The sequence below is a fragment of the Vicia villosa genome, linkage group LG1 (assembly GCF_029867415.1).
Source record: "Vicia villosa cultivar HV-30 ecotype Madison, WI linkage group LG1, Vvil1.0, whole genome shotgun sequence".
NCBI classification, from domain to species: domain Eukaryota; kingdom Viridiplantae; phylum Streptophyta; class Magnoliopsida; order Fabales; family Fabaceae; genus Vicia; species Vicia villosa.
This window is the reverse complement of record NC_081180.1, coordinates 100,114,959-100,187,047: the sequence shown is the minus strand read 5'-3', so window position 1 is coordinate 100,187,047 and position 72,089 is coordinate 100,114,959. Positions and strand designations below refer to the sequence as shown.

The 72,089-nt window shown below is 34.1% G+C and overlaps 5 protein-coding genes across 6 annotated transcripts; 2 read left to right on the top strand and 3 right to left on the bottom strand.

Annotated features, from left to right (window-relative positions):
- Positions 1–14,232: 14,232 nt before the first annotated feature.
- Positions 14,233–17,497, bottom strand: LOC131643705 (uncharacterized). The gene is made up of 5 exons (XM_058914004.1): positions 17,340–17,497; positions 17,034–17,114; positions 15,188–15,399; positions 14,782–14,959; positions 14,233–14,673 (listed from the first exon to the last, which is right to left on the bottom strand). Exons 2-5 carry the CDS (start codon positions 17,065–17,067, stop codon positions 14,495–14,497), a joined length of 603 nt encoding a protein of 200 aa, XP_058769987.1. The 5' UTR covers positions 17,068–17,114; positions 17,340–17,497; the 3' UTR covers positions 14,233–14,494.
- Positions 17,498–24,464: 6,967 nt separating this feature from the next.
- Positions 24,465–25,181, bottom strand: LOC131650180 (ATP-dependent RNA helicase DBP2-like). Its single transcript, XM_058919905.1, has 3 exons — positions 24,872–25,181; positions 24,666–24,757; positions 24,465–24,560 (listed from the first exon to the last, which is right to left on the bottom strand). The coding sequence occupies exons 1-3, from the start codon at positions 25,179–25,181 to the stop codon at positions 24,465–24,467; spliced, it is 498 nt and encodes a 165-aa protein (XP_058775888.1).
- A 2,542-nt stretch (positions 25,182–27,723) lies between these two features.
- On the top strand, positions 27,724–41,015 carry LOC131643704 (embryogenesis-associated protein EMB8-like). Of its 2 annotated transcripts, XM_058914002.1 has the most exons (13): positions 27,725–28,288; positions 28,386–28,447; positions 28,879–28,961; positions 29,042–29,131; positions 29,271–29,393; positions 29,613–29,690; positions 38,828–38,913; positions 39,043–39,091; positions 39,618–39,674; positions 39,773–39,903; positions 39,996–40,079; positions 40,294–40,363; positions 40,534–41,015. In XM_058914002.1, exons 1-13 carry the CDS (start codon positions 27,948–27,950, stop codon positions 40,660–40,662), a joined length of 1,383 nt encoding a protein of 460 aa, XP_058769985.1. In that variant the 5' UTR covers positions 27,725–27,947; the 3' UTR covers positions 40,663–41,015. The 2 variants fall into 2 exon arrangements, with proteins under 2 accessions (XP_058769986.1, XP_058769985.1); XM_058914003.1 differs by lacking the exons at positions 38,828–38,913; positions 39,043–39,091 and having other exon boundaries at positions 27,724–28,288.
- Positions 41,016–42,391: 1,376 nt separating this feature from the next.
- On the bottom strand, positions 42,392–43,953 carry LOC131613446 (uncharacterized). Its single transcript, XM_058885117.1, has 2 exons — positions 43,783–43,953; positions 42,392–42,990 (listed from the first exon to the last, which is right to left on the bottom strand). Exon 2 carries the CDS (start codon positions 42,887–42,889, stop codon positions 42,467–42,469), a length of 423 nt encoding a protein of 140 aa, XP_058741100.1. The 5' UTR covers positions 42,890–42,990; positions 43,783–43,953; the 3' UTR covers positions 42,392–42,466.
- A 3,870-nt stretch (positions 43,954–47,823) lies between these two features.
- LOC131643703 (embryogenesis-associated protein EMB8-like) lies at positions 47,824–55,850 on the top strand. Its single transcript, XM_058914001.1, has 13 exons — positions 47,824–48,401; positions 48,496–48,557; positions 48,651–48,751; positions 50,068–50,157; positions 50,658–50,780; positions 51,705–51,782; positions 53,342–53,427; positions 53,599–53,647; positions 54,299–54,355; positions 54,456–54,586; positions 54,680–54,763; positions 55,025–55,094; positions 55,297–55,850. The coding sequence occupies exons 1-13, from the start codon at positions 48,040–48,042 to the stop codon at positions 55,732–55,734; spliced, it is 1,731 nt and encodes a 576-aa protein (XP_058769984.1). The 5' UTR covers positions 47,824–48,039; the 3' UTR covers positions 55,735–55,850.
- The last annotated feature ends 16,239 nt before the right edge of the window (positions 55,851–72,089 follow it).

The window sequence follows — 72,089 nt, the reverse complement described above, 5'->3', positions numbered from 1 at the left end:
ATTAGAAAAAAGTAGTAAAACTATGTTAGAAACCTAAAAATTACCAACTAAACATGGGCCCAAGGGGTGTGAAACTGAAAAATGAAGGTGTAAGTAATGGACAGGGCGCAGGCCCACTGAATACTGGCCCAGCAGAATGATTATTATTATAGTTTTGTTTTTGGACAGCAATAGGAGGTGTATGGGCTCTCAAGGGGGTGCGAATAGTAGCAATACGTGAAAGGCCCAATGAGTATTCAATCCATCCTCAGAATTTTCTTAATCAAACTCCATTATGTTTCAATTAATCCAAATTAATCACACTAAGCATGCATTAGGTTAATTAAAACATGTCAATTCAAGGAGAAATTGAAAGAGGGACTAGGTTAAAGAAATGTGACCGTTCACGTCGTTTCTCAGACTCATCTTCATCTCCAAAGCCACTGAACGGCGCGCCGCTTGAGACCATGCCTCCTTCGATCAATATCGCCGCTGTTAAACAAATCGGACGGAGCAAACGCTCCTCCTCGCACCTCTCGTCTCCGAATTCATCTTAATCTCAAATGATTTCGCCTATCTCTGATTGGAGATCGATGATGGAAGAACAGAAATCCAGAGATTTCGACGCTCTCGGACGCGAAATAAACTCAGGAAGATGCGGACGCCTTCAATCCCAGGTGAAATCCATACGAATCCCTGACTTTTTCGATCTCCTTCTCTGTGTGTATTTCTTCGTCTTCTCCCTTCTACTCCATTCTTTTTCTGTGCTTTGTTACGCTGTTCTTGAGAGTTGCTGAGAAATAAGAGTGCGAAATTGTTGTCTTATTGATGTGTTCTGAGAGAAATCGAGCGATACTGAGAGTGTAGTTGAGCGTATGCGGCTGAGAAATATGGAGGTTTAGCTCTACCTCAAGGAGTTTCAATCGTGAATCTCCTCAAGGTATGTCAAAGGAGCTTTGGTGAGAGGTCGAGGGAGATGAAGTTGCAGAGGACAGAAATGGGAGGAAGAAGAAGATTGAATGAGTGATTATGAAGATGATGATGAAGAATGGTCTGTGTTGAAGTGGTGGAGTGTGAATGGCGTGAAGAAGATGAAGATGGATGAGAGGAGAATGTGAGAGTGATGAAGAGTGAAAGGTGAGTGTGATGAATGAAGCGTGTGTCTTGTGATTGAAGGTGGTGGATCAGTTATATAGAGATGGAGGTTCTGAGATTCAGTTAGAGAGTGAGGATTGAGGGCCGTTAGATTGACTGAGGTTCGGTTATGAAATGGAGGGTGAGGATCTGGCGGTTAGAAGTTTGTTACTTCTGTTTCAAGTTAGTTATACTCTGTTTTCAGTTTGTCATTTCTGTTATGGATGCTGGATATGTTTGTCATATGGAGATTGGGAAATGTGAAGTTAGTTAAATGGAGGTTCAGATTCTGTTAGGGTCGTTAGAACAGTTAGGTTAGAAACTGTTAGTGGTTATAGTTAGTTACTAGTTTGTTGAAAATTGGTTAGAAGCTTGTAAGACAGTTGTGGAATTGGGGAGTTAGTTATTTGGAAGACGTTAGTTGGGGGTAGGGCTGAATGTATATGTGTGTATGGCTGCTAACTGATTGTTAGTTTTGGTGTGATATTTGGTAATGGTTGTAATGTTTGAATGCTGTTTTTATTTTTGAATGGCTGCAGTTTTTTGTTGAATGAATGTGTATGGCTTTTTTCTGAATTTCCTACAGGGCTGAGTTTGTTTAGGAGTTTTTTCTATTATGGTATTAGTCAGTGGATGGTAAGAAAAGGACTTAAATGGGCAGTGTATGTTATGGCTGTATGTATGGTTATCCGAATGTGATTGAATGAACATGGTTTGATTTTGAACTATCATTCTGTGTAAGGACTGATTCTGACATGTATATGTACAGGTGGATGGATGTGAAATGGTTGCTGCAAGTTTTTGAACTCATTCAGGTGTGCATTTGGTTTGAGCAAGACAAGGGCAGACTTCATTCTTCTTCTTTTGATAGGGCTGATTTGGAGATGGCATGGTTAAATGTGTGTGGTTCTGACTGGTGCGAAATTGATAGGCAAAAGAAAGCATGATGAATGCAAAGTTGAGGCCATGAAGACAACTTGGTAGATGTTGGTAGCAAGGGTCTTTGGATTGAAAAGGTGGCGGCATGGAGATTGTTTTTTGCATCAACTTGGTTTAACTATTTAGGGATTTGTAATTCTAGCCCTTTGTGATGTAATATGTGTGGTGATTTGTTGTAATGATGGAATTTGAATAATTGATTTATCTTCTCTTTTTCCGAGTTTGTAAAGAATATTCCTTTAATGAATGATATGGATCACTGGGATTTGGACTTTTTGTAATGGATATTGAATGATGTTTCTAAGTAATCTGAATATTGCTTCTTCCCTTACTTGTTTTGAATTTCTAAACTTTCTCCCGTATATGATTTTGAATGGGCCATGAGATGAAAGCCCAAAAAGATTTAAGAAAGATTTCGACCAAAAGTCAACCTTTAGGGTTAACTTTGAATAAAAGTCAAAGCTCATATTCACATGCCTTAATCTCAATAATGATCCAACACACATTATCTTCTCCTCAAATTCTTGCATGAAGCTCAATGCCAACGATTTGCCGTACCAATAATCACGCATCAATCATAATTTGAAGCAGATTGCCATTTCCACACTCCAAGAGTAGATCCCGATTCAGTTGATCACATTCAGAAACTCTGATGAACTCCATTATAGGAAAGTAAACCTAGTCCTCGATCTTTAGTCGAACCCACTTGTTAAGCTCAAGCATAAGGGATAAAAAACCCTAATGACCAATGACCTAATGCCAAGCTTTATTGTTGAATGACATGCATAATATATTAAATGACCTAATGGAGATATGTACATGAGATTATGAAATGAGAAGTCTAAGCCAGTTAGAAATAAAAGGGGTAGGACAAATTTGGGGTATGACAGGGTGCCACAATTAAATAAAACAAATAAACCAATTGTAGTCTTATGTCATGCTTTAATAGGAACGTTCACCAAACAACATTATCATGTTTATCACAGCAGAATAACAAAACATCTTCCAAAATAATTCCAACGGAAGATAATCCGAACCAAACAAAATAGAGTGTAACAAAATTAAACTCTAAATCTATCGTTTCCAGTGTTACAAGACCAGAGCATGAACGACACAACCCAACGGATGGATTAACTCTACGAGCTATCCTCACCAAAGTAAATAAGCCGCTACTCTTCAATCTGAAAATGTCAACATGTAAGGGTGAGTCTCATTCACAATTAATAAATATTATGCATTCATAAGCAACAAAACATCATACTATATTATTCACCCAATTTGCAATATATTCAGATTTTCAATTGTCACTCATCAACCACAACAAATACATCACCAAACATAACACTGAAATCCATTCAATCATGTTATGACAAAAATGCATATGAACCAACTAACACTATGCATGTGGTACCAATAAGCCGTGGAATTAATCCACCTGAACGATCTAAACATCACTGAGATACCGCCCTACCGGCACAAATTCCACACAATGGGAATTATGCCCACCACAAATCCAAACATCACCGGGATTCAATTATTAAAATGATGTATGAATGAATGCACACATATGACATACTTACACATCACCGATCTGATGAAATACATCGTCTCACCATAAATCACCATTATCATCACCAACGAGTATGCACATATCTCCGCATCATACACACATTTATCACGACAATCATAGCAATAATCACATTTCTTCCGTTACCATACCAATACATTGTCATATTCACAAAACCACATATGCACAATGATCATTTCACCAAAGCTATTAAATCGAGTTTTAAATTAAAATCGGACACTTCCCATTTCTCTATTTTATATTATAAAACATTTAATTAACTTCGCATCGCCTAAAACGTCACATAAAAAGGATACACGGATCAAAAGTTACATAGTTTTAAAGTTCAGAAATTTTTATACACAGCAGGGTCCGCTTAGCGACCCTCCACCGCGCTTATGGAATCAATTTTCCAATAACCCCGCTTCAAGCGGTCAAAGACAGTAGCTAACTATGTTGGGACCTCCGCTTAGCGGGCTCAATTAATTTTTGAAAAACGAAAAGCATCCGCTTAGCGGACGTACGATTATGCATAATTTCACCTCTGTGACAGACCTGCGATTCCACACATCCTTCACCCAAAATCCATTTTAAACATCGGTTAAAGGCATAAAATCATCATATACACCATCACACATCATCAAACATTAATAAAACATATTTTCAATCAATAGTTCATGCAATTTCATCAATTATCCTAAACTATGACATTCCCAAACCTAACAATCTCAACCCCAATATATCCAATTGAATCAAACCGTATATTAATCAAATCTATCACCTATAATCATATAATAAATATTAACCGAAAGATTCCCCCCTTACCTTGGTTCAAAATCCTTGAAATCCCTCTTCCTCTTCTTCTCCTTTCTCTATTCTTTCACGTGCTTTGAAAACTCTTTCTGACTCTTCTATCTCTCTATTTCTCAAATCCCTTTATTTTATTGGAAAATAGAATAAAACTTAGTAAGCCTCACACTTAGCACCCCTTTCTTTACTAGACACCACCTCAAGCCCACTCATAATTTTCTAAATTTCCAATTAAAATACTAATTACTTCCAAATATTTAATCTAAACCTTAATTAAATTAAAACGGAAAATATGGGGTGTTACAACCTTCACTACGACGCCCTCTCGGGTGTAAGAGCAAACCATCCCTAAATACACATGATCTACCCAGGGATATTGATCTGCATCAGCCGACTCCAACAAATCCTCAGGTTGAACCATATTCGCCTATGTGTCATAAAATGGGTCATTCTGATCAGTGACAATATAATATTTTTAAAAGGAAGCACAAACCCTTGAATACCTACATGGATAATCTTTCTCAAGAGACTGGATAAAGAAACCAATCTCATGCTTCACCATCATTGATAAAGCAATAACCAACTGAAATTCAGCACAAGCAAGAGAGGCAGCATGAACGACGATTTCCCCAGTTGGTAGATCATCGTCATTATCTGAAAAGTCCAATCTTGATTCAGAGCTATCCCTGAGCACGTTCTGGGTAAGAATAAGAGAATCTACCTCGTAGAAAATATCCATAAGTTATGGATTCTCAACTCTAGTAGAAGATGAAGACTCTTCATTATCAAGTCCAAGGGCCATATTTATAGGAACATTATCTAGGTTAGCCCTAATGATGCGCAAAAGGGAGATAATAGCATACCTTGGAAAAAGAGAACACGAGAAAAAGAACAACCCGCCGTAAAGAGACGTCAAATGGCTAAAGATGTTGGAACTTAGGAATAACTGGGCGAACTTAAGGGAGATCACTAGATTTCAAATGGTAAATGAAGCAAAAATGACATTTGAAATAAGGTTTAACCATTTATAATGGAACAAGTCACAAATCATCGACTTGAATCAAAAGCAAAAGGGTGGACAAGGGTGGAGGTTCAACCGTTCCTTAGGAATACAAGAAATTCAAACACATTCGAATAGTATAGAAAGGATAACCAGACCCTAACCTGTAGACCTAGAGTCACATGTCTGGTAGAGTAGCAAAATGTCTCAATGATGGGAAGAGCATTTAATACACTTGTCCCTCGCTATTTTTTTAACAGTTCCATTACCTTCCCACTTGTGATCGAATGCAACAACAAGTTATCGACCGAAACTTTGAAAGACTTCCCGATTAGTAAATACTAGGCAAGCCTTGAGGGCAACTATTATGGGTCGGCTAAATGCCTAATACGGGTGCGATCTAAATATCCAGCCTAATCAAAATAGTTCAACGTATATAATAAACACACGCGAAGATTCAAGGTACACTTTCTGATTTCCATTTTTCACTTCACTCATCTTTGACTCTGTAACTTATTTGAGCGTTGGAGTGATAACCTTGTAGATCCACCCCGTATCACCGTATCAGAGATCAACATTACTATTTTAAGAGTCATACATCATCAATTAATATCGATTATAATTCCAATAAGAAAAAGGAAATAACACTTATATTTGTTTGGCGCGGCTTAAAAAATAGTTGCTTTAAGATCATGATAAATTATCCCTAATTATTTAACATAAACAATCCACAATTTCTCACTCTTTACTTTTAAACCATTGTAAATTTTAATCTATGATTCAATAAAAAAATTAAATTATCTCCTTAATAATATCCATCTATCCGATTATACTTATAAGGCTATGTACAATGGGGGTGTTGAAAAACAAATTCAATAGTTGAATCCTTGCAATGAGAGTGTTGAATAGGGTGTTTAAAATGAGGTGTATTAATTGGTGTTGAAATTTTTCAACATGTTGAATGTGGAAAGAGTGGGGTCCACAAAATACTTTGTAAAATTTTATTGGTTGTTTTGAATGTTTAAATTTTTTAGTGTGTTGTGAATGGTGGTGGAATATGATGTTGAATTTTATTAAACAAAATCATTATAGTGAGTATAAATTGAATGTGTGTTGAATTATTCGGTGGAAGAAAAAGAAGATGATGTGTAGTATAAAAAATGAAAAAAGAGTGTTGAATAATAAAACCATTATACTTGAATATAAAAAAAGAAAAGATATAGATAAAAAAGTAGACAAATAAGACGTTAGGTTATAATTGCACATAGGGGTGGGAATAGGCTAGGCTAGGCTAGGCTTTATAAGGCCTGGGCCTGGCCTACGATAAACTTATAAGGCCTGAGCCTGGCCTATGGCCTACTATAGGCTCGTTTTTTCAGCCTGGCCTGGCCTTTTTAAAAGTCTGGCCTGGCCTGAAAGCCTATTTAAAAGCCTCTTTCTTATTAATGTTTTCAATTAATTCATATTACTTAAAAAGCCTTATAGGTCGCATATATAAGAACATTTAGACCAACCTATTTAACATTTTTTCTAATATATATGCATATATAGACCAATCTATTTAACGCTTTTTCTAATATATATGCATATATAGGCCAACCTATTTAGACTAATTTTATATATATATATATATATATATATATATATATATATATATATATATATATATATATATATATATATATATATATATATATATATATATATATATATATATATATATATATATATATATATATAGGCCGGCCTACAAGGCTTTATAGGCTCTTTTAATAGCATAGGCCTGGCCTATTTTATTAAATAGGCTTTTAAAAAAGCCCAAGTTTAGCCTTTTTATTAAATAGGCCTAGCCTGGCCTGGCCTTAAGTAGGCTAGGCTATAGGCCCCTGTAGGCCGGCCTGGCCTATTCCCACCCCTAATTGCACACACTTCATAACTCCACTCTTTATTGTTTTTTCACATTATTTCCGCACAAACCTCCAAAGCAATATGAAATAAAACCAAAAAAAGTATGATCTGAATTATAGCCAAAAGCTTGACTCAAAACAATCTAGTTAAAAAAACCAAAAACATGAATTATTATACTGTGACACTTATCACCCATTATTATAATTTGAATCAATCTAGACAGAAAATTAAAAACAATTTTTCCTTTATTATAATTTGAATCAATCCAAGTAAAAAATTAAAAACAATTTTTTATTGGAATAATTTAAATCACCATTTACTATAATTCTATATCGGATATTAGCAATTAAGATCACATTCTCCTTAAAGTGCTTTTGATTTCTAAAATAAGAAGTATTGAACAAAACAATATTAAATAATACAGACAATTTTTTGTATTGTACTGTGTTTAATGGTTAATACACTGGACAAATTTTTTTTATTTTGTTTGATATGTCTGTGTACCAATCAAAATAATATAATTTTTACAACACTTATTTATTGATATATAAAATATTAATATTTATGAATCAGAATATTAAATAAGAAGAAGGAGAAAAAAATATAAAGGGATAATTTTTTACTCTACTTTATTTAATATGTTTATGCAGCAGAAAAAATATTATAATTTTTACTATAATATTTTTTATTGATATATAAAATATTAATATTTATTAAATAATGAGAAGAGAAGAAAAATGATAAATAAAGATCTTCTTTCTACTTTATTTCATATGTCAGATGAATCAAATAGAAATAATATAATCTTTACTATTATATTATTTATTGATATATAAAATATTAATATTTATGAATTAAAATATAATAAGATAGAGAGAGTAAAAAAATAGTATTTTGATATTTCTTTTGATAATTTGTGTTTGAAACAAAAAGTTGTCAAATGATTTAGTGGAGGACAAGAATTTATGGTTTTGTTCCGTCCTTCATCATATGTTTTGTCCAATACCATGATTAATTTATACATTAAATAAAGAATAAAAAATTTGTCCGGTTCAATACCTCATTTTTAACAAATCAAACGCACCGTAAGGCTAATGTTAGAGAGTTTGGAGGAGAGAGGAGGGGAAGACTTCTGAAAACATTTTTTTTTAAAAAAGAAGCGAAAATATTTGACATTTTTTGAAAAAATATTTTGTATAGAATGATAAAAGAGTGCATATCATTACTATATTTTTAATTTTTCGAATACTGTAATAACATAAAATATATTTTGAAATTTAATGTAAGCCCTCTAAAACCCTTCATAGTCCTCCTTCAATACAAATTTTGAGTTCCCCAAATTAGAGAGTTTTTGGTGTTATAAATAAAAACAAACTCTCTAAAACCCTCACAACCAAAATCATTCACTTCTTTCCACTAAATCCTTCTATTTTTTCAAAGTCCTCCCCTCCCTTCCCCTCTAAACTCTTAAACGTAGCCTAAGCGTTTCTCGCCTTTCGGTATAGGATATTATTCGTATTCCTGCATGACGTATATTGCCCATGGGCGGGAAGAGCTGTCAAAATGGGCTAGCCCATATGGGCCGGCCCGCTAGGTCTGAAAAATCATAGGACTTGGGGCTTAAAATTAGAGTCCATATTTTTCAGGGTCTTTTTAGCCCAGCCCTGAATAGCCCGCTACCCATTAGAGCTAGCCCATATGGGCCATGGGTATCCCATTAGGCCCGCATAATTATAAATTTTTTAAAAAATATTTATATTTATATTATCTTACTCTAAAATAGCATATTGATTTTTTCTCACTTCACTAAATTTTATCTCTATTTTATTCAATCTTTCTCTTTTAAATATTATACATTAATATAATCAACATTTTTTCATTGTATTATATTAATTTTTCTCTTATAATAAATATTCAATTATTATTTTATACAATTTAGATATATATTGTATTTAGAAACACATTATAGTATTTATAAGAAATAACAGAATATTTAAAAATGTATTATGTTTAAACTAACATAATTTTAGTTTTATTTATAATAAATATTATGGAGTTTTTATTTTTATTTTTTAAATAAAAAAGCCCATTTAGGGTCGGGTAGCCCGAAGCCCATCTAGGGTCGGGCTCGGGTAGTAAATCTCGAGCCCATATTACACAAGACCTTTTTGGCCCAGCCCTGAAAAGCCCGGAGCCCGTCATGACCTGCCCGTTTAGGACCGAGTAGTCCATATTGACGGCTCTAGCGGGAAAACCATATAGATGCATTTATGAACCATTATCAATATGTCTGGACATGTCTTCCCAGCCTAATTAAGAGTTACTAATGACCATTAAAGCTGAATAATACTCCCTCCATCCCATATTACAAGCAAAAGTTACATTTTTATATTTATTAAATAATTAATGTATCTAGATTATATATAGTCCAGATACATTAAATATTCAATAAAACTATAGCTTTTGCTTACTACCTCCGGTCCCATTTATAAGAAAAGATTCTCTTTTTAGATACATTGAATAAATAATGTATCTAGACAGTATGTGGTCCAGATACATTATTTATTCAATGTATCTTAAAAGAGAATCTTTTCTTATAAATAGGACCAGAGGGAGTATAATATAAGACAGAGGGAGTATCATTTATGACTCGTCTAGGAGTAAGCAAATGTGATGATGGAGTACAAGAGATAGGCACTTAGGGATGTCAATGGGACAGGACGGAGAATACATTTTCATCACAATTTCCACCCTCAAATCTATTCTCAATTCCCTCTTTGAATCTCCGCTATGGGGGATAGCCCATATTGTGGCTCTGAGAGACTAACGTAAGTAGAGTTATCAAAAAATATTGTTTGTATAAACAAATTGAAATAAAAACTAGTAGAGTTATCAAATAATATTGTTTGTATAGACAAATTGAAATAAAAACTAGTGAGAATTTTAAACAACCAAATTTAAAAGTATTTTCTCCTCAAAATAGCTCTCTCTCTCTCTATATATATATATATATATATATATATATATATATATATATATATATAAAAGAAATTCTCCCTTCCCTTGATGACTAAATTTAATTTAAAGAACAATTGTCGATGAAAATTTTAATAAATAACCATGCATAATGCACATTAACTTTATAAATGTAAGATTAGTTTAATACTAGTCAGAAACGAGTTGGAGTTCTTATCCATCAAAGTCAATTAATGTTGTCAAAGTTATGTCTCTACATTCTTCAACAAAATAAAAAGTTGTAGTAGCATTCAATAAAGGGCGTAATCAAATCTTGGAAAAACAATCTTTATTTCCAAGGAAAATGTAGACTTTTAGAACTTTAGAGGGAAGAAAACGTGAGGATATTATATTATATTATATTTCCTGAAAATTGGGCCAAAATAGCTGGATGGCATACCCCACTTGGTGTACCTTCCTTGAACAGAATCCTTCAACAAAGGTGGCCCCATTTTGAATCTTTGATGAAGTAAGTCTTACATCATTTTACAATATTATTTTATCATGTCGTGACTCATGACACATGAGCAACTACTGGTCCTGTTACTTTCGGGCATGTGACATGTGATGCATTGCATACTCTTCTACAGCAAAAAATGAAACAATAACAATTCATCTCTTTCAATACAAGGCTCTTTAAAGATTTTCATAATAATGCAATAAAATAGTCCGTTTTTAAAAAAAAATTGTCAAATGATAACTCATATTTATTAAACTAATTTTTTAACTATTATTGTGTATTATAGGTAACTATCCCGCATATTAAATACAAAAATTGTCTCAAATTTTTTAAAATTATATGTAAGTTAGCTGTAATTTAACTATAAAAAGTAGAAATATTTTTATTTAACCATAATTTGATTATGATAATATTTTATAAAATATTATTTAGTCTATGTTGAATTCCGCTTACAAGTCTTCAAAGACGATCTTGATTGAGAATAAACACATTTTAAAACTATTTCACTTAAGTTATTAAATTTTAATGTAAGCCAGTCATTTCCTTCACCACCATATTTTTAAAGGATAACAAGTCTTTATACAAGTTTTGGACTTAGTATTTATTCAACTAACATTTTGCTCACGCAGCTGAGTTACGGGCATAATTGTACTTGTTTGATTGACTGAGTTGCGGGCATAATTATACTTGTTGGATTGAGTTTTTGGTTCTAATCTACTCATGTTCTCCATATTCTTATTGTTAAAATAATGTATGTTTGGTCTCTACTAGAATGACTTGTGTTTAAGTTACTAATAAGGTATGTTCTCCACATTTTTATTGAAAGTCGTGGTAGTAGGATATCTATGTGGTGGAAGAAATTTGTTAGAGTCGGAGAAGGGTGGGATGAGTCAAGGTCGATTGTTAGACGATTGGTTATTACAATCAATGGGTAAAGGGGAGATCATCCTTTTGGAATGATCATTAATTGGAGAAAGGCGATCTTAGTTCTAAGTTATGACGTCTTTATGACTTGTCGGCTGGCACAAATATTTTAGCTACAGGGATGAGAAGGTTAGGTTAGGAGTTTAGGAAGCTAAAACGGAGGTGGCAGATGATACTTTTCACATGGAATGAGGAGTCAATGATCTAATATTATTCTTTGTCGGACATAATATTGTTTTGTTGAATAATGTTTCTCACAATTAGATGTGGGTCCCAGCTAGGTGAAAGAAGGTTATAATTTTCTAACACAAAGATTATCTTGACACTGAACCGACCAAGAAGATCGTTTGGAACAAAAATATGTGGTTAAAACTATATTTGTTCACGTGGAAGCTGATCAACAATATAATTCCTATTAACGACAATTTGATAAGACAAATAATGATTATGCCAGGCTTGATGGAATGTACGGATGGATGTGGAAATAAGAAGAGCTCTCAACACTCTTAAATTACGTGGATTCTTTTTGTAAAGAGACTCAAAAGTGCTTTCAAGTCATCTAATTGACGATGAACTGAATCATATAAAAAAAATTATAGACTTTTAACAATAAAGAATTAATAATCTATCAGATAATCGACAAGAACAATATCTTTGTTTGGTGATGGCTGAAGGCCAAGAGATAGGACATCTTTCTTGACCTTAGTTCTTAATAGACTAACCCCATTGGGAATATTAAATGTTCTTTTGTGCTATAACATTTGTTGTCTTCATTTTTCTGTGTGTTTGATTTTTGATGGATTTGTACTCTGAATTTGCTTATAACACATTTTGTGCCTAAGTAGGTTCGTTTTCTCATTTATATAATTTCTTTTTCTTTTTAAAAAAATATAAAGAAGGGGATAATAAAAAATAACTAGTATATACCATATATTTGTAACTGGTAGTTGATAGCTGATAAATTAATTTGAGTGTTTGATAAATTAACTGTTATACTAGCTGATAAATACAAAATGACATAAAAGATATTCTTAATTAAAAATCGATAATCTTATTATATTATTGTATTATATAATTAAATTAATTTTTATAAAATAAAAATATATATATTAGCAAACACATGAAAAAAATTAATATATATTAAAATTAAAAATAACATCAAAATATATCAAACAATTATATATAAATTTTTAAATGAACCTATATAATAACATTTATATATAAATTTAATGAGATATATAAAATATTTTGAATTCAATTATATTATTTAAAATAATAATAAAAATAATTTTACTGTCTATTTTACGATAAAACTCCAATATTATTACGAATCTTCGTCCTCTTAATAATCTCTTAATGTTTCACGAATTTAGAAATTAGCAATACTATCTCTAAATTCATTACAAGGTATGAAATTTTAATGTCATTAAAAAAGTTAAATATTGCATTTTTTTTTGTTAATCGACACGAATATAATTATACAACGCATAAACTATTTTATATAAAAGGATAAAATTATATTTTTGTTAAAATAATAAGGGTATAAATGAAATAAAAAGCCACAAGCTAAAAGTTCAAAAGCTACTTTAAATAGCTTTTAAAAAAAACTAAAAGTTAGTAAAAAAACTAGAAATTAAAAGTTAAATGAGAGTTATCAAACAAATTTTTTTTGTTAATATAAGTTGAAAAACTAAAAACTTTTTTTCTGATGTTACCAAAAGAGCCAAAAATATACAAGATTAGATATTTGAACTAACGTTAGATATTCGAACTACTGAAGTGTCAATATTAACCAAAATTACCATTATATGTGTCATGTTCGTCTTTAACCGTAGTATGCATTATAATATATGCATATTTATTAGATTGATTCGTACCATTTTGTCTAAGTGTTATCCTCCCTTGCCTTTGCTTTAGCTTCACTTGCTTTTGCCTCTAACTTCCTTGCACCAGTCTCCTTCTCCCATGCCTATGCAATCCTTAACATGATATCCTTTTTTGTTACAACAATTTTCATAAAAGTTAAGTCAACATTATTAAAAGACGTTGCAAATGCTCTTCTCTTGCTCTTCCTTTAATTTTATTTTGCACGAATTTGGTTTGTTCATTCTGATTCTTGTTTGGTTGAGTCGGTTCTAAAATCTTTATTGGTTTGATTATTATTTAGATAAATTGTTGGTTTATTTTATTTTGCCCAGCATCTTCAATTTTTCTGTTTTTCTTACTTTTAGTTTTTCTGGTTTGATCATTCTATTTTTGGAACACGACTTAAATTTTGCTATTTCCATAAATTTCATTATCATGTTTTCTAATATCTTCCTAAATCATGTTTTTTATGCATTCATCAAATAATTTTTTCAGATAAATTTTACCTGCTGAATTACTCACTTAGAGTATGATTCAGATCCTTAACTATTGAACTGACATGCTTTGGCACACTGTATAGTTTGATATATGAATATAATCAACCTTAAAACAAATTTTACTTAAATGTCATAAACAGGAAATCAAAAACCTTCTGTAACTAACTATGCAGTTTAACAAACAGAAGCACATGGGAGGCATTCCTTAATAATAAGGAATAATCAGTTTGTTCATAAGCACCAACCCACATGCATAACTAAGAACTTTGGTACACCTACAACAACAATGCTTTGCTTAAAGCAGTAGTAGATATTGACTATCTACCATTCACATTCTACTTTCACTTCCAACTAATATTTAATGGAAGTTTAATCTCTCAGATCTATTGAAAATATTAGTAAGGTGGATAAGAGACTGGGCTAATTCCATCAGGGCGGCGTGACCTAGAACCGCCAGAACCGTTAGCGCTATCCAATGCCTCCCCAAAAGCTCTCCGGCTGTAATCATACTGGTTGCCACTGTAGTGAGATCCATACCCACTAGATTGATCAGTTACACGATGAGGAGGTGGAACTGCCATTGAATTAAAAAAAGCCACAGCAAGTATTAAACTGAGTTTCAATGAAGTGATAAACTTAAGACTTAGGAGAAGTTGAAGTACGTAAGTAATACAGATATTACCTTGAGAATAATTCACCGCATGATCTGAGAATCGGCTAGGTATTGATTGCCTAGGGGAATGCTGAAAATTTTCTGAACTAGTTACTTGAACAGGGTAAGGCCTTGGTCGTTGAGAAGAATTTGAAGTGGGTGTAGTAGCTGGAGAACTATTAGGGGTGTTTTTGTCCTTATTTGCAGCCTATACACGCCAGTCACAATGCAGGCCGACATGAAAGAAATTTAAATTATCAAATAGAATTTAAATATTTTCAACAATTTACAGAAAGATTGAAAATTTCCAATGCTTCAGCTTGTCAAACTCTAAAGAAAGAGCTAAATTTTTATTCGAACACTTTTAAAGAAAGAATAAAAACTGTCCAAGTTAATAGGTTACATAAGGTGGAAATTATAGATGTCAAGAACGCACCGCAAACCTCAGTGTCCGTTTGTACAGTGTTACAAGGCCTGAGAAAAGTTTGACAGCATATTCTGCAATCTCCTCAGTTTCAAACTCTGCAAAGGCAAAGCCTTTAGGTTTCTCAGTTTCCTTATCTTTAGGAATGTGCAAGTCCACCACTCGTCCAGCTTGAATTAATATATCATACAAGACCCTTTCTGTAACCCTCTCATCCAGATTGCCTGAATTAAATACAAGTACCCAAATCAGAACCCAAATAAGAACCCAAAAGTAGATGCCCCATGTTACATATACATAGAGGTGTACATTTAAAACCCCAAAAAAATTGTTTAGTAAAAATGGAAGTTCGAACCAGCTATTCTTAATAAGTATCAAGACTATTTCATAAAAACCAGGAAAATATAGCTGTGGGAAATTGAGCATAACTAAAGCTAAACGAAATAAAATCCATCAACGGTGTAGGAATGCCAAATCAGATAGAACATTATTGAGAAGTTCCATCAATAATTTTTTTTTACAGAAGTGAACATAGCAAAGAGAGAAAGGGAGATCTACCACATTATAGGATACATACAGAATAATTCCAAAAACAAAATCATCCCTGGTTGAAAGAGATTCAAATCTTATTTAAAGAGTAATATGGTATGAGGGCACTTGGCAAGCAAAATTTACATTTTTCAACAAAAAGTATTATGAACACAGAGCACAAAGATGGAAGAAATGAGTCAGTAAGTTCTACTTAATGATCTCCACTGCCAGTAAACGATATAGAAATTTCACATTTCTCTTTAAACGAATATGCAACAGTTCTAATATTAATCAAGACAGTGCTATGTATACATAACTCAAAGATGGAATAGGGAGAGGTACCCAGATAAATCTGCTTAGTGATCAAGTTATGGGGCAAGGTATTGTATTAGTTTCTGGAGAGTCTCTTCAGCAGATTTAATAGGGAGTGGAGTGGGGATTTTTTTAAATCTTAAATTCATGGTTTTTATAGGGTTTCCATAGGATTATGTGGGTTGTTGGTTACCCTGTTCAATTTGGTTCCATCTTAATATATAAATTCTATCCTTTTGAGAAAATCAACTTCTTTCATCAACAAAAGTTCCTATTCTATTTATTTACAGCCGTTAATAATATTATAGTAAATATAAAACTTAACAAATATGTTTTAGTCTTCAACCTATACGCCATCAACAAAATATCTTCATATTATCACAGTTCATTCTTCTTTATCCTAACAAAAATAAACTTTAACATATGTAGAATCGTGCAAGAAAAGATAATTACAAGACAACAACAACCAAGTCATATCCTATTAAGTGACGTCGGCTACATGGATCAACTTCCGCCATAATGTTTTATCCAGAACTATGTTTTTATCCAAATCGTTAATCTCAAGATCTTACTTAACAACTTCTTTTATAGTTTTTTAGGTCTTCCTCTACCCCTAGCTATTTGACTAGATCAACTTCTACCATAATGTTCTATCTAGGTCATGCTTTTATCCAAAATGTTAATCTCAAGATCTTTCTTAATAACTTCTTTTATAGTTTTTCTAGGTCTTCTTCTATCTCTAGTTGTTTAACTCCTCTCCATCTGATATACTCTCCTTATCAGTAATCACATAATCTACAAGTCCTTCTCTCTACATGCTCAAACCACCTAGGCCTATTTTCCACCATCTTTTCTACTATAGCTACTACTCCAACACTCTAATATTGCAATCTAAATTATCTCACATCTCTACCAAAATGCATTAATAAAGTTGCGTTCCGTAATCAATTTGACTATCTCTAAGAAAAACAAGAAAATTGAAGAACAAAATTCAATAGAAAAATAGTGAGGTTACCTATGTAAACGGTGCAACCTGAATTGCCAGACATAGCCGTATATAGATCTGATGTGAATCCTACCAAAGTATGACGAACCTCTGTTACAAAACAGGAAGATAATCAGCGCAAAGAAAGAAGAACCAGAACCTAAAAGAGCTTTGTTTAAAATCGCGCGGTGCGCGGTGGAAATTTGCTCTGCTGCGGTGACGCAATTCACTGGTGTGAGCACCGCGAAGTCGCGCTGGAATTGCATCTTAGCGCGCGCTGCCGCACCTTGGGAAGAGAAAGAAAGTATGAAGAAGGAAAAGAAGAAGAAAGAAAACCTGAACTTTGTTGATGGTTCTGGGGGAGGTGAACAACTTCGCCTGCGTTTTCCGGCGAGGTTCTTTACGGCCAGTGTTTCTTGATTTTGTGGACTTCTGAGTTCTGACTGAGTTCCGTTATTCTAGGGTTTCAAATTTTTTACACGAAATGTACTTTTAAAGAGTTTTTTTCTTTTTTAAGAAAAAGAGTTTTTTTTATTTATTTATTAATTAGTCAAATGATAAAAGAAATGTTTATTAAAGGGTTTTAGTAATTGTAAAAATTTAAAATACACTTGAGGGGGCGGATTCGAAATGTCACTTAAGATGAATTTCAGCCATTATTTTAAAAATTGGATCCATTATTAAATCGTTGAGGGGATTGATCAATGGTTAAACTGCTGGGTTACTGGTCGAACCGCACGACTAAATTGAATTAAATCGGATAATTTGGTTAGATAAAAAAGTATTTATTGCAATACTATATATTTATTAAATCGCTCGAACCGGATGACTCAGTCTTTAATTATCTACCAATACTCTTAATCTCTAAGCCATAAGTTATCAGCTAACTTATAAGAGTGATAGCTTATAGCTTATAGATAATGCCTAAGTTGATAATTGAGAGTTGATAAGCTAATTACACTACTACAAAATGCACATACGACAATGCCAAAGTCACAACGGTTCATCAATACACCGTGGTGACATATCTAAACTGAGGCACTAACAATTTTTTTATTTTTTAATTAAATAATGTTAGTATATAATAACGGTGGATGGTTTAACCATAGTGATAAAATAAAACTTCCATGGATTTGAATCTCAGCGCCCTAAAATATTTTATTCCTTTAACGTTAAGACATGTCTTTTCTTTTTTATTTATTTTTAAATAAATAATAAAAGGGATATCGCTACGGTTGATAGTTTTAACCGTTGTGAAATAGTAACCCATATATAAGTGAATTAACTCTCACTTTTTGACAGTAGCGCCGTATCCTTCGCAGGTAAACTCTAACACCCATTTTTTCTCTTCTTCGTCATTAGCCGTGATTCTTGTTCTTCATACATAAGGTATTATTCTTTTTTCATCTTCTTGTTAGATAGTTCTTGATTATCTCTTTTGTTGCATCCTGTTGAATGTTCGCTTTTTTTTAGATTCGTCTTCACGACCTTAACAAGAATAAAGTACAAGAAGTATGAAGATATATTGAAAACTTCATCCACCTTGTACTTCTTCTTCATAGCTTCACAAACAGTATGAACTCCATACTTTGTTACAGTTCCACGAATTCATGTATATCCATTGATGATGTAAGTTGTTAGTGTTTTTATTTTGTTGCATGTATTTTTTGTTGAAAATTAAGTTTGTGGTTTCACATCTTGATAACTTTCATGGTGTTTGTAGGACTTAAAACAAGAATAATACATTGTTAAGTCACAAGAAAAGTAAATGAAGAAACAACAACAACAAACTTAATCTAGTTTGAGAAACTATGAGAAGAAATATAAGAATTATGAAGTTGTCGTGTAAACTTCTTACTCCTTATATTTCTTTTTCATAACTTCACAATCTAGGTGAACCTCATAATTGATCTCTGTTCCACGTACAATTAGTTTCAATAAAAGGTGCGCCTTGGAAACATTTTATAATATTTGGTTCTGTTGTATGATGTTGTTTTGTTGATAACTGCTTTTGTATTTTGTTGTTGTTGATTAATGTTCTCAGAGCAAGAATATTAGATTGAGTTTATTATATTCTATGTAGATTGTTTGTTTCACTAACCCTCACTTAAAATACATTCATTTAAATTGACATAGATACTTGTAATCTACAAATTAAGTTGTATTTGAAAACCAACTTATGTCAATTAATGTTTTCCGAAATGCTTGCGTCTTATCTTTCATTTCATACTCTTTTACATATAGAATATGGTATAATGACCTAACTCCTTAGATGCATCGTTATCTTTGATTATAGTTAAATTTCAATAACAATTAATTGGATAATCTACCTCGTCATCGACACTTATGATCTTAATTTTTATGATGATTTATCATCATAAAAATTACGATGATAAGTGATGATGAGGCAGATTATCCAATGCCTTGTTGTTATTAAAATTTAACTATAATCGAAGATATCAATGTATTAAATAGGGGTGGCAAAACGGGCTCGCCCCGCGGACAAAGCCCGTTTTGCCCGATTTTTTCGTGGGGCTGGACAAGGTTTTAGGCCCGCTCTCTTTAATGTGTCTGCCCCTCCCCGCCCCATTTTTTTGTGGGCTTTTGCGGGCATGTATTTTTTCATACACTTTTACTATTTTTAGACCTAAAAGGTTCAATGTCTACAGGCTTTCCCCGCCCTGCCCTCATTTTTTTGAGGGGCGGGGTAAGGTTTTAGACCCGCACTCTTAAATATGTCTGCCCCGCCCCCTTTTTTTTGCGGGTTTTTGCGGAGCGGACCTAAACGGGGCGGGCATGCTCGTTTTCCACCCCTAGTATTGAGGAGTTAGACCAATAAACCACATTCTATATGTAAAAGAGCATGAAATGAACGATGAGACGCATGCAATAAAAAAAACAATGGTTTGTTTAAGTTGGTTTTCAAGAATAGTTAATTTTCAGATTATAAACTTCTTCATTAATTTGAATGCTTGTATTTCTTTAGTGAGGTGTTTGGAAAAACAAGCAATCTACGTATTATATAATAAACTCTGGATACTTTTAACAACGGTTATCTATTGTAACTGTGACTAAAAGTAATTTATGTTTTAAATTATTTGTTGTTGTTGGGTTTCGAACCTAGTACCTACGTGTATATATCACAACAGTTTATAAGAATAACCGTTGTGATATGTGGCTCGTGCCCTGTCTTACAATAACGGGTTCCATATCGTGGTAAAAACAACGAATTTACAACCACACCCTACTTAACAACGGTATAGAACGCGTGATGATACCCCTTTTCCAACCGTCATGTAAGGGATTTTCCGTAGTGGTGACGATTCAATTAACTTATAAATGTAAAATAACATAAAAGACATTCAATGCGTAATTATTTTATTTTAACTTAAAATAAATTATAAAGGATAAAAGTGAGTTTTTGTTAAAATATTTAGGATAAAGATGGACAAAAATGATAAGATATAAGTTATAAGTTGAAACGTTATTTGAAATAGAGTTTGGAAAATAAGTTATAAGCTCACAAAATAAGCTATAAGTTCGCGATGAAAAGCTTGTTACCAAATAGGTCTAAATTGTCATATGAGCTTATAAGCTATGAGCTAAAAAATGAGTCTTATCAAAAAGAGGATAGTAGGAGCATACCCTGACTGCTTTAACCTTTTAGCGGGACTCCCCTAGATGATTTCCTTACCCCGGTCCTTTTTGGAATCAACCAAGACAGCTCTATCATGGTTCTTCTTGCTCTAATGCTCTAAGGGCATCTAAGCAACCACATGGATTCCTCCTGCAGGGGGAAAAGGCTCGTAATGAGCGACTGAGGCTTTCTTTCTCTTGAGTGGAAATGAAAGGGGAAAATCAAGGAATAAAAGGTAGTATAGGCTAGAAAACCACAAATTAAATAAGAATATAGTAAGTAACAAAGAATTACTTTCTCTCCTTAATAGATTTCAAATCAACGATATCCCGACAATGTTTCTCCTTAGCAGAAAAGGAAAACAAATTTGTCTTCATGGTCTTCTCCGCATCAGTAAGGGCATCTTACTAAACAGGGTAAAAATTAACCTTCTTTCATAAGTGGTATGGGGAATATAATCTTCTCATCCGACCGGTACATACGACCGACTCTAAAGAAGGGTCGAAATGACATAAAATTCTACATGAGCAAAACGGGAAATGGGAATGGCAAAGAAATATTCAGTCTTGAACTTTTTCCATCTCTCAGTGTAAACACGAAAGAATTTATTGAAAGGAATGGTAAAAAACTGTTATGTTTTATTCCTCAGCTTTAAGCTGGTATATATAGTGGTAATACAATAATGATATTAATTCTCTCCTTAATGGAGAATAAAGGGAAATAAAAGAGAATAAACGAAAATAATACAAATAAGGAAATAAGATATTCCAACACCCCCCTCAAGTTGGTGCATAGATATCTATCATGCCCAACTTGTCAATCAAATGCTCAAAGGTTGGTCTTGCCAAACTTTTGGTAAGGATATCCGCAGTTTGCTGATTTGAAGTCACAAATGGGAGACGTATGATTCCGGCATCTAACTTCTCTTTTATGAAGTGTCGATCAATCTCAATATGTTTGGTTCTGTCATATTGAACTAGGTTATGAGCTATGCTAATGGAAGCTTTACTGTTAGAGTATAATTTTAATGGAAGCTCAATTTTCATCTTAAGTTCTTCTAGGACTCTAAGGATCCATAACCCTTCACAAATACCTTGAGACATAGCTCTAAACTCAACTTCTGCACTACTTCTTGTTACAACTCCTTGTTTCTTGCTCCTCCATGTCACAAGAATACCCCAAACATAGGTGCAATATCCAGAGGTTGATCTTCTATCTGTGACTGAGCCTGCCCAATCAGCATCGATGAAGATAAACACGTTTCTTTCACTAGTTTTCTTAAAATGTAAGCCTTTACCAGGCTTTCCCTTCAAATATCTCAGTATCCTATAGACTGCCTCAAGATGTTCCTCGTAAGGAGAATGCATAAATTGACTTACTACACTAACTAAGAAAGCAATATCAGGTCGGGTGTGTGACAAATAAATCAGTTTTCCAACCAATCTCTGATATCTTCCAGTATCAACAAGAACACTATCTTCTTCCCAAAGTTTAGCATTAGGATCCATAGGGGTATCTACAAGACGACATCCACTCATTCCTGTTTCTTTCAATAAGTCTAGAATGTATTTCTGCTATGAAACCACAATACCATTCTTTGACCGAGCAACCTCCATACCAAGAAAATATCGCATGGGTCCTAAGTCCTTGATTTCAAAGTCTACTGTTAATTTCTCTTTTACTCTTGCCATTTCAACTGTATCGTCTCCAGTAAGGACAATATCATCAACATATACAATCAGGGCAGCCAATTTCCCATCATGGGAGAACTTTGTGAACAAGGTGTGATCAGCCTGTCCTTGAATGTACCCTTGTTTCTTCATGGACTGAGTGAATTTTTCAAACCAAGCTCTAGGAGACTGTTTTAATCCATACAAAGACTTATTTAATTTGCATACATTTGATCCAAATTTGTTTTCAAAGCCAGGAGGAGTGTCCATGTATACTTCTTCTTCTAGATCGCCATTCAGAAAGGCATTCTTAACATCTAACTGATGTAGGGGCCAATCCAGGTTAGCAGCAAGAGATAAAAGAATTCTTACAGTGTTCAGTTTTTTAACAGGAGCAAATGTCTCTAGGTAGTCGATACCATAGGTCTGAGTAAATCCTTTAGCCACCAAGCGAGCCTTGTACCTTTCAATTGACCCATCTGAATTATACTTCATAGTAAACACCCATTTGCATCCAACTGTCTTATTACCATTCGGTAGCGTCGTAACACTCCAAGTTTTGTTCTTTTCTTGAGCTTTCATCTCCTCAAGTACAGCTTCCCTCCACTTTGGAATTTCTAGAGCAACTTGTACATTTTTTGGAATTTCTACACTAGACAATTTTGAGGTGAATGCAGATAGAGATGAAGACAAATTTGAATATGATATAAAATTGGACATGGGGTGTTTAGTACACGATCTAACAGGTTTTCTAATGGCAACAGGATCTTCTATAACAGGATACAAAATACGACTTTCAGAAACAGAGATGGACTTACCTTTCGATTGATCATTCCCCGGTTCAGATTCTTGACAGTATGGAGATGTGGACTCATCCTTTCCTTTGTGGTTCTTTTTCACAAAAACCTTCGCTTTCCAAATCCCGTTTCCTAATTCAAATCTGTTTTCCCGAAGTGACTCATTATTCTGTGGCATTTCAATTAGACCATCACTATCATCGTTTTCAGGAATTTCATTGTTTTCTACATGAGAAAATGTAGGCTCAGATTCACAAGGATCGTTACTCATAACAGGAGTAGGATTAGATAAAGAATCACGACCATTTTCTGTTGGTGCAGAAGTATAAGTCTCAGAACTTTGTGATACAGGCAAAGATAAATTATTTAAAAAACTCATGTTCTCAATTTGAAGCAAGTCTTCCTTTATATCCCCCCTTGATGAGTGTCATCAAAAAAAGGTTTATTTTCAAAGAATGTAACATCCATAGTGACAAGCATTTTTTTGGTTTTTGGATCAAAACATTTATATCCTTTTTGGGTTGGGGAGTATCCAACAAAAACACACTTTATAACACGTGGTTCAAGTTTTCCAACATTTTTATGTTCATGAACAAAAGCTGTGCAACCAAAGATTTTTAATGTCAGATTAGTTAAAACACGAGAACTAGGAAAACATTCTTTGAAAGTATTAATTGGAGTTTTAAAATTAAGAATTTTGGAGGGCATTCTATTAATTAAATATGCAGCTGTTAAAACGGCTTCGCCCCACAAATATTTTGGTACTTTATTTGTGAAAAGTAAAGCTATAGCAACCTCCAATAAATGTCTATTTTTCCTTTCGGCAACTCCATTTTGTTGAGGAGTATTAGGACATGAACTTTGATGTACAATCCCATTTTTTAGAGAAAAAAAATCATCAAGGATAGTGTTGAAATATTCTTTGCCATTATCACTTCTAAAGACTTGGATATTTGTTTGAAATTGATTATGCACCATTGTAAAAAAAATCTTTACCGCCTGACAAACATATGATTTCCCCTTTAACAAGTACACCCAACATACTCTTGTATGGTCATCTATAAATGTGATAAACCATTTTTTGAGAGAGAGTGTACTTGTACGGTTAGGGCCCCAAACATCACTGTGAATAATAGAAAAAGGTTTTGATGGTTTATAAGGCTGTATTGAAAATTGGGAACGATGATGTTTTGCAAACTCACATGCTTCACATTTAAACGAAGAAAAATTTTATTATGAAATAACTTAGAAAACAAGTGTTTTAAGTAACGAAAACTAGGATGACCTAATCTTAAATGCCATGTCATAATGTTGTCATCTTTATTATTCAAAACATAAAAAGACTCAAAACAGGAACTTATTTTGAAGGTAGTTGTGATGCAGATCCTATGTCAAGGTAGTAGAGTCCTCCACTCTCCTTAGCACTGCCAATCATCTTCCCCGAGTTCAAATCCTGAAATACATAGTGAGATCGGAAAAAATTAGTTTGACAATTTATATCTTGGGCTAATTTACTGACGGACATTAAATTACATGATAAATTTGGAACATGAAGGACATTTTTCAGAGTTAACATTGGAGACAAGACAACTGACCCTTTACCAGCAATGGCTGAAAAAGAGCCATCTGCAATTTTTATTTTTTGGTTACCTGCACATGGACTATATGAAGAGAAAAAAATAGATTCACCTGTCATGTGATCAGAGGCACCTGAATCTACTATCCAAGTATGACTGGGACTGACACTAATAAATGCAAAATTACCTTTTGTTGCTATAGAGCAAGAAGGAGTTGGAGACCCGAGGAGTTTGTACAGTCTGTCTAGTTGTTCTGTAGTGAGTGGAAGCTGAGGTGAAGAGATTTGCTGCCCTTGATCAAAATTACTAGCCTGAAATGCACGACCACCTTTGCCATTTCCTCTACTGCTGCCATTTTCGCGGCCACCGCCGTCACCGCGGCCACCGCCGTCACTGTGGCCACCGCCGTCACCGCCGGCACCACCATCACCGCGACCATCATTGGATCTGGTGAAGGCGAAACCTAGAGCGGGCCAACTCGTGTTGTGATTCGCCATAGGGGATTAAACGGGTATGATCGGGTCGGGTAAGAAAGCGGGTCGAACAGAAACCCTAACCCCACTAGTTGTGGAAGCTTTACAGTAAACCCTAACCCAGAGCTCTTGATACCATATTGAAAGGAATGGTAAAAAGCTGTTATGTTTTATTCCTCAACTCTAAGCTAGTATATATAGTGGTAATACAATAATGATATTAATTCTCTCCTTAATGGAGAATAAAGGGAAATAAAAGAGAATAAACGAAAATAATACAAATAGGGAAATAAGATATTCCAACAAAATTTATTGTTTTCTCAACAAAGAGAAACAAGATCGTAACCAGCTTCCTTCTTGGAAATAGGGTTTAGATCAAAGGGGTGGAAGAAAAGGTTCTAAGATCTGAACCCATGTCTCTCAAGTATTCAAACCAGTATTGAAATATCCTAACAAAGGCCCAAGCAACCAGATGAAGTTACGAAGGAGGATTACGAATGTGATATAATACTTTTTCTCAAAATTAGTTAATAGATGTCGGGCGCACAACTTCCAAAAGATGCATTCGTAGAAAGGAATAGGGCATCCTTCGAACTTGTTACATACCTTTTTGTCAGTAGTGATCGCTGAGATAATCCAATCTAAAGATGAACCCGCCTCGAAGGAGGTTTCCCTTACAACAACCTCTCAAGTATATAGGAAAGCATCTATAGATACTCAGGGTTCACCCAGGAGTAATCATTCGTGTTGGTCGCCACCATCGATTCCTTCGATTGAGCAAATCGTGTGTCTGCATTAAAAGGTAAACTAGGTTCATCAGCATCAATAGGGCCTCGAAAAGAAGTGTTCACCCGGAGAGATTAATGGAGCAACCTGTTTCTAGCATAATTATGTCAGACAAAACAAGTCCCCAATTATATTCATTGTGAGCTAGAGAAGCGATGTAGACGCCAGTATCAGTCATCTGTTAAGCATTATCATCGCTGAAAGAATCTAACCCTGATATAGAGTCACCTTGAGGTATATCAAGGGAGAGGATAGGGAGGTTTCGTCCATAGAGAAGTTCCACAAATTCGGGGTTCTCCATTCATGTAGAAGAAGAAGAATCTTTGATGGTGAACTCGAGAGCATCGTTCACAAGCGCATTTCTCGGGTTAACCATGATAATGTACAGGAAAAGACAATGACATAACTATAAAGGAAAAGGAAGAGAAGGAAAAATCACAAACAATTAGGCAACATAATGCCTCGAACGCTTTGAGCAAGAGAGCTTCTAGACAAACCTAGAAAGAAGAAATGAGTGTGGAGTGGCAGGAAAGCAAAAAGATACATTGGGGCAAGATTTACCTTTTACGAGGTTTCTCGAAACTATCCAAAATTATGCAAAAAGTCACTTAATCATAATGCCTCCAAATAAAACAACTCAGTTCTATGTATGACTTCCACTTGAACGATAATTAATTGGTCTAAAAATTCACCCTCTAATGGAATAAAGACCAATCGAATATGGTATAAATACCACTCGTATTTGAAATAAAGAGCAATTGTAATAATTTTTCAAATGAGGAAAAATTCAAATAATTCTCCAAAGAAAATTCAATAATGGTATTTTGACCACTCAAAATAGTTTCTTAAATTTTTTTTTTAATAATTCTCTATGGAGAATCCAAAAATTAACACTTTATAATTTCTCCCGACACTTAGAGAGAGACTTCCCTTGACAACGAAATAATAGCATCCGGGGATGGTAAAATCTCTATAGTCCACGTCTGCAAGAACATGATAATCTATCTCAACAGGAAAGTCTATATCTTCTCGCGTTCTAAACTAAAGTTACGGTACCAACGACTACGTTCGTATCCTGATCCTACTCTTTCATTCAAACTTAAAATAATTCTCTAAAGAGAATTCAAGAAAATATTTAGAAAATTCAACAAATAGTAAGAGAGCGAGAGAAGTCGACGTTTCGACAATTTCAAAAGACAAATAGTTATGAAAGTGACGAAAGATAGAAATTTTTGGTGTGTTTTAGAATAAAACACATGATTTTCTTATATAATGAAACAAATTAGACAAAATATATATTCTAAATAATGTGAAAGACTAATTCTTTTTCAAATTAATAAGCAAACAAACTTATTTTTATTAATTTAAGGTATTAAAATATTGATATGTTGTAACCGAGGATGATGCGTGAAGCTCAATGGAAAATTTGACAATTTTATTAAATTATTTATTTATTTTAAGATAGACAAGTTATTATTTATTTTGTTGAATTTAAGAGTACATGTTAAAAAAACTAAATATTTAAGAGTACAATTTTGTTGAATTTTATTATTTGTATTTAAAAAAAAAACTAACAATTGACTTTAAGAGTACATGTTAAAAAATTAGAGATAAACAATTTATGTTTAAAAGAATAATTTTTAAACTTCCAAAAAACTAAATACACAATTTCTTAAATATAGTTTTTATTTTGATTCCTTATGTGCACTTGTTAGTTACCCTATTTTAACGTGTGCAGGAAAGAAAGCAACCATGAGGCTGCTGCCTGGATTGTATGTATGGAACTGCATTACCGGTCCACCGCCAGTCTTGAAACTGACATGATAGTCGATACAGTCAATAGACGACAAACTTGAGTCAATAATTCATCTTATTTTAACATATAATCATAATAATAATTAAAAAATCTCTATTCCGTTGTGCATAATTGACTCAAATTCCAATTTCAATCTCACCTATCAAAAACATTTCAACATACTGTAACAAACTCAAATTCCAATTTCCATGGAGTCTGATCCATCATCATCTTCAAACGGTTACCTGTTCATTCTCAAAGGACTCTCTCTTCTTCCAATCTGGCATTACCTCCTCATCTTCACCACTCTTCTCATATGCTTTCTCTACAATTTCCTCGAAATCCATTTCTTCGAAGATCTCTTCACCGGATTCTCAGGCTCCCCTGTTGACTTTACCTACAACTCCTCCTCAGAAATCTACAGCGCCGTTGTTTCAAAGTGCCGGATTCTTCACGGAAGATATTCTGTCACGCCCTGGCTTTCCAGTCCTCATCTTCAAACGGTTTTTCTCAACTTCTTTGGTAGACCTCCGGTTTTCAGTTACAAAAGGTCAGAACAGTCATTTCACCTTCTCTTTTTTTTCTTCTTTTTATCTTATTCTTTTTTGTATAAATTAAATTGATTAGTTCATTGGTTTCAATTTCAGACAATTATTTACTACTTCTGATGGTGGAACCCTTGCTTTGGACTGGGTAATTAACTCTGACGGTATGCATATAGTATAGAATATTCTCATAATTGCTTTTCTGTCCTTCAGATAATTTATTGATAGAAAGGTTTTAAATTTCAGTCGCAGTCGCGTAAAGGCTTACAGCGACATTGATTGCGATCGTTGCAGTGTGGATTAGCCGCACAATTTGTTTGAATAACTGTATTGCTATCCACACTTTTCGATACCCGCATCTTCTAATACCATTTTGTCACGGCCTTTTTCGCTTTTTAAAAACTGGAAGTTTACTCTTCAATAGAGATAATTAGTAAAAAAAATTCTTAGAACAAAGAATCAACATCAGATAATCTATGTAGGGACGGAAGTATTATTGGAAAATGCATAGTAATTTTGGTACTATTGGACTATTGTTTATCAAATTAGAAAGACTTGTTGATCTTTCAGAATTTTGTGTTTGGTCATTTTACAGATTCTAGCAGTGTTGTAAATAAAGATGAATCTACTCCCATTGCTATTTTGATTCCTGGTTTAACAAGTGATTCTTCAGCTCCTGTAAGTTATTTCAAGCTACTATTGTTTATTTGTGTATTGTAGTGCCATCTTATAGTTTGTTATTTTTCCTTTCTTTGCAGTATCTAAAGCACCTTGCATATCATACGGCAAAACGCGGATGGAAAGTTGTTGTTAGTAATCACCGAGGACTTGGAGGTGTTCCAATCACGGTTAGGAATATGTAGATTAATTGCGTTTCTTTTTGTTGAAGTTGTAGGACTGATGTGCATCTCAATAATATTATGGCGTACTATCAGTTTTGTTGTTTTCTTCTTCTGGTAATGTAAATGCTTATTAAAATTATTTCAGTCTGATGTTTTCTACAATTCTGGATGGACTGAGGATACTCGCACAGTTGTTAATTATCTCCACAAAGAGAATCCCAAGGCACCTTTGTTTATGGTTGGAAATAGTGTTGGAGCTAATATTCTGGTAAATTCGCGGCTCAAGTCTTATAATCTTCTTATTGATTAATCATGGCTCAACTAATCTAAATGTTGAAGTTTCCGTATAATCACATACATCTTAAATTGCTGCCTTCCCACATTGATCTCTATTTCTTCAAACGCACGCTCCCTTCCCAAATTAACATGTGCTCAAATATCCAAATAGCTTGGCACAACACTGTATGATTGTAAGGATTGTTTGCAGGTAAAATATCTTGGTGAGGAAGGTGAGAATACTCCGGTAGCTGGAGCTGTAGCAATTTGCTCTCCTTGGGACCTTTTGGTTAGTAATTACTGAAGTATTTTGATTTCAAAGTTTGACTTTTGCTGAAATGACTTTTATTAATGTACCTAATATGTTGTGAAAAGTAACCACTATCTAATGGATCTATCTTCTGAATTTTGAACCAATCTAATTGTTTGTGAATCCAATTGAAAAAAAAACTAAAGAATCAACTGAAATATCATGCAATCTAAATGGAATGTTAAAGTTTTAACAAGATTGAAGCTTTAGGAATGGAGTATGCACATTGCAATATTTAGGTTTGGAATCGTATGAACATAATGGAAACTATCTAAAACATTCTTGTGATATACTTTCCGGCTTTTAGCATTCAAGCTATATGTGCTTCTGGTTCAAAATTGTTTAACACAATCTATTTGATATAATGAACGGGGCTATGTCGAATTTCACTATCAGTTTGTCATCGCTGAAAGTTGAAGGATAGAAAAACACTTAGAAAGAGGGGGTTTGAATAAGTGTAGCTTTAAAAACTTGACAGATAAAAATAAATTGCACAGTTATTTTTATCCTGGTTCGTTGTTATCTAAACTACTCCAGTCCACCCCCGCAGAGATGATTTACCTCAACTGAGGATTTAATCCACTAATCGCACGGATTACAATGGTTTTCCACTTAGTCAGCAACTAAGTCTTCCAGAGTCTTCTGATCACACACTGATCACTCCAGGAACAACTGCTTAGATACCCTCTAAGACTTTTCTAGAGTCTACTGATCCACACGATCACTCTAGTTACAACCTGCTTAGATAACCTCTAAGACTTCCTAGAGTATTCTGATCCACACGATCACTCTAGTTCCTTACAACTTAATGTAATCAATTCTAAGAGTATTACAAATGCTTCTTGAAAGCTATAATCACAAACTGTGATATTTCTCTTAATCGTTTAAGCTTAATCTCACTAAAATATTACAAAAGCAATGTAGTGAGCTTTGATGAAGATGAAGATTCTGAGTTTTGAATTGAACAGCGTTTCAGCAAGTTTGATATGAGTTGTTTTGGTGCAGAATCGTTAACCTTGCTTCTCATCAGAACTTTATATTTATAGGCGTTGGAGAAGATGACCGTTGAATGCATTTAATGCTTTGCGTGTTCCGTACAGCATCGCATTTAATGTTATACGCTTTTGTCAACTACCTCGAGCCTTGTTCACGCTGTGTCTACTGACGTAGCCTTTAATAGCTTTTAACGTTCCTTTTGTCAGTCAGCGTAGCCTGCCACTTGTACTTTCTTCTGATCTGATGCTTGTGAATACAACGTTTGAATATCATCAGAGTCAAACAGCTTGGTGCATAGCATCTTCTGATCTTCTGACCTTGAAGTGCTTCTGAGCGTGATACCATCAGAACTTCAGTGCTTCTGTTCTCTTGTTCTTCTGATGCTTCCATAGACCCATGTTCTGATTCTGCTTCGACCATCTTCTGATGTCTTGCCAGACCATGTTCTGATGTTGCATGCTGAACCATTTGAGACAAAGCTTCTGAGCGCTGAATTATGCGTACTCTTTATATATTTCCTGAAAGGGAAATTGCATTGGATTAGAGTACCATATTATCTTAAGCAAAATTCATATTATTGTTATCATCAAAACTAAGATAATTGATCAGAACAAATCTTGTTCTAACAATCTCCCCCTTTTTGATGATGACAAAAACATATATAAGTGATATGAATTTGCGATCAGAAAGAACAGACGGCAAAAGACAAATTACACAGCTATAGCATAAGCATATGAATATGTCTCCCCCTGAGATTAACAATCTCCCCTTGAGATAAATAATCTCCCCCTGAAATAAATACTCGAAGAACTTTAATAAAAGACTTCCCTGATTATTTCGGTAGAGACGATCATATAAGCTTCTGTCTTTAGAGAATTCATAGCTTCTGACTTCTGCTTCCATAGGACAGCTTCAGAACTAGAATTTCCTTAGATCCCTAGAACACTCACAGCTTCTGATTCCTGCTTCCATCTAGGACAGCTTCAGAACTTGAATTTCTTTGATCTTCTGAACATTCACAGCTTCTGATTTCTGCTTCCATTCAGGACAGCTTCAGAACTTGAATTTCTTTGATCTTCTGAACATTCACAGCTTCTGATTTCTACTTCCATTTAGGACAGCTTCAGAACTTGAGTTTTCTGGATCTTTAGAACATTCACAGCTTTGAATTTCTGCTTCCCTCGGATAGCTTCAGAGCTTGAATTTCTACCAACATCACTTCATGCTAGATTTGTATCAGAACATTGTTTGAATGTACCAGAGCATCATCAGAGCATCTCTACATCCTGAAATGTTACAGAACAAAAACTAAACGACAAAAGTCAGCATGAACGAGTCAGAACATAAAATGTATATTCGAACGCATTATATGTATCAGAGCCATATAGGCTAAAATAATGTATCAGAGCAAATAGAATTTTGTCAAAGTAAATAGACAAATATAGATCAAATTCTATTATCAGTGCTTCTGATTCATTCTTCTTTCTTGCTTCTGATCTCTGAAGCTTGACAGCACTCGGCTTGCTTCAGTTTCCATGGTTTTGCTTCTTGTGTTTGCTTTGAAGATTCTCTTCACTTCTTTATACCTGCAAAACACTTAAACCATATAGAACTTGCAGTTCTTGTTAGAGAATGTGTGGGAGCTTTATCCAGCAACTGATAGATTAATCAAATCATTTATCATATATCTTTCTCCCCCTTTTTGTCATAACATCAAAAAGAATATTTCAAAAGATTCAGAGAGAGAGAGAAAACGGAAGAGAGAGAGAGAAAAACTTGATGAGGAATGCAAAGAGGTAGAGAAAGATGAGAGGGAAAGAGAAGAGTTTGAAGAGTATTTAAAAGAAAATAAAATGAAACGAATGATGAATAGCATTTAATGTTACGTGACGTGAGGAGAGGTAATAAAGACGAATGAGGTGACTAGCACAGTTACCTATGGTCGGCGTCCCTTCAACTGCACGCACGTTTATCCATGAATAGTAACGACAGCTTTACCATCCCGAGATAAAACGTAACAGCTGTTTTGCTTTAAAAGAGGTTCTGAATCAACTTAGACAATGAAACGTTAGTAATAACCGAATCATAATTTCTAAAAGATTTCAATCAGAACTTCTGATATATAAAAAATAATCCATTTTCATTTCAGAAGATACTCATACATAAGAACTTCTCATCTTCTCATTCTGGGCATAAATCCATACTGATGTTCTTCAGAATGAACTTAAACCTATCTTCAGCCAGGGGTTTTGTAAAGATATCAGCCCATTGATGGTCTGTATCAACAAAGTTTAAAGATATAACACCCTTCTGAACATAGTCCCTTATGAAATGATGTTTAATCTCAATATGTTTAGCTTTTGAATGAAGAATAGGATTCTTAGATAAACATATAGCAGAAGTATTATCACAGAATATAGGAATGTTACTCTCAAATATCTGATAATCTTCTAACTGACTCTTCATCCAGAGCATCTGTGTACTACAACCAGCAGCAGCGACATATTCTGCTTCTGTTGTTGATAGAGCAATAGTTGCTTGCTTCTTGCTATACCAAGAGATCAAATGACTTCCAAGAAATTGGCAACTTCCTGAAGTACTTTTTCTTTCAATTCTGTCTCCAGCATAGTCAGCATCGCAGAATCCTACTAAGTTGTATTCTTTAGATTTTCTGTAAACTAAACCAACATTAGTAGTACCTTTCAGATACCTTAGAATTCTCTTAACAGCAGTTAAATGAGATTCTCTAGGATCTGATTGGAATCTAGCACACAAACAAACACTGAACAGAATGTCAGGTCTAGAAGCAGTCAGATATAGAAGAGATCCAATCATACCTCTGTATAACTTCTGATCTACCTTCTTACTTACCTCATCCTTACCTAGGATGCATGTTGGATGCATGGGAGTTTTGGCTTCTTTGCAGTCTAGAAGATTAAACTTCTTCAGAAGTTCCTTCACATACTTGGTTTGGTGAACATACGTTCCTTCTGATGTTTGATTTATTTGTATTCCAAGGAAATACTTGAGTTCTCCCATCATGCTCATTTCAAACTCAGCCTGCATAGACTCAGCAAACTCCTGGCCACTGGTGCAAAGGTTTCTGTATAGTCAATCCCTTCTTCCTGACTATAACCCTGAGCCACCAGTCTGGCTTTGTTCCTTACCACTTCGCCTTTCTCACTGAGCTTGTTTCTGAAGACCCATTTTGTGCCGATTATATTGAATCCATCTGGTCTAGGAACAAGATCCCAAACATCATTCCTTGTAAAACTGATTCAGTTCTTCTTGCATAGCAATTATCCAGTCTGGATCTTCTAGAGCATGATCAACAGAAGTTGGCTCGATCAAAGATACAAGACCTAATTGACAGTCTGCATTGTTCTTAAGGAATGCTCTTGTTCTGATTGGATCATCCTTCTTTCCAAGAATGACATCTTCTGAATGACCAGAGATGAGTCTGGATGATCTTCTGACAGATGGTTCTTCAGAAATGCTTAGATCTTCCAGAGAAGCTGATACTTGATCTTCCGATTCTTTTCTTCTGAGAAGCTCTGCTTCTGATGCGTTGCTTCTTGGCTCAACAACTTCTGATATATCAATATCACAATCTGCAAAATTATCAAACTGCTTTGGTTTTTCAGAACCAAGCTTATCATCAAACCTGATATTGATTGATTCTTCTACAATCAATGTTTCAGTATTGTATACTCTGTAGCCTTTTGAGCGTTCAGAATATCCAAGAAGGAAACATTTTTGTGCTTTGGAATCAAACTTACCAAGATGATCTTTAGTGTTCAGAATAAAGCATACACATCCAAAAGGATGGAAATATGAAATGTTGGGCTTTCTATTCTTCCACAATTCATAAGGAGTCTTATTTAGAATAGGTCTGATAGAGATTCTATTCTGAATATAGCATGCAGTGTTTATTGCTTCTGCCCAGAAATGCTTAGCCATATTGGTTTCATTGATCATGGTTCTGGCCATTTCTTGCAGAGTCCTATTCTTTCGTTCTACAACCCCATTTTGCTGTGGATTTCTAGGACAAGAGAAATCATGGGCAATACCATTTTCTTTGAAGAATTCTTCAAAGGATCTGTTCTCAAATTCACCACCATGATCACTTCTGACCTTTATGATTTTACACTCTTTTTCAGATTGAATCTGAATGCAGAAATCAAAGAACACTGAATGAGTCTCATCCTTGTGTTTCAAGAATTTTACCCATGTCCAGCGGCTATAATCATCTACGATGACTAATCCATATTTCTTCCCTCTGACAGATGCTGTTTTGACTGGGCCAAACAGATCAATGTGCAAGAGTTCTAATGGCCTTGAGGTAGAAACAACATTCTTGGACTTGAATGCAGGTTTGGAGAACTTGCCCTTCTGACATGCTTCACAAAGAGCATCTGATTTGAATTTCAGATTAGGGAGTCCTCTGACCAGATTCAGTTTGTTAATCTGAGAAATCTTTCTCAAACTAGCATGACCTAATCTTCTGTGCGAGACCCACTGCTCTTCAGAAACAGACATAAGACAAGTCACCTTCTGACTCATAAGATCTTGCAGATCTGTCTTATAAATGTTGTTCTTCCTCTTGCCTGTAAATAGGATTGAGCCATCCTTCTGATTTACAGCCTTGCAAGACTCTTGATTAAAGATTATATCATAACCATTGTCACTCAATTGACTGATAGATAAGAGGTTATGTGTTAATCCTTCTACAAGAAGTACATTAGAAATGGAAGGAGAGTTACCAGACTTTATAGTTCCAGAGCCAATTATCTTGCCCTTCTGATCTCCTCCAAACTTGACTTCTCCTCCAGACTTAAGCACCAGGTCTTGGAACATAGACCTTCTTCCTGTCATGTGTCGTGAGCATCCAGAGTCCAGGTACCATGACATGTTGTGCTTTGTCCTTTTTGCAGTCAAGGATATCTGCAATAGGAATAATCTTATCCTTAGGTACCCACATTTTCTTGGGTCCTTTCTTGTTAGTTCTCCTCAAGTTCTGATTGAACTTAGGTTTAACATTGTAAGCAGAAGGAGGAACAGCATGATAATTCTTAATGTGAGTTTCATGATATTTCCTAGGTTGTGTCACATGCCTTTTGGTGTGTGTTATGTGAAAACTTTGAGCATGTGAAGTGTGCCTAATATCATGGGAGTGGCCATACTTGAACTGATCATACAATGGCTTGTATGTGAGTTTCATTTCATCAACAGGTTCAAGTTTGTATGGGGTTTCACCCTCAAAACCAATGCCGACTCTTTTGTTTCCAGACACAGCATATATCATAGAAGCTAGCTGACTTCTGCCAATACTTCTAGATAAGAACTTCCTGAAACTTAAATCATATTCTTTCAGAATATGGTTTAGACTAGGAGTGGATTGTTCTGAATCAGAAGGAGATCCAACATTATTGGATAATTTTAAAAGTTTTTCTTTTAATTCAGAATTCTCCAACTCAAGCTTCTTTGTTTCAAATTCAAATAGCTTTTTCAGCTTTTTGTATTTGAGACTGATTTGAGACTTGAGTTCCAGAAGTTCAGTTAGACCGGAAACTAACTCATCTCTAGTAAGTTCAGAAAATTCCTCTTCAGAATCTGATTCTGATGTAGATTCTGATCCGTCATCTTCTGTCGCCATCAGCGCACAGTTGGCCTGCTCATCTTCAGAGTCTGAATCATCTTCTGACTCATCCCAGGTTGCCATAAGACCTTTCTTCTTATGAAACTTCTTCTTGGGATTTTCCTTCTGAAGATTTGGACATTCATTCTTGAAGTGTCCAGGCTCATTGCATTCATAGCACATGACCTTCTTCTTGTCAAATCTTCTGTCATCAGAAGATTCTCCACGTTCAAATTTCTTTGAACTTCTGAAGCCTCTGAACTTCCTTTGCTTGGTCTTCCAGAGTTGATTTAGCCTTCTGGAGATCAAAGACAGTTCATCTTCTTCTTCAGATTCTGATTCTTCAGGATCTTCTTCTCTAGCCTGAAAAGCGTTAGTGCATTTCTTGATATTGGATTTTAATGCAATAGACTTACCTTTCTTTTGAGGCTCATTTGCGTCCAGCTCTATTTCATGACTTCTCAAGGCACTGATGAGTTCTTCCAGAGAAACTTCATTCAGATTCTTTGCAATCTTGAATGCAGTCACCATAGGACCCCATCTTCTGGGTAAGCTTCTGATGATCTTCTTTACGTGATCAGCCTTGGTGTATCCCTTGTCAAGAACTCTCAATCCAGCAGTAAGAGTTTGAAATCTTGAAAACATCTTTTCAATGTCTTCATCATCCTCCATCTTGAAGGCTTCATACTTCTGGATTAAAGCTAGAGCTTTAGTCTCCTTGACTTGAGCATTTCCTTCATGAGTCATTTTCAAGGACTCATATATGTCATAGGCCGTTTCCCTGTTAGATATCTTCTCATACTCAGCATGAGAGATAGCATTCAGCAAAACAGTTCTGCATTTATGATGATTCCTGAAAAGCTTTTTCTAATCATCATTCATTTCTTGCCTTGTCAGCTTTACGCCTCTGGCATTTACTGGATGTTTGTAACCATCCATCAGAAGATCCCATAGATCACCATCTAGACCAAGAAAGTAACTTTCCAGTTTATCTTTCCAATATTCAAAGTTTTCACCATCAAATACCGGCGGTCTAGTATAACCATTGTTACCGTTGTATTGCTCAGCAGAGCCAGATGTAGATGCAGGTGTAGACTTTTCACTTTCATCAACCATCTTTTACCGAAGCGTTTTTCTCTTCCTGAATCTTTTCTAAACACGGTTAAGTGCTTGCACCTTAGAACCGGCGCTCTGATGCCAATTGAAGGATAGAAAAACACTTAGAAAGGGGGGGTTTGAATAAGTGTAGCTTTAAAAACTTGACAGATAAAAATAAATTGCACAGTTATTTTTATCCTGGTTCGTTGTTAACTAAACTACTCCAGTCCACCCCCGCAGAGATGATTTACCTCAACTGAGGATTTAATCCACTAATCGCACGGATTACAATGGTTTTCCACTTAGTCAGCAACTAAGTCTTCCAGAGTCTTCTGATCACACACTGATCACTCTAGGAACAACTGCTTAGATACCCTCTAAGACTTTTCTAGAGTCTACTGATCCACACGATCACTCTAGTTACAACCTGCTTAGATAACCTCTAAGACTTCCTAGAGTATTCTGATCCACACGATCACTCTAGTTCCTTACAACTTAATGTAATCAATTCTAAGAGTATTACAAATGCTTCTTGAAAGCTATAATCACAAACTGTGATATTTCTCTTAATCGTTTAAGCTTAATCTCACTAAAATATTACAAAAGCAATGTAGTGAGCTTTGATGAAGATGAAGATTCTGAGTTTTGAATTGAACAGCGTTTCAGCAAGTTTGATATGAGTTGTTTTGGTGCAGAATCGTTAACCTTGCTTCTCATCAGAACTTCATATTTATAGGCGTTGGAGAAGATGACCGTTGAATGCATTTAATGCTTTGCGTGTTCCGTACAACATCGCATTTAATGTTATACGCTTTTGTCAACTACCTCGAGCCTTGTTCACGCTGTGTCTATTGACGTAGCCTTTAATAGCTTTTAAAGTTCCTTTTGTCAGTCAGCGTAGCCTGCCACTTGTACTTTCTTCTGATCTGATGCTTGTGAATACAACGTTTGAATATCATCAGAGTCAAACAGCTTGGTGCATAGCATCTTCTGATCTTCTGACCTTGAAGTGCTTCTGAGCGTGATACCATCAGAACTTCAGTGCTTCTGTTCTCTTGTTCTTCTGATGCTTCCATAGACCCATGTTCTGATTCTGCTTCGACCATCTTCTGATGTCTTGCCAGACCATGTTCTGATGTTGCATGCTGAACCATTTGAGACAAAGCTTCTGAGCGCTGAATTATGCGTACTCTTTATATATTTCCTGAAAGGGAAATTGCATTGGATTAGAGTACCATATTATCTTAAGCAAAATTCATATTATTGTTATCATCAAAACTAAGATAATTGATCAGAACAAATCTTGTTCTAACAAAAGTTTCTATTTTTCGTTTTGCCTGTTATAGCTCCTTAACTGGAAGTAATGTACCTATAATGTCTGCAGATAACTGATAGATTTATAACTCGTGCTCCTGTGCAAAAGTTTTATGACAAAGCACTAACAGGTGGCCTTCAAGATTTTGCAAAATCGTATGCCTCTATCTTTCTGGTTTATAAGCTTTTAGTTTTCATCTATGATCATCTGGAGACGAACATGAAAGTTTTTAGACATGCCTCTATAGTTCACATTTGACTTGATTTGACAAATATTCATTGCAGACACCAGCCTATATTTTCTCGGCTTGGTAATTGGGAAGGGATAATGAAGGTGGTCTTACTCTCAATAAGTTCATAATTTTTACTACTATGTAATATAAATATATGATAAATTTGTATGCTTATCCTACAATTCTTTGACGTCGACTTCTTTATCACATGTTCATTATGTTTACTGATACACATTTCTATTGACATTTTTTTCCAAAAACTACAGTAAGTTTGTGTGTGTGTGGTTTTAGAGCAAGTTACTAGCGAGTATTATTCAACGTGGAAGATGTCATAAGGGTTTCAAGCTATTGACCATTCATTTTTATTCATTAATCCTCTTTATTCTGTTATTTTATAGCAGACATTTTAAATGTGACTAGTCCAGGACATTGAGTGATTGAAAGATGCGTGCTGATTTTTGAAGCCAAATAGTAGCTACTCTCATTTACTTGTTGGATATAGTTTTTTTCTTAAGGCGCAAAACTTATTCTAATATGTACCACATTCTCAAATGTTGTTCGATGTTATTGATTTGGTTAAGTTTTTAAAACTTGATTAGTACTCATATGTATTCTTATGTTTTGCAGGCAATTTCTATTCGAGATTTTGATGACCATGCCACTCGTTTGTTTGCAAAGTATGAGGTAAATGTACCACCTATGATTTGTAATCTTCTATTTTCTACTGTCATCTTTTTTCTGGCTCCTTATGTCTGCTATCTAAAATCCTTTTGTTTCTTTAGACTGTTGATACGTACTATAGACGCTGCAGCAGTACTCCTTATGTGAAATCTGTAGCAATTCCGCTTCTCTGTATTAGTGCTCTTGATGATCCTGTCTGTACCAAGGAAGCCATTCCATGGGACGAATGCAGGTATGCTGCTCTGTTATTTATTCTTATCAGTTTACTTTCTAATTCTGTTGCATTACTTCAACACCCAGTTTAATGTGTTAATCCTTCGATAGGTTAAATAAAAATATTGTGTTGGCCACTGTAAAGCATGGAGGACATTTGGCTTTCTTTGAAGGAATAACTGCGTCTAGCCTGTGGTACTTGATTCATTTTGTGCATCTGACTCTTCACTATTTTGTTTACATCTACCAACCTTATGCCCTTGTCTTTCAATTATTATATTTTAAAATGATTTAAACAAATGATTTTAATATCATCGATATTATTCCTTGATTGGCTATACTATCATCTAAGTTCCAAATAAGCAACCACTATAATAAAACAAATGAAAAGTAATTTTTCGTGTTGCAGGTGGGTAAGAGCTGCTAATGAATTTCTTGATGTACTACACTCTAGCCCTTATATGCATGAACAGAAGCAGGTAGAAAATATGTTACTTTGTACTTAATAAGCTTATTGACAAAGGTTTATTCTTTCTTTTGTTCTATACTATCTTTGAATGCTATGCAAGTTATATCATCTTGGTGCACTAAGTGGAGCATTTCTAGTGGCTGAACTGAACTGCTGTTTTCTCTATTATTGGCAATGCAGGTCTCTAAACCAAAGGCACCATTAGACTCGTCGATTGATCAGAGCCCTTATATCAATGTTACCCAAGATGGAATGGTGGCTGCATTGGACAGTGAACCAACAACAGAAAACCAGAAGAAAAACAAGTAAAACAGGAAATGCATCAGCATCACGACACGGTCCAGAAGAATACTTTAACAAATTTGGTGAGTTAGGGACAGTGGCATTGCACAAATAAGCATTACAGCACAATGCCTCTTGAATTTTGATGCGTAGGCTAGTTATTTCGACCAAATTGATGGTCCATCTGAACACTGATTATATTGCTGTTCCCATTTACCATACATTGGCATTGAGACAGTACTTGTCCTCTTTCCTCTTTAGTAAAATTCATTTCTAATAAAAATATGTTATTGGCACTGTGCTTATTACATTTACAGTTCAATAACATACATAAATATGAGCAGAATTTAATCAATAGCACCAATACTCCTTATCCAACACTTTCACATTGTTAAGACTGTTTTTTACGGTTAACTTAAAGAATCAAATCACGTAAATATAACCCTCACACTTTAGGTTACAAATTAGTTTTCATTACACATTGTAGTCACCATTTACTTTCAAGGAATCTAGAGCCATGCTAATTACTTTTAACGAATCTAGAGCCTTGCTAATTACTACTACTATTATTAAGCACACTAAAAGTAGTGTAGTTTTCAATCGCGGTCGCTATTATAAAGTAGTGCAGTTTCCAATTCATTTTTTTTTCAATGTTGTGAATGTTACCGTTTCTAATAGGATCCTTCTTTAGGAGGAGAGAAAAAAAAGTAGTAAACACTATAATAATTGCATCTAGGATGAACCATCACCCAAATGGTTCATGGTGAACCATAAAAAACAACCATGAAATTAAGTTATTCTACAATATGTTATAATGTACCACTCACACCGGATAATTCATTCTTTTTTCTTCTCTCTCCCTCTCACACTCCCAATCCCAACCACCACTATCATTCCCATATCACAAAAATTTACTCATTCGATTCTCTTTCCTGCTATTTCCACACAATCCTTTTATCTTTTCCCTCCGCCATTTAGCCTTAGAAATTTTGAAATAATATCTATTAAGGATTTGAATTAAAAAAATTGGACTTAAATTTATGAGTAGTAAAATTTAAGGGCTTTAAGGGATTGTACATCTGACATGATATGAAGTTTTACTCAGTAGTATAACTGCCTTAAAATACTTCAGATGTCAAATTCTTATCTAATATGATATAAACTATTTTTTGAGTTGCAATTCAACTTTTAAATATTAAATCTATTAAAAGGAGAGAAAATAATTAGATTAAAAAAATATATTTTGTTGTCATACAATAAATAGAGGTGGAGATCAGATCTCATTCCGTTCAATGAGAATCCATTAAACCAATCAGGGCCGGCCCGATAAATTGAGAGGCCCAGTTTAAATTTAATAAATGGGCCTTTTTTAAAAAAAAAAATAAAAAAAACGCAACAAAAATGAAATAATATATAAATTAAAGGAAGCACCAAAAAACTTAAAGTATTGTCCAAACTAATAATATTCTTGTATACAATATAAAGTATCTAACTACTTAAAAATAGCCTTCCTCCGAACACTTTTTGAAGCAAATTCATCGACCAAATCTTCATATTTTATCATCTCCAAAATATCATTTTCAACTGCTATCAATGTTGAAAATGATATTTTGGAGATGATAAAATATGAAGATTTGGTCGATGAATTTGCTTCAAAAAGTGTTCGGAGGAAGACTATTTTTAAGTAGTTAGATACTTTATATTGTATACAAGAATATTATTAGTTTGGACAATACTTGAGGTTTTTGGTGCTTCCTTTAATTTATATATTATTTCATTTTTGTTGCGTTTTTTTAATTTTTTTTTTATAAAAAAGGCCCATTTATTAAATTTAAACTGGGCCTCTCAATTTATCGGGCCGGCCCTGCATTTTAGGTTGAAGACGATCCCAATTTCTTGGATCAAATATATCATAATCAACATCGTCGTCATCATCATCATCATCATCATCATTAACTTCCTCAAGATTACCAACATCATTATTAACTTCATCATCAATGGACACATTATCAACACTATCATTTTCAATAGGCACACTGTCAACATTATCATTTTCAATGGGCACACTATCAAGAATTTCAACATTCATATGATCAACATCGTGACTTCCATTTGAAACTTGTGGTTCTTTTATAAAAAATTTATCAAGAGCTCCCGCTTGAGATTGAATTAACTCTTCAATTTTTTTCTTTTTCTTACGCTTATCATTTCCACATTCATACTTTCTATTCTTAGGAGGCATCTTAGGAGGCATAGTAAAAAAACCTGGAATATGTTTGTTGTGTCCGTTGATGATCAATCTGCAATATTTAATAGCAGCCGATCTTTTTGTATCCTCGTTGTTTAATTGAGTTCCTACAATATATTATTAAATTAGTACCAAGCAAAATTATCGACTACTATTTCTACCTAGCAAAATAGTAATTTAAGAAAATAGTATACACAAATGATAGCTACTATTTCTATAATGTAAGCTTTGAAGATAAAATCTTAATTAAGAAGTTTCTCTAAACTATTGAAATTATTGAATCTCTAACACAAACATAAACAAAAATGACATATCCTAACAAAATAATAAAAAAGAAACACCAATTAGTTTTTTAATATATTAATCAAATCAAGTGTAATCCTTAGTCCTTACACTTGGCTTCCAACTCTTTCTTTTTTTGACAGCTAGCTACCTTACTTTTCTAGTTTCTACTCTTCCTTATCTTTGAAAGCTACCCATTCAACTCTTTCTTTTTTTGACAGTACCTTACCTTTCTAGTTTCTACTCTTCCTTTTCTTTGAAAGCTACCCATTCTACATTTCATCTTGCTCTAACTCTTTATTTCTTCTCTCTTTTTTAACAATTACTTTAGCATAACATAACTCTTCTATTCTTACAGTCCCAAAATAAAAAACCACATCCACAAATAAAAAACAAACATACACAAAAAGAGAAGAAATTAAAGAGCCATGGAAGAAAGAATAAAAAGGAAACACAAACAAAGAGTCAAAGAAACATACACACCACTTTCATTATTCTTGCAATTGCAATGATTTTAATTCATCGCTTTTCTATCTATGATCTTTCTGTAATTTTAGAATCAAAGAACAATCAAACCACTCAAAGAAGATGAACAATTTTTATTTGAATAAACTTACCAATTGCAATATACCACCAGCCTTTGAACCGTAGCAGTTTTGTTTGTAATTTTTTTTCGTATTGTTTGGTTTTGATTTTCTTCTGTTTGTAATTCCTGATGCCGTTTCTTTTCAATTTTGTTTTGATATACCGTTTCGTTTCTCCTTTCTTTTATTGCGCCGTCGTTTCGTTTTTCAATACATTTGGAACAAGGTTAAAACAATATTTTATGACATTTAATTTTAATATATAATTAATTATAGTTAACCACTAAAAAAAATGGGGCCCCTAAAAAAATGGGGCCCAGTGCTATGGAGCTTGCTGCGCTGGTGGAAGGCCGGGCCTGAAACCAATAGTAAACTATATTATGCAGGTGGTTGTGAATTTGTGCTAGTGAGATTTGTGAAGAAAGAGAAAAACGTGGTTGTTTATAGGAGAGATCCAAGAAAATTGAATGTTATTATTTTTGTATTTCTTAATAGTCTAGATAGCAAAACATGATGCACACTTAATAAGTGGAAATTGATTTCAAACGTTGCATTAATTCATCCATAAAACAAAAAAGCAGTAGAATAATATACTTTCCTAAAAAAAAACAAACTCACATTATCCAACTTAGATTAATGGGTACTATAGAATTTACCACCTATAAAACACACAATGTCCAACTTAGATAAATGGGTACTATAGAATTTACCACCTATAAACACATAATGTTTTACAAAGAGAAACATAATTTTGGGTGAAGATAGAAATGTGAAAGGGAGAGAATTAATGAATTATTATAAATTATATTTCAGACTTACAGAACTATCTTTATGGAACATTATCAACAAGTGCAATTCAAATTAATAATTTATTGATGAACCATTTGTCCAAAAGCTAACTTAAATCTGGACATTTGGATTTTGACTATTTTTAATTTTCAAACCCTGTATTTTTTTTTTGTTTGCAAATGCATCTTTTCTGGATTAGAAAATAGCAAGATGGGAGGGGGAATTCCAAAAGGAAAGACAGGTGAATAACCATGCCTCAGTAGCAATCAAAGGGTTCCGCCGTACCGGTTTCAGAATATGCAACATTTGAGATAGGAAAAGATGAAACAATTATTGAGTGTGTAGGTCTATATTAAGATCTAATATGAATGTTTAATCCAACAGTTGCTAGTAATGGCACATGGGTGAGGGATTTAATTGGACCCTCACCCTAGAAGTAACCGATAAATAAAATTAAAGTACGGAAGAAATTTTAGTAAACCTAAACTTCTTATAATATAGCCACATATTTGTTGTATGTATGGCTATAAAAGTATCATTTATTTCATTTTTAAAATCATTATAGTAAAAGTCTTTTGAGAGAAAAACTAAAAGAGTGTTTAACTACCATTTTTGCTGTTGAGATTGTAATAACTATTCTTGTATTCTCATTAGTTTGTATTGAAGATACTATTGTTCTATTGTAATTGTTATAGTGTGGGATACATATAATCCACAAAGTGAGTGGTATAGGAGTTTTAGCTCACCACGCATTTTAACTTGTATTATTTACAACAAACAAGTCAACCTCGACGACATCATCAACAATTATTTGCAAATATTTGTATCAACCTTTGCAAAATGGAAGACATACTATATTTGCAAATATTTGTATCAACCTTTGCAAAATAAACTACTCAATTTGAAATCCCAAAATGGAAGACATACTATATTTGCAAATATTTGTATCAACTTTTGCAAAATAAAAGGATGAAGGCAAACGACAAGTCTGATGATGATTGAAATTTGATGAATAAGACAACTATTGAGTACACGTTATGTTGTACAAAGAACTGTTGAGTACACATTATGGAAGAAATTAGTAACCTTGTACGAGAGAAAGACAACTCGTAATAAAGTCTCTATTACTCGGCGATCGATGAACCTCCAGTATAGAGAAATTCGAAGTGTTTTTGAATACTTTAGCAATTTTTAAATATTAGTAAATCAACTCATCAATGAATATGGTGCTTGAAGATGAATTACAAACATTATCATTTCTAAGTTCCTTACTATCCAATTTGAACACACTTGTGATTTTATTGAGTAACTCAACACCACAAGGTGTCCTAACATTGGACATAGTAAAATATAGTATGTTTAATGAAGAATCAAGAAGGAAGGAACAAGAAATGTTGTTAGAGTCTGAGGTGCTTGTCATAGAATATTATGGAAGAAATATTCACAAAAAGTTCAATACTAGAGACGAGTCAAAGGGTAAGTCTAGAGATAATTTCAAGGAAAGATCGTGGACAAGAAAAGACATAGAATATTATTACCGTCATAAAAAATGTTAGATGAAGAGAGAACATAGGAAGCTCAAAAAAGATGCACAAGAAAAGGGTGATGCGGATAACATATCCACTATCATTCTTCAAGGTAATGAAAATAATGAAGTAATTTTTGTTTATGATGATGATTATGTTTTTTTTTTAAAGGCCAAAAGCAAAAGTATATTTATTCAAAAAGAGAAGGCATAAGCAATGCCTTAAGTACATGACATTACAGTCAAAAACTCCAATACCGGATACATAATCCAATACCCTCCTGTCAAAGAAAACAAAAAACATACCCTGCTAAATTAGTCTACACTCTGCTAAAAATAGACCCTGCTAATTACCAAATAAAACTAACAAATAAGGAGTATAACAACCATGTGATCAACAATTCCAAACCAAATTAGTCTACACCATATTTTTCAGATCTGAGACAACAACCTCATGACACAATGACATTCTTAAAATTTCTACCATCCGCGGTCGGATTCCGCAGATGAGCCAGACCCAAAAAATTGCACAAGCTTGCTGCATATATAGAGTAAACCCTGAAAATACCGAGCAACACTACAGAGCAATACCGAGTTGCACCAATACAGAAAGACACTAAAAAACTTCTGGTTTGCAAGACAGAGTTGCACCAATATAGAAAAGCAAGGCTACAGTTATTGAGCAGAACTACTGCAGACAGATCACCACAAATAATCATGTAGAGCACCCCTTAATGCAGTCCTTTGGATATGTCATCCATTGATTAAGATCGTAGTTGAAACTGGCCACCTTACTCTTGATCCTCTTCCATGATAGCAGTTGAACATCTTCAAAGGTTTCTGCATTTTCCCCTTACCATTCTTGAAAAGCTTCTCGTTACGATTCCTCCACAGTCGCCAAACACACGCAAACCATATGACGATGAGCATCTCTAAAACGGTCTTACCACCGTTGATTAAACCACGAAACTGATATAGATTATGTAGAGCCTTGTTGTGAAAAACAGAAGATAAGTTTAACCATCTTAGGCTATGTTTGGGAGTTTGGAGGGGAGGGTTTTGGAAAATAGGAAAAATTGGGTGAAAAGAATAAAAGGATTTTGGTTAGGAGAGTTTTAGAGGATTTGATTTTATTCATAACCCCAAAAACCCCATAAAATGGGGGAGCTCAAAAATTGTATTGAAGGAAGGTTTTGGAGGCTTACATCAATTTTCCAAATATCTTTTAGGTTGTTATACTATTTTAAAAATTAAATTTTTTGTAATGATAATGACTCTTTTGTTATTCTAAACAAAATTATTTTTTCAAAAAATGTCAACATTTTTCTATATTTTTTTAAAAATTCGTTTTCGAAAACCTCCCTCTCCCCTTTCCTCCAAACTCCCAAACATAACCTTAAGATCTTGCTCCATGTCGCCATAGTTATCGGGCATTCGAAGAGAATATGAGCAACATTCTCCTCCTTTCCGCAACCAAAAGAACATGAATTTTGAGATCACAATATAAATGTTGGATGATGGATCATGTTAATAACTTGCATTCTCTAAAATTATTTTGACAATATTACAAACCGATTGGTTTATTTTTATTATTTTACAGGTCGGTGACGGTGACCATTAAACTCACAAGTTATTAATGCATCTGTTTATTTATAAGAGAAGTAGGACCTTAATTTTAAGTGGTGACCAGTAAATTGCAAGTGGGACCTTAATTTTAATCAAAGAGAGAAGTAGTGCATTAAATTCTTTAATATGATAGAGCACATGTTTGTTTATAATATTGTGCATGGTCGACGAGAGCGTGAGGTCACGTGGAGGATTCAGAAAGCTCCCTAATAATAACACGCATTGATGTTTCCTCCCTCATTCTTACCGCCACCGTAACCTCCTCCACAACAACCCACTCTCTCACCTCATCAAATCCACTAACAAACTATATATCTCGATTCAATTCAATTTCAATTCACTCCAATTCCATGGATTGCAATTGCTCCAACCTCCAACTCATTCCACCCTCTTCCTCCAACGCCTACGAACTCCTCCTCCAAGCGCTATCTCAAATCCCAATCCACCACTACGCCATCGCCACCGCCTTCGCTCTCATAACCTTCCTCTACAACTTCCTCGAAATCCATTTCTTCCGAGATCTCTTCACCGGATTCTCTGGCTCCCCCGTCGAATTCACCTACAACTCCTCCTCCGAAATCTACGACGCCATCGTTTCAAAGTGCCGGATTCTTCAAGGCAGATATTCCGTCACGCCGTGGCTTTGCAGTCCTCATCTTCAAACTGTTTTCCTCAACTTCTTTGGAAGACCTCCGTCTTTCAAATACAAAAGGTCACAATAATTCTCTTCTTCTTTATACACTAATTTACCGGTTTGGTTGGTTTCTCCAATCTAACTATTGTTTATTCATTCAATTCAATTTCAGACAACTATTCATTACTTCTGATGGTGGAACTATTGCTCTGGACTGGCTTACGTACTCTGATGGTATATTGAAATGATCAATTTGTTTTCTGGAAATTCTTAGCCTTATGATTCTATGGTTGATTTTTCAGAATTTTGTTTCTGACCATGTTACAGTTTCTGACAGTGATGTCCATGTGGATGGTGTTACTAAAGACGACGAATCTACTCCCATTGTTGTAGTCATTCCTGGTTTAACAAGTGATTCTTCATCTGCTGTAAGTTATTGTTATATATGAATCATGATTTTGGTTATGTCTCTGCTTAAATGTTGGTTTTATTGCTCTCTCTGTTTTCTTCTTTTAATCAACTTAAGTGGAATTGGAAAAACTCATATACTTATACTCCAGTTAGAGGTTTCATAATTACTATAGGGCAAGGATTGTGATATCCATTTCTTCTATAACATCGATTGAAACTCCATCTTAGGCTTGTACTGTGTTACTGTAATCATTGTCTTAACAATTTAGTGTAAGTGTCTTTGATTCTATGGTAAAAAGTTGATTTTGAATAAATTAGTTTTGGTTAAAAGTTAGTTGAAGTGTGGAACTATAAATTCGAGGCTAAAAGTCAATGACAGAGGCAAAACCTCCAAATCCTAACTTCAAGTTATTATCAATTTTGGTGATGGAAGCAATTCTGCTTTCGTACGCCAAAACATGTCAAAATCATTCATGCTTTTAAAATCACATCTATCACTCCCAAAAATTGTTTTTTGATGTTATTTTGTATGATTCAACGGTAATATCATGTAACAGATACAAATAATGATTGCTTCTTTGCAATACATGTTAATAATACTTTAGTGGAGAAATCAGTCTCTAATAATATCAACGTAAATCTACCTATAATAGAACCACCATCCGTTTCTTTCTAGAAACCGTCCTAGTTTTTATCATATACTTCCTCCATTCCTTATTATACGCAAATTTAACTACTTAGATTCATTGAATAGTTAATGTATATAGTCTACGTATAGTTCAAATACATCATTTATTCAATGAACCTAAAAAGCCAAAATTTGCTTATAAAAGAGAATGGAGAGTATTATTTTATATACTTTACATATTAGGAAAGTGCAGATTGAGTATTACATGTAACACATAAGTTTCCACTTGCAAGTGTTATGGCCTAAGGCTTAGAAATTATAAATTTCCTAAGAGCACATGCTAAGAGGAAGTCAGCCAAGAGCAAAAACAAGTTGACATTTGATGCATATTTAAGATATTAATGATTAAAGGGAAGAATGTTTTTCATAACAGTATTAAGAGGAAGTGAGTTAAGATCAATATCAGGTTGATCTTTGATTCAAGTGTTGTTGCTAAAAAGATAGATTGTTTCCTCAAAATATAGTTGTCAAAATGTAGATATTGTACTGGAGATTGCTGTTTTATTTATTCATTGTACACTTATACCCTTATAAAATGTTAATTAATTTTTAATTTTCATCTCTTTTTGCCAACTAGGATATTCATTTATATTTTAGCAGTGTCTTACAGTTTACTTTTTTCTATTTCTTTCTCCCCCTTGGTAGTATCTCAAACATCTTGCATATAATACAGCGAAGCATGGATGGAAAGTTGTTATCGGTAATCACCGAGGACTTGGAGGTGTTTCAATCACGGTTAGTTTATTTGCAAACTGAGATTTTATAGATTAACAACTTTGATACTCTTTAAGAGATAACTTGATTAACATTGTTCCATATGAAAAATCACCAGCATCTTTATTTTAGTTGCCTAATATCCTCCAATCAACCAGAACTTTAAAGTTATTAGGTGAAATTTTAAGATTAGTTTCATATCTTTAGATTTTTCGTTTGGTATCCAACCTATCAGTTCATATTCTTAAAATTTAGGTTACTTTAAGCTTTCTAATCTATTTGCATGCCGAGAAACAAATTCTTGAAACAACAGTTGTCTGAGAACAATAACTAGTTTTAAGGTGTCTTTTTAGAACATGGAAATGGCAGCAGCAAAGTGTCCTTGATTTTTTTTTTGCGTTCCATTTTATTATAATGTTTGGATTGGTGTGCATCTCAAATACTATGAAATGAATATTGGTAATTTAACAGTTTATTATTTTTTCCTACAGTAACATAATTTCTTATTAAAACTGTTGCAGTCTGATTGTTTCTACAATGCTGGGTGGACTGAGGATGCCCGCACAGTGGTTAATTATGTTCACAAAGAAAATCCCAGTGCGCCTTTGTTTCTTATTGGAACTAGTATTGGAGCTAATATTCTGGTAAGTTCATAGCTTGAGTCTTATGCAGTGCTTACATCAAATGTCTTAACATATCATGCAATTAACTAGTTAAATTGCTAATCCAAACCTAAAAATTTCCATATAACTACATACATTTTCAAGTTCTACTTGCCAGGACTTGGCATCCTCACATTGACCTTCATTTCACCTGAAATATGCTCTCTCCTGGCTGGAGCTTGTTCATATATGTGTATTATATTACTTTTAGTTGTTTGGCATTTCATCCTTCACCATATTGACCTGTATTTCTTCACAAAATGCTCTTCCACAATTGGATCCTTTTCCAATCCTCTTTACTGATTAAGCATAACCTTTTAATGCTCTCCGTTGTTCACATATATTTATATTACTTTTTGTTTGAGACTGGATATTCAAAGTTTTTCTGTTCATGTACATTTGTTTCTTGTCGTTTTACAATGTGTTTGGAACTGTGGTATAATAGAATTGTATGCATATCCATTTAAAGCTCTAATTTGTAGCTTTCGATATGCACCTAGTCTATTTGCTCCTTGTTTCAATGGTTATGTTTTGTGCTTGCTTTGTAATGGCTATCTAAAGAACCTAAGAATATACTGGTTGTTAGACAGAACACAGAATAGTTTGAACATTTATTGCACTGATATTTCTTTATGTCATAAACACCCTCTGCCCTGATCCCCCATGATGAGAATACGGATAAGATTGGGGAGACATCATGCTGGTTCCTAGCCACATATTTTTCAATAAGTTTTGACTCCTATGTTTGTGTTTTTTTTGTTACTTATGTCATAACATTTGGTGCATACACTATCTGCTTTTCAAACAACAGTTGAACTAGGAATTTGACGAATATTAACTTATTCTCACATGTGCAAATAGCTTGTTTTTAGCACTGCACTGTTTCATTTGAAAATTTGTGTGCAGATAAAATATCTTGGTGAGGATGGCGAGGATATTCCTGTAGCTGGAGCTGTAGCAGTTTGCTCTCCTTGGGACCTTTTGGTCAGTATTTTGATTTCAAAGTATAACTTTTGGATTTCAGTTTGCATTTATTAATGTACACATATTATGAAAAATCGTGACTATCCCATCTTTCATCTGAATTTGGACCCAGTTTATTTGTTTGTGAACCCAGTTGAAACAAATTGTAAGGATTATTTCCAAATCATTTTATCTTCAAGGAACATTAATATTAACACAGTAAGCTAAGGATGCATTTGGGCAACAGAATTAAATAAGCATGTATTTAATAAGTTATTCTTTGTTGTTTAATTAAGGACTTGTTCATAAACATGTGCATGGAGGGGCAGAATGAGTAAGGAAATAGAGGGAGTGGGTGTGCTAGGATGACAGGTGGTAGCAGAGAATGAAGAAAGTGAGGGGAATGATGAACTAAGAGGGAGAATAACTGTGCATGTGGTAGCTTTGGAGTGGTGATGGCGATTGAGGGAATCAGTGAAGAAAAATAGAAGAGTATGCATTTAGGGGAAATCATGTAGAAGGGAGGGGAAGTTGGTTTTGGAGTGGAATTTGGGTCTGAAGAATGAGAGCCATTCTCATCTGAGTAAGGGGGTACCGCCTAATCTGGTTCGGGGGTCTGTTCTGGCATCAAGTGGTTCCAGCCTCCTCCCGATCGCATTTGCGGTGGATCAAACCGTGGTCCTCCCTACCAAGTCCAGCGCCAATCACCACTGGACCAACTAACTATTGTATTTCCTTTTTACCACGTAGTGAATTTCCCCAAAGAATTCCCTTCTGTATTGATCTATTAATATCACCCTAGAATAAACTATTTAGGGGAGTTTATTAAAATAAACTAACACTAAAAAATTATAAACATGCTGAAAGTTATTTTTATAATTAATTATATCCAAACAATCATATATAAAAATGCTTAAGTTATGAGATAAGTCTAAAATCATACTCTTCCAAACGTCGCTTAAACCTTTGATTAAGTAGTCCTCAATCTGACAAATTGTTTGATCAGTTGTTAATGTTTATGTGACTTCTCTGTTATATAATTTTTAAATTAATCATAGCTTAAGCAATTGAGTGACTTGTATAATAATGACGCCATTTCCATTTTTCTCAATAGACCAGTTTATTGGTTTTCTTGGTTAATAGCTCTAAGTTATATACTTGACTTTACAAGTCATGCATTTCTCTATTGTTGTAAGATTTTCAACTTTGGGAACAAAGTATATAAATTGCAAAAGATTTCTTAAATGGGGATAGTAGGTTTGGGAGTTAAGGTAGGCGTTTCTAAGAAAGTTGAAGACATGTTAGTTTGAAGGTATGAACATATTGGAAAGCATCTTCAAGATTTGAGTTTTGGAGGCTTGTAGGCCTTTAGCATGCAACAAACAAGATATGTTTTTCTCGATCAAAATTGTTTTTTTTTCTCAAAATTGTTTTACACAATATATTTGGTATGATTGATGTAGTTGAATTGAACGTCACTACCATTGGACATTACTTAAGTTTGAATTGTTTTGCATTCTCGCTATTATTGTACCTTTACCGGATGTTATGTTACCTGTAAAGTGTATTTACGTTTGCAGATAGGGGACCGATTTATAACCCGTAAGCGTGTGCAGAAGTTTTATGATAAAGCACTAGCAATTGGACTTACAGGTTATGCAAAATTGTAAGTTTGTATCTTCCCATTTGGGGTTTAAATATTCTTTCTGATAAGTTATTTGTTTTTCATCTAGAGAATTCTTCATTTGCAGGCAAACATGTAAAAATTAAGAATTTTCTGTGTAGTTCGTAATCAGTTTTGATTTGACATGTTTTCCCAAATATTCATTGCATGCAGACACCAGCCTCACTTTACTCGCCTAGCTAATTGGGAAGGGATAGAAAAGGTGGCCTACTGCTTCATAATTTCATGTTTATTACCGTTGTCAGTATAATGTCAAAATTAACCGATTATTCTGCAGTTGTATGTCTCTAAGCAATGTTTAATGTTTATTCCCTTTTCATTCTGTTATCTGGTAAACTTTTTTTTTTGGTTGATTTAATGAAAACCAAAGCTATGTTTTTATTGTGGTTTCGAGGCAAGTTACTACTCTCTAAGTGGTTGAATTGTTTGGATTGCTAGAGGGAAGCTCTCTCAGCACTCAATTTTATTATAAAACTATTCACAATTCAAACATCCACATTAATAAATGAGGAAGATGCATGAAGGGTGTTATTTGACCCATGACTAGCAGAGGTCTTTTTTCTTTGGTTACTACTTACTACTCTTGATTCTAGTATTTTATAGTGGTCATGTTTACATGTTACAAGTCGAGGATACCATGCAAGTGATTTAATGATGCATGTTGCTTTTAGAGGCCAATTAGTTGCTGCGCATTTATTTGGTTGGAAGTCACCACTTTTCCCTTAACCCAAATTGACTACATTATTCTAATACGTACCACAATCTTAAATGCTCTGTGTCTGATATTATTGATTTGCTTAAGTTTTTAGGTTTTAATAAATTCTGAGTGCATATCTATTCTTATGTTTTGCAGTCAGTTTCTGTTCGAGATTTTGATAACCATGCCACCCGCATTGTTGGGAAATATGAGGTACATATGAGGCACATAGGATTTATGATCTTCTATTTTCTTGCCTTATCCCTTGTTATACTTCCTTATGCTAGTTATAAAAATGATCTTGTTTCTTTAGAGTGTTGATACATACTATAGACGATGTAGCAGTTCTATTTATGTGCCATCTGTATCGATTCCACTTCTCTGTATTAGTGCGCTGGATGATCCATTATGTACCAGGGAAGCCATTCCTTGGGATGAATGCAGGTATGCTGCTTTATTTTTTATTTTTCCCCTTATTCTGATTAATTTGCTTTCTGTTGAATTACTTCAGCTGCTTTTTATGTACTGTTTTCATAGGGCAAATAAAAATGTTGTATTGGCCACTATAAAGCATGGAGGACATCTGGCATTCTTTGAAGGGATAACTGGATCTAGCCTATGGTAACTTTTATACATCTGACTCATCCATTTTGTCTTATCTCCCATCTCATGCTTTTTTATCTGTCTTCAATTGTTGCAACATTCTTTTTTTTTTCCCGAGGGTGGGGTTATATGTTGAAAGATTATGATGTGTTTGATACAACTTTTTGATTGGTTCATGTTGAAATATAATATTCATGGTATCACCAAAATAATTCCAATTAAGAAGTCACTATTATATATAAAAAAAAAAGTGTGGACTAACTTTCTTCCCTGATGCAGGTGGGTGAGAGCTTCTAATGAATTCCTTGATGTACTACTCTCTAGCAAGTATATGCATGTTCAGAAAAAGGTAATCAAAATGCTATTATATTCATCTTCTGGTTGTGTGCTAATTGCTATCTATCTGTAATGTAAATAATATATGCGCATTGGGATGGCATAAAAGATGTTATAAACAGGACTGATTTTGGCTATCTTATCTTTATCTGAGTACTAAGTGTTGCCATTTCTGTTGGCTGAAACTGTTGTTTCCCCTGCTAATGGCATTGCAGATCTCTGCACCAAGCAAACTATTGGACTCGGCAATTGATCAGGGCCCTTACGTCAATGTTACCGAGGATGGAATGGTAGCTGCATCCAACAATGAGCCAACAACAGACAATGAGGAAGAAATACGTGTAAAACAGGACAAACATGATGATGGTCATGACAAGGTTACAGAAGAAAATAAGCAAGATGAGCTTGTGACTAAAATAGAGAGTGGTGATTCGGCATGTATTTCAGAAACAGCTAGTCCCCATAATCCAGTACCTCTAGATGTAATAGCATCTTTCAAAAGATACGTAGGCCAGTTATCTCGTCAAAATCGATGGTCCATCTGGTTGCTGGTTTATATTGCTATCAACACAAGTTGGCCACTGGTTGGTTCAGCCCTACATCTTGTGTTTGGGAAAAGGCTCAAGGGTTCTGGTGGTCCGGTTAGAAGATAATAATGTATTTTGCAATATATCGTTGTTGTATTCGTCTCTATAGATGTATAACAATAATTATAATAATGAATACCAAATAATAATAACAATAATATATCTGATCTATTATTTCTTAAGGTGAAATTAGTAGGGACTTTCAATGGTCTACTTCGGGCTCTCTTTGCGCCTACTGAAGATTGCTACAAGAGCAGAATGTAAGAATCCACCATACTCTCCTTGCACACAATGAGGATTCATATGCGAGCACAATGCAAAAATCCTTTGGGCTCTTCTTTTGCGTCTATTGAAGCTTTCTACAGAAGCTTTCTACAGAAGCACAATACAAAAATAGCGGGCTCTCTTTGCGTTTACTGGAGACTTCTATGAGAGCATAATGTTAGTCTCCATGAGAGCATAATGTAGGAACACATTGCGGGCATCCTTGCGCCTACTAAGACTTCTACGGGAACACATTGCGGGCAACTATTGGGTTCCTACGGGAACACAATGCAGGAATCCTTTTATTGCGCTTGGGAGCACAAATTATAAATTCACCACTCTCATTGCATCGATTAAATACTCCTTCGATAGCACAATGTAGAAATCTACCACATTCTTCTTGGGTCTACTGAAGACTCTTATCGGAACACAATGCAGGAATCCACCAGGCTCTTATGCATATTAAAGACTCTTACGGGTGCACATCGTAGGAACTCACTAGGTTCTCCTTGCACCTACTGGTGGCTTCCTATAGAGTATATGTTAGGAACTCACTAGGCTCTCCTTGCACCTACTGGTGGCTTCCTATAGAGTATATGTTTGAACCATACAAGGAGCATTACACCTATCGACTACTCTCCTCAGGGTTTTGATCATACAGACAAAGCACTAACACATGACAAAGTGATTGACAAAAACAAAATGTTTGGATTATAGAGGAAGCGCGCATTTGAAGGATGATTGACGTACACTTCAAACACTTCACTTGTACGCGCCTTATGCTTACGGGATTGTGTTCTTATGTTCATGTATGACAAACTGTGATCAAGACGACTCTCAAAGGTTAGCAAATGATCTTTGACCAACTTTGACCGTGATATGCTAAGCTTAGCACCATAGAAGAAAAGGCGACTCCCCATTTCTACGAGGCCAACTTGATATGGTCGGGTAAACTCCTTCAATTGTAAATTCAACATTGTATTGCCAAGACCTCTCACTCAAAGAATTTCTCTCTAAATGTCACATGTTTAGGAGATTATGTATTGCTATGTCATTTTTTGACAGAGTGATTTTGTGATAATATAAAGGGCACTATCTAAAGATGAGACAAGTTCTATAAAGTTTCTGATAAGGGCTGAACCAGAAGTAGTTCTAAAGTAGTAAGGGTGAACCAACTTTGAGTAAAATATCAGTGTTGAGTGAACCAACTTTGAGTAAAATACCAGTTCGATCATTGACTATGAAGCTAGCTCGACCAACCAGTATAGGAGAAACAACTAAGTGAAGGGACATAATGTTGTGATTTTCAATCTAAGAATTTTTCCCATACATGCCTCGTGTGGTGGGGGGATATGTAATACTACCTCCGTTCCTTTATATAAGAGACAATTCACCTTTTTAGGTTCATTGAATAATTAATGTATCTGACATGTATATTGACTAGATACATTAATTATTCAATGAATCTAGAAAAGTGAATTGTCTCTTATATAAAGGAACAGAGGTAGTATTAATCTTATGCCTCGTGTGTTGGGAGGATATGTAATATTAATCTTATGCCTCATGTGTTGGGGGATATGTAATATTAATCTTACAGGCCTCATGTTTAAGGGTTGTGTATATTTCAATAAGTTAGATTGGATTTAAACCTGGATTTAACCGAATTTGCCTCGGTTTTTAATTTGTTCAACAGGGCAAGACTGAACTAGTTCAAATTAATGGGCAAAGTCGAACAGACTGGCTCAAAATCAACAAGGAAAAGTCATTAATATAAATAGAGCATTCAAGACATATTAATAGTCATATTTAGTTGGTCTGAGACAGAGAAGTAGAGAACTTGATTTTCATTAGTTGACTTCGCGCAAATAGGAGAACATGAGTCTTAATGACCATCAACCAGTTTAATAAATTTAGAGTATTTGACATTATATTAGTAACTGTCAAAGAAGAATGACAAACTTTTCTTATTCTTGCGACTTAGACTAACTCTCTGCTAGTAGAGTTTTCAGTTTGTATACTTTACATGTACAATACTCTACTCCTTCCGTTTTTTATTATAAGTCGTTTTGGGAAAAAAAATTGTATTTTAATATAAGTCGCTTTACAATTCTAATGAATAATTAATGTTATTTTTCCTATTATATCCTTAAATATTTATTATTCTCTCTCCTTTCAATTATATAAATTTATCTTCCACATGTTATTAATGAAGGATAATTTTGTAAAAATCTTCATAATTTCTCATTTTCATACAACAATTATTATTTTTCTTAATCTGTGTGAAAAGTTTAAAACGACTTATAATAAAAAACGGAGAGAGTAGTATGATTATTCTATTAAGTTTTTTATTTTTATTTTTCTGTATCATAAGATATGCATCAAACATGTTCTATACTGTTAGATGTTGAAGATAAGAAATGGTCTGCTTCGTAGTACTAGAGTCAACACTCGATGTAGTGTTTTAGCATGTGATAATCTTAATTTAAAGTCAATGTACAGTTACAAGTACAAAAGGGAGAACAAGCTACACTTTTCCACATACATTCTAATTGCAATTATAAGCACAAGTTCATGATAAAATACTGAGCAATACTTTGGTAGCTTGTGTTTGGATTGGCGTCAGCTTTTTCACGTTTGCTAAAAAATCACGTCAAATAGCCACGTTTGTGTAGAAGCTACAACATGGAGCTTCTGAAAAATCACGTCCAGAGGACAACTTGCCGTGCGTTTGGAGGCTTCAACGCCAAACCAAACACACTATAAGAGTTTAAACTCAGTCTCCATATACTCTTGCTATTTCCTTGAAGATGAATTTGAAAGTCACACGATTAATTGTTCTTCAATTTTTTTGGGTAATTGGCTCATGCACATGGTACGCTAGTACTTGGATAATACTCCAACTTGATGAGAGGTTGGAAAAGTAAGAAAATGGGGGTCCTCGTATTCTCCTATACTTGAACAATTTCGTGATTGTTTCCACTTCAAACTAAACAGTTTGTACTACAGTGGATGGTTTTCACCTTTCGTATTAATTTTACTTATAACAACTTAGTTTAATAGTTTATTATAAATATTAGATTTTATTAATTCAAACTCTCATAAATCTGAACCCGCACTTGATTAAGTTTTTTTTTAAAGATAGAAGATAATAATTATTAAAATTAGTTTCAAAATGTCTTAAAATATACGTGAATAAGGCTTGAAAATGTTTAAAATAATATAGTTGTTATGAAATTAACAAAAACAATATAGAGATGAAGTAGAGAAAGTAAGAGAGAAAGTGGTGTTCTATTATCTTCTTCAAGAAGTATTATTTACATTGCAAAGTGGACCTTATTTATAGGACATTAGGAAGGTGAAAAATCATAACCTTACTATACCACTTAATAAGGAATATGAAGATGAAAGATTAGAATACATATGGACATCCACAATAATATTTATTCATAACACTCCTCCTTGGATGTCCATTGAGGATATGCCTCGTTAAAACCTTACTAAAAAAACCCAGTGGGAAAAATTCTAGTGAAGGAAAAATAGTACAATATCCTTTGAATATGAATTGCCTCGTTAAAAACCTTACCAGGAAAACCCAGTGGGACAAAACCATGGTGAAGGGGAAAAGAGTGCAAAACATATGTTTTTCTCCCCCTCATGCATACATTTATATGTGTGAGGATATTCTTTGTAGTCGCTGCTTAAAATGTCTTCTTTGAAGTGACTTCATGTAGTGCTAATAGTTATGCAGGATTTTATGAAGTTGTTGCCATGATTTGTTTTATAGATCTCCATGAAATGATTGTACCATCACGTGTAAATAAATAGCCTCTTTCTGATCTACCATTGTCTGAATCTGACAAGTAACCTGCATCTCTAAGATAACGAAGTATATGTTTGAACGCTTTCCAATTTCTTCGTGTAGGTGAATAATTCTATCTTGCTAATAGATTGACCGCAAATGATATATCATGATGTGTATATTTAGCAACGTGCATTAGTACTCCAATTGCACTAAGATATGGTACTCCAGGACCAAGCAATTTTTTATCCTTTTCTCGAGGCCTTAAAAGATCTTTCTCCACATCTAATGATCTAACAAGCATATTTGAGTAGGCAATATGTGACATTTGTCCATATATAATCATTTCAACATTTTTCTATATAGCCTTCTTGATGTACAAATATTCTTTTGTCCACATGCTCAATTTGCAAACCTAGACATATTTTGTCTTTTCTAGATCCTTCATCTCAAACTCTTTATTTAAGCAATTTATAGCTTTTGGAACCTCTTCAGGAGTTTCAATAATACTTATGTCATCCACATAGACAACTATTATTGCAAATATTTTTCCACATCATTTTATGAAAATACAAGGACAAATTGAGTTATTAGTATATTCATCATTTAGTAAATATTCATTGAGGCGATTATATCACATGCATCAATATTTTTTCAGCCCATAAAGAGACTTGTTCAATTAGTTTCACACCTTGAGGTGGTCGGACTACAGGTCCAAAAGTGAGTCACTTGTAAAGTGAGTTTAATTCTTCTTCAATTGAATATATTTATTTTGGTCAATTCTCACTTAGTCTACAATTTTTAATAGACTTTGACTCATGATCCTCGTTATCGTTGATCACTTTTAGCGCTATATTGTATACAAAGATATTGTCAATATTGACTTTATTTGGTTATCTCAATTTCGGTTCCATTCCATTTCATCCATGACATAATTTATCGAGATCTCTTTATTTCATATTTCAAGTACTTGATTTGTTCTTCTGGAACTGAAAATTAAATTAGGTCAAAGTGTTCTTAGCATTTTCATATTCTCACTTGGGTCATCTTTAGTTTCTTTTCTTAGTAGATGACTTTTAACATTGGAACCGACTTTCATACCACGCTTCAGGCGCAACAATAACTCATTTGCAATATTATATTATCCAATAGGAGAACCCACTTTGAGTGGAGTATTACCAGCTGATAATTTATTTCATAAACTTTGCAAATGAATAATATTTTGAACTTTTTGTTTATATTGATTTGTACGAGGATCAAGACAACAATTTATTTTAACTTGTTCATTTGAACTTCTTGTTCATGATTTCAGCTGTTCATTTCCCCCCCCCCCCTAATATTGGGAAAATTAATTTATCAAGTGATAATCAGCCTACTGGACTGCAATCAAGTATTTGATTATTTTCTCAAATTATATCCTCAAAATTGAGATTCATATTAATTATATTTTTCCAATATTCTTTCATGACTCATCTTAATGTATTATATTGGAGCAATTGGAATATACACAACACATCCAAATGTTCACTTAGATGAGAAATATTAGAATAAATTATGGAGGACTAAGATATAGTAGCTTGTTGGCTTAATGCGAATAAATATCTTAATATCATACATTGGGTGTTTCAAATATATAATTTAGAATTGATAATCTCATAAGTATCAACCATATAATTAACTTTAGACGTCTAAAGAATGGATCTTCGAGTCCATTTTCTTTTTATGAACATATATTACATGATATTCAATATCAATTTTAATAATATATGTGATACTTATACAAGAATTTCTAAAAAATCCAGAAAACCAGATTTTGTGTAATTAGTTGAGAAAATAGTTTCACAAACTTCTGGTTGTGAGTAGAGACATATGCATGATAGTTTAGTCGATGCAACAATTAATTTCATAAAAACGCAATTTCTCAAATTTTTATTTTCCTTTAGAAACACACAAATATTAACTGGATTGAAGAAACTTCGGGTTCTTCAATACAAATTATTCGCATCATATTATATCCGAAATGACCCAACCGGTTTTACCAACAACACATTTAAGTGTAATTTGTAAACTACTGGTTTACAATGACATGTGCTTAAATTGTACTGATATAAGTGTAGTACAAGCCCGAGGAAAAAGCCGATAGCTTTTCTATTATACATTTTATGTCCAAATTCATTTGTGTAATACAGAGATATTCAATACCTCCCAAATAATTCAAAACCAATATAATAGTATCTCATGATTAAACACTTTAATCATACATATGCATATGAACATATTATCATATAATTATCAAAAAATTATCCCTTAAAAAATTAAACATATTTAGTCATACAAAATCATATTACTAAAATTATATCATCATATAATTAATTTGTTTTACTATCCTTCAGGGATGATTGATAAGTTCTTCAGAAACTATATAAATAATTTGTTTTGCTATCCTTCAGGGATGCTTGATAAGTTCTTCAAGAACTATATATAATTTGTCTTGCTATCCTTCAGGGATGTTTGATAAGTTCTTCAAAAATTATATAAATAATTTGTTATAAACAATGATCTAAAAAAATATAATCATCCTTCTAGGATGCATTAAAATTATGTGTGTCATTCTTCTGGAATGACAATCTTTTAATGAGCATATAACAAGTTATAAAATTTTAGATCGATAAATCAAAAAATCTTTATGAAATCCTTTTGGGATTCTTCCTGCAATCCTTCTAGGATGTATGGAAATTATAATTGATATTATCCTAATCAAATAACATACAATAGCTTGAAACTAAATCAAACAAAGAAAAACATACCTGAGAACTTCGTGCTGATAACGTGTTATGAAATTAACAAAAACAATATAGAGATGAAGTAGAGAAAGTAAGAGAGAAAGTGGTGTTCTATTATCTTTTTCAAGAAGTATTATTTACATTGCAAAGTGGACCTTATTTATATGACATTAGGAAGGTGAAAATCATAACCTTACTATACCACTTAATAGGGAATATGAAGATGAAAGATTAGAATACATATGGACATCCACAATAATATTTATTCATAACAATAGTGATATATGTTGGGTAAAAATTCCAATCACAAGATTAAATGGTGACTAATTGAGAAATGAAGAGAACGAGTAATTATACAGTGAAAGTATGGTATATTAATAGATTAAAATTTTGCAAACATGTGTACATTCACATTACGTTAGTAACAGGGCCGGCCCAAACAATTTAGAGGCCCTGATCTATTTTAACACTATACCACTTAATAGGGAATATGAAGATGAAAGATTATAATACATATGGACATCCACAATAATATTTATTCATAACAATAGTGATATATGTTGGGTAAAAATTCCAATCACAAGATTAAATGGTGACTAATTGAGAAATGAAGAGAACGAGTAATTATACAGATTTCAGTGAAAGTATGGTATATTAATAGATTAAAATTTTGCAAACATGTGTACATTCACATTACGTTAGTAACAGGGCCGGCCCAAACAATTTAGAGGCCCTGATCTATTTTAACATTAGACCCCTTAATAGATAAAAATACAACATATTATAAAAGTTATATTTAAATAAAATTATATATATATATATATATATATATATATATATATATATATATATATATATATATAAGAAAATGATATAGAAATATTTGGTTAAAATTTGGCTCATTTGAAATATAGTTTTTCGCATTTTTCTACTCCTACAATCCTTCATTTATAAAAAAAATTCACGCTATTTAATGAAAGATAATAAATATTGAATGATTTCCACAATGTTAATAACAAAGTATTTTAATTTATAAATAATTAACATTGTGAAATTACAAAATATAAGAATATAATTTGATTTTTCAAAGGAAGACAATTACTACATCAAATTTATTATTGTGTCAATTCACAATAAAAATCTAAATTAGTGAAAAAACTTGTAAATAAATTAAGCTAAAATATGTTCAAAAATCATTTAAATTGAATAACTTAATTTATTAATTTACTATATTTAATAATATTTTAAGTTAAATTAAATAATACATTTATTAAGTTTTAAGAAATTTTTATGAAGAAAAACAATTCCCAAAAATAATATTAACATTTAATTATAAAAAAATAATAACAAATAAGATCATCATATAATAAATCTTTGATTATTTAATTATAAGAGAAAATGGGTGATGCACTGACAGTGTAAAAAAGTTTTACACTGTCAACTAATCACGACCATGAATCAGGACAAGTCAGACTGTAATTTTAAAAAAAACTTATATGACATGGCAAAACGATTTGTTTCTATTGGATGACAGTGTAAAACTTTTTTACACTGTCAGTGCACTACCTTTAACCTCTAATTATAATAGCTCGTTAAAATGTTATTATTTAAAATAAAATTTAAAAAAATTGAATTAAAATAAAATATTAAAGATCTTTAAGCTGTAACAGATTATACTTTATATCCATAATAAATTTCAAATTGATTCCTAATGGTAGCTTAAAATATAGAAAATACACATCAAGAAATGGTAAAATGGGTTTCGAACCCACAAGGTCTCATTCCCAAAATCCATGCTTAACCGCCTGGCTATAGTGAATCAATTAATTAAAATTCCGTTCAAGCCTAAAATATTAATTTACTAAATATTTATACTAAGCCCAATAATTAAATTTGAGGCCCTTTAAATTTGGAGGCCCTGTGCGGTAGCGCTTCTTGCACCCCACAGGGCCGGCCCTGGTTAGTAACCACTTATATAGTTTTGGATAGTTTGGGATGACCAACTAATCGAGATTTACGATCTAGCCTACCCAAGTCTAAGTTAGGTTAGATTTTTTTAAAATAAAAAACGCATAATTTTTTATAAGCTTTTTTTTTAAGCAAAAGGGCTTCAATAAAGGTACTAAGGGTGCTTCAACCCAAAATACAACAAGAACAAAAAAGGAGAACATCACCCCTCAAGCAATCAACATAAAACTAGCCTAGGATCAATACACCAATCTTCCCAAACACCATTAACAAACCCTTTGTAGAAGACAACCATCCACTTCCAAGAGATCAATTTGATCATGCCCAAACCATCAAAGGAAGACAATACAAGATTATTGAAAATAATATCGTATTCCTACATTTCCAAACTACCCAACAAAAAATCAACCCAAAGAACCATCTTAAGTCCAAAGAAAAGACCGTTTTGCAAGAGACCTCCAAACAAAGTAAATGCTCAACAATCGTAGTGCTCGGAGCAACATTAATCAACCGGAGCCACAAACACAAACGGTTCCACCATAAAGAAGTTATCCTACAAGTAAAAAAGAAATGGTCTAAATTCTCATCAACTTCCAAGCACAACGGACTAGGTTAGAGGCCTTAAAAAAGTCTTTTAAATTTATTAGATCACCCTATTTAAATAAAAATGAATAAATTTATTATTTTATTATATTGTGTTTGTACTTTGAATTAAAATATAAAAATAAAGCTTAGCTATCTTGAAGAGCTTATGAAAATGAGCTGAAAAAATTTTATGAACAATGTCATAAATTGTTTTTATAAGTTCTCTCAAATAAATAATATCACAAAACTTATATTAATAAGTAAACTTGAATAAGTCAATTCAAATAAGCATATAGTCTCGTTGATCTATTAATTTGTTAGTCTACTTAAAAAATAGTTGAATTGTTTATTTACAAATGTTTAAATAAAATATGATTTTATATAGGTTAATCAGGTTTTTGAAAATGTCAGGTTCAAGCTTAAAAATAAGTTTATGATAAGTCACAAGTTAGACTTAGACTTTGAAATTTTTAGTAAGTTAGACTCAGGCTTGACAAAGCCTAATTCGTTCTAGCCTATTCGAACCTCTATACAAAGTTAACATTAATCATATACTAAATTATCAGTAATTACATTTTGGACTATCAATATCCACCTATTGAACTATCACTAACCACATGTTTGGGGGTAAATTTTTTTTTTCCAAGACCTATCGACAACCACAGGTTCCTCGGTAAGAGACTCCTCAATAATATTTACTGATGAATGATAAAATCTATAGTATTATTCTCAACAAAACCAAGAATAATTCATGGACAACTAGGTAGTTAATTTTCTGTCACGGTTATGCTTAAGAAGCCACATAAGCCAAAATTAACATAAAATTTTCTAAAGTGTTATTTTAAAAGTTGATTTATAAGTTAAGTATTAACAACTTGTTAGTTTACAAGTTTATAACTACATTGCATTTAAATAAAAAGATGGAAATTATCAACTAACCTATATTCTAGAAATTTTGGTTTCTGGAAATCTTCTTTTACATAAAAATTATACGAGTAGCTAAAGACAAAAGTTTCATATTGAAATATTTTAATTAGTTGGATATGGTATACTTTGTATTTTGATTCCAGACAAAAGTTTTTGGTATAGGAAATGACGTATTTCTTTGAAGGAATGTGGAAGACAAATAAAACATCCAATTAATAGTATCTTTATACCTTGAAACTTAATTGATATGTATAATATTTTTTTATATTAATTTTATTTTAAATTAAATTTTACTTACTAATACCGATATCAAATCAACAACCTTAAAGATATTAAATGATTTTGATACTAAAATCTTATGAATAGAAGTTTCTAAAATCAGTAAACGACAATCAGGATTAATATTAAGAAGTACGTAAGTCATAAGGCCACAGCCCACACTGTATTCTCAGTCACTATCGTTTGTCGATGATTTATTCATCCAAACATTATGTCTTTTTTTGGTTAGTTTATTAATTCGATATTAAATAATACTCTATTTGTTAATCCGTCTTAATCTTTGACTGCAGATGTAAAGCACCTTTTTAAAAGGAATATACTTTGGGTTAAATCTAGGACAAGATTAACCGAATGGCATATTTTAGACACGCATCAATCTTAATCAGAATCTTAGCTGCGGACCCAAACATATAGGTATAGAAATGGTAAAATAAAATGGGTTGATCGTGTAGCCGTCTTATTAAGTCAATAGTATTAATCTTATCATACAAGAAAATAATCACTTTACTGAACTCATTAAGTATTTTGATCATCTTTTTAGATTCTAGATGAGATTTTTTTAGAAAATTTCTTTAGCCACCTCTCTATGGGGATCACCCCAGCGAAAATCCCAAAATACCCCTGCTTCGGAAATGAACTTCCGAAGCGTTTTTTTTTTAATTTTTAAATTTCCACAATTCGGAAGTGCATCTCCGAAAACACCTCATGGGGGGTGTCTTCGAAGATGAACTTTCGAAAACACCTCATGGGGGGTGTCTTCGGAAATGAACTTCCGAATTATGCAGAAACTGTGTTTTTTTTTTATGTTTTATCTTAACAGTCTCGCATTTTAATTAAACGCAAACGCCAAATAAAATAAGCAACAGATAAACTGAAAATACTAATATGATAAATCAAATCCAAATAATATATACAAGCCGAAAATAATAATAATACTGTGCGAAAGATACAATCCGAAATCAAAAAATAAATAAACCCGACCACTACTGGGTGTGCCTAACCCTCTCACCCTGGGCCTTCCTCTGCCGCATGTACCCCGCCGCACGGCCCGCATCAGTGACGATCATCTCCATCACAGCCACAGCCTCTGGACCGCCCTGCTAAACGACACCTCGATCCAACGCGTCCCGCCCAAGCATCTCTATACGCTGGCAGATCGGCATGGGATCAATGGCGTGGTCATCCTCGGCCTGCTGGTTCTCCAGGATCTCCTCGTGTGCTGGCCTAGGAGCGCCGGGAACTTCGAGTCTCAGCAGAGGATGTGACACCCGATAGAACCATGTGACGTATCCCTCCTCACTGTGCCAGTCCTGTGTGACCCGAGTGAGACGGTACTCTTGCGGTACCACATGATGCTGCTAGTCCTTCCATATGGCAGTGAGCTGCACTCGGGTCACTGTGTCGGGAGCAGCCTCAAAGGGTGACCTGGGTATCCGCTGCACGAATCCGAACTGACGCATGCACCGCTCAGGGAGATACCAGACCATGATGGTAGTCCCGCATGCCAGCCAGCCTGAATATTGAGCAATGCCGTCAAAGGGGACAATCTGAGCGTAGTCGCTGAACGGCCTCCAGGTGACGTCGTCGTGCATCGTGCGGTCCAGGTATCCACGGTATGGTCCCATCGCATCGTTCCCCCTCTGGAGAACGTATCTGGCGGCCCTGGGCATGGCGTCCACGTACGCAGGATCGATGTGAAAGCCGTGGATGCGGGAGAAGTAGGAGATGATCCAGCTCTGAAACAGAAACACGATAATGTATTAAAAATAAATACGAAACATAAATAAATAAATAAATACGGTAATGTATTAAAATAAAACGTACCGTAAGTAGTGTGCAGGATCCGACCAACTGCCTCGTCCTCTAGTTGGAGGCCTCATTCAGCTTCTGGTAGAGGTATGCCAGAGTAGCTGCCCCCTAGTTCCACTGGTGAACGGTATCCAGGTCCATGAAGTAGCGGAGGTAGGTCACGTCGACGTGCCTTGCACTCTTGTCCACAAAGCATGCAGCGCCTACCACATGCATGTACCAGCACCGGAGAGCGTAGCCGCGGTGATACTGTGTGAATAGCTCGTCACCCACCTGCTCGGCATCGGCCGCCGCGTCCAGGTGGTGCTCAAAATAAGCGCTCAGTGTGGTGAACCGGATATGAGGTCCAGATGTCGTGACGCACTCAAAGTGAGCAACCTCGTGCTCCATGCCCAAATAGAGCGTCATCCACTCAATGGCCTCGACCCTCTGGATCCGGGAGTGGTGCAACAGCGGCCCCCTAATCGGCAGGTGGAGAAGACACTGCACGTCATGCAAGGTGATCGTCATCTCCCCAACCGGCAAGTGGAAAGAGGACGTCTCCTTGTGCCACGCTCCACAAATGCCCCCTGCATGCCGGTGCTGATGGTGGTGTACCCCGTCATGCAGAGCCCGCTAAGCCCTGAACCTCGCACATGGTCGTTAAACCACTCAGCTGCTGGTTTAAACAGACTGAAAATCTTCCGGGCGTGGTTCACCATTTTCAACGGCTCTCTCTCCTGTTACAAAAATAAATAAATAAGCGACATATATTAAATAAGCGACAAATAAACGGTTAAATTATAAAAAATGGTGACAAATAAACAGTTAATTTATAAAAAAATACCTCTCCCTCCCAGATACGTCGAGCGACGTGATCGTGGTAGTGAATGAGCATGGAAGTGTCAATGGGCCCTCCCGGATAGCTGTCCTCCTGCTCATCCTCCTCCCTGGCTGGAGAGTCAACATCCGGTACCCCCTCCAGCTCGTGGTAGGGCACTGCCACCACCTCCTCCTCATCCTCCTCCTCCTCCTCCTCTCGCTGGCGGGAAGAAGATACCCGAGCCAGCCGACTCCTAGATCCTAAAGCAGATGTACCCTCTCCCTCGCCCACGGGAACTCGCACACGTCGTCCCCGGCCCTGCCCCCGTCCCTGTGTCGACGCCAGCTGCGCCGCCGCCCGCTCGAGTCTAGCCGACGTAGTCTGGGTCTCCCTACCCTGTCTGATGCGTGCTGGTTGGTTGCCTGACATGTTCCTGTAAACAATCGAAATCGATTAATATGCGAGACAAATGAAAAAACAAAAAAATGCACTTCTGATACAGTTCGGAAGTTCATTTCCGAAAACTAGGATGGAGGTGTTTTCGGAAATGAACTTCCGAAACACCCCTGCGCAGAACTTCTCTGCAACCTCCAATGGCAGACCCCAAAAACCTAAACCAAAACTATTTTTATGCCTACTAAACATCCTAATATCAGTACTAACCTATCTTAATGTGATTTTTTCAGTTTCTAAACACCCTAATAGAGTTTATTCAAATGGATCTAAAACTTGAAAAAAAATGATAAACTTACCAATTAGTGTTTGATGATGAGTTTGGAAGAAGAGTTTGACTACTTCACACTTGCTTTTGCAGAATTTTTGCAGAGAGTTTGAGTTTGGAAGAAGATTAGGGTAAATGATTAGGGGGAGAGGGGCTGTTTTGCTTAATCTGCAAAACGCGCAGTATTTCGGAAATGAACTTCTGAAATGCTGTTTTCGGAAATGAACTTCCGAAATAAGACAATTTTTTCAAAAAAAAAGGCGCTTTCGGAGATGCATCTCCGAAAACACCTTTTTCTTGCATTTCGGAAATGCATTTCCGAAGTTAGGGGTAGTTTAGGTTTTTCACCAGAGATGACCAAGAAGACATGGGGGTTGATAAAGAAATTTTCATTTTTTAAAGTTAATAGTTAAGAAATATTAGTTTGTGGTAATTGTAACTTTTTTAAAAATATTTTTATATTTTATATTTGTTATGAATAAGAAAGAGCATTATTATAAATAATATATTTTATTTATAATATGTAAATCAAAATTGCACAATATTATAGATAAGATGTAAATCAAAATTGCACAATATTATATTTTATTTTTAAAAAAATACTATATATTTTCTCGGTTGAGTTGGTAATCGAGAGAAAAAGTATCCAGATGACACACCTTCGAACCCCAACAAATACTCCATCTTAGCACCTTTTATTTTATATTTAATTTTTTTTATGACCTATTTCCTCAATTGTTCAATCAAGGAGAAGAGTATTATATTTTTTTATTTATGACATATAGTAACGAACCTTTGCATCTATTTATATAGTAACAATGGCCAAATATTGTTTACTCATCAATCCACATGAAAGTGAAACTCTAACCTACCAATCAGAACATAAATACCTTAACGATCCATCTTAGATGCAAAGTGCTGAAAGCCTGAAATACAAATTTAACATAATTAAAACAATGATAATTAAAGCTGTAGAATGAAGTACAACACTATTATCTAAGATTGATTGCAAGAGCAGAAAAAAGTTTCAAGGATGGTCCTTAAAGTAATATTTTCTCTAATAATTATTTGTTAAAAATATTTAATGTTAATTAAGAAAACATGGATGTAACTTAGCACTATTAGTTGTTGTTATTGTGTCAAGTAAAATGTTTAATGTTGTTGTGTTAGGATTAAATATTTAACGATTCTATTGATTTTGTTTATTTTTTGTTGTTGTTGTTGCATTTAAAATTTAATGTTTAAAGATCTTATGGATCTTGTTGTTGTTGTTGTGGTTATTGTTGTTGAGATTTAATGTTCAACGATTCTATTTATTTATTTGTTGTTATTGTTGTTGATGATGAGAAGGAGGAAGATTCCAAATTTGTCAATAAATTTGATGCTTTACAGATTGAAACGAAGAAAATAGGTTAAAACAAAAATCATGTAAATGGACTCTTTTACCTCGGGTATTATTTTCAACCGAGGTAAAAAATGGCACAGTTTTTTTTTATTAAAAGGAAAAGCTAAAATTACATATTGGGCATGTCTAAATTGATATGGGCTTGAATGCCAACCACATTATCTTCAATCCAAACGCTATACATCATAATTTTGGCATGTTTCGCTAACATATGAGCATCTAGGTTTAGCTGTCGTCCCACATGAGAAACCCTAGCTCTACGGAAAACCTTCAGCTTCTTTCAAATGGTGGAAACCACCATTCCTTATGTTGTTGTGTTCTCTTCACCATCGTTTATCATTTTAGAAATATTTTTGTTATCTATATTAAAATGAGTCTCCAAAAAATAACAATCCTTCATTATGTCTAAAGCTTTATTGAGAGCCATCGTCTCTGCTAGCATCAGGTTATCATGCCCGTCGATAAATTGAGTGCAAGTCGCCATGGTATCACCTTTTTCATTTCTAAATATGGCTCCCAAACCCCATTTGCCTTTCACATGTAAACACACATCCGTATTACATTTGATCCACATTGGTTCTGGAGGACTCCATCTGTGGTACGCCTTTTCTTGATTGACACCATTAGTACCTCTATCTTTGCTCTGATTCTCATCTTGCATGTATCAATTTATCCTACGTACCATCTTCATTTCATTTTTCTCTAGAGTTAACTTCTGATTATCATTTTGCGGTATTTGATTTGTCCTTTATCCGTTGAGTTGAAGGTAGTGAGAGTATGGATTCTCATATCCTTTTTACTTCCAGTATGATGCTTTTTTCTCTCTCTATAGGTGCGAACACAGTTTTATCATTATTATTACCTTTGTTGTTGTTAGGGTTAATAGTACTTTACCCCCCCTGTAATATGAGCGTGTTTTGGTTTACCCCCCTACTGTTGCCAAAGGCAAGTTTTGGCAACGGTTTTTTTGAAAAAACAGTTGCCAAAAGGTAGGGAGGGGGGAAAACAAAATTCGCTAACATTACAGGGGGCTGAATTACTATTAACCCTTGTTGTTATAATTGTTTGAGTTTTGACTG

Bases quoted from the DNA above. Each gene is read 5' to 3' on its own strand.
- LOC131643704 (XM_058914002.1), top strand. From the start codon at position 27,948: ATGGAGTCTGATCCATCATCATCTTCAAACGGTTACCTGTTCATTCTC. The intron at 29,691-38,827 runs GTTAGTAATTAC...TAATGTCTGCAG, and splicing joins GCTCTCCTTGGGACCTTTTG to ATAACTGATAGATTTATAAC. The intron at 39,092-39,617 runs GTGGTCTTACTC...TATGTTTTGCAG, and splicing joins ATTGGGAAGGGATAATGAAG to GCAATTTCTATTCGAGATTT.
- LOC131643703 (XM_058914001.1), top strand. From the start codon at position 48,040: ATGGATTGCAATTGCTCCAACCTCCAACTCATTCCACCCTCTTCCTCC. The intron at 50,781-51,704 runs GTAAGTTCATAG...ATTTGTGTGCAG, and splicing joins GTATTGGAGCTAATATTCTG to ATAAAATATCTTGGTGAGGA. The intron at 53,428-53,598 runs GTAAGTTTGTAT...CATTGCATGCAG, and splicing joins CTTACAGGTTATGCAAAATT to ACACCAGCCTCACTTTACTC.
- LOC131650180 (XM_058919905.1), bottom strand. From the start codon at position 25,181: ATGGCGAATCACAACACGAGTTGGCCCGCTCTAGGTTTCGCCTTCACC. The intron at 24,758-24,871 runs GTAATTTTGCAT...GTCCATGTGCAG, and splicing joins TTGCTCTATAGCAACAAAAG to GTAACCAAAAAATAAAAATT. The intron at 24,561-24,665 runs GTCCTTCATGTT...TATGTATTTCAG, and splicing joins CAATGTTAACTCTGAAAAAT to GATTTGAACTCGGGGAAGAT.
- LOC131643705 (XM_058914004.1), bottom strand. From the start codon at position 17,067: ATGTCTGGCAATTCAGGTTGCACCGTTTACATAG. The intron at 14,960-15,187 runs GTGCGTTCTTGA...TGGCGTGTATAG, and splicing joins AACGGACACTGAGGTTTGCG to GCTGCAAATAAGGACAAAAA. The intron at 14,674-14,781 runs GTAATATCTGTA...ATTCAATGGCAG, and splicing joins TGCGGTGAATTATTCTCAAG to TTCCACCTCCTCATCGTGTA.
- LOC131613446 (XM_058885117.1), bottom strand. From the start codon at position 42,889: ATGCCTCCTAAGATGCCTCCTAAGAATAGAAAGTATGAATGTGGAAAT.